The sequence below is a fragment of the Castanea sativa genome, chromosome 6, assembly GCF_040712315.1.
Source record: "Castanea sativa cultivar Marrone di Chiusa Pesio chromosome 6, ASM4071231v1".
In the NCBI taxonomy this organism is placed as follows: domain Eukaryota; kingdom Viridiplantae; phylum Streptophyta; class Magnoliopsida; order Fagales; family Fagaceae; genus Castanea; species Castanea sativa.
The window spans coordinates 26,096,942-26,153,216 of record NC_134018.1 but is presented as its reverse complement, the minus strand read 5'-3'; the positions used below and the strand labels follow the sequence as shown (position 1 = coordinate 26,153,216).

Sequence of the window (56,275 nt, the reverse complement as noted above, 5' to 3'; positions counted from 1 at the left end):
TAGTTTTGTCTCTACTTAAACCTAGGGGAGTACGGGTATTCTGGAACCAAAAAAAAAAAAATCTGGTCCAATTAGAAGAAGCCGTTTAAATAATAGTATAGATATAGATATTAAGTGGATTTAGAAAATTAGTTATGACTTCTTAAAATGTCAAAAATACCCATAATCTAATTAGATAATCTTTATTCTTAAGAAATAAAAAATGGGATTAAAATTGTAATTCAACAAAATTCAAAAACCAAAAAAAAAACTACCAGAGAAACTTTTTTCCTAAAAATTAGTACCAAACTTTGTATTTAAATACTCTATATCTTATACACATTTGATACAATTTTTTTTTTCCCTAAAAACTAGCACACACTAAAACCAACATTTTACTCCATTTCAAATTCTAAATTTTAATTTCTTAAAAATTTGTGACCTCACTAACAATAGATAAATTCAAATTGAAAAATTACATTAAACTTAAAATAAAAAATAAAAAAAGAGCCTCATTGCACGTGCAGATATATATTAAGAGAATTCAAAAAATTATGATTTTAAAAAATGTCAAAAATACCCCTAATTTGATTAAAGTAATTCAAAAAAAAAAAACTACCCGAGAAACTTTCCTAAAACTTAGCACACTCAATCTAAACATATCTCATGTACAAATTAGTTGCGATCCTAACCCTACTCAATTACCACTATATCCATAATTGAGTTTTTGGGACGAACAATGATCATGTGACAAGTTTTTATTTTTTATTTTTCATTCCTAATGTGCATGCCATCACTTTATACACCACTCTTCAAAACTAACAATATCATGTAAAATCTAAGGTCCATTAATTTGCCACTGAATTTTTCCTTTAAAACTTTATATTCTCTCACTTTTGAAATATAAGTATATTTTAGTTTATTTTCAATATATATATAAAAAAAAAAAAAGACGATGCCAAACAAACACTTAATTATGCACATCAATAAAACATTGAAAATAAACCAAATATATACATGTTACATAATTAATTTGTTGAGTAGGTGGCTTGTTGGTCAAGGGTATTTGACCGAATCCTAGTTAAACTAGGAAAGTGAGGGGCTGTTTGGATTTGTTGTTTCTATAACTCATAACTCTGTTTCCATCACTCATAACTCAAAATATGTGGGTCCCATGAAAAAAACTCTGTTTGGATTTGTTTCTAATTTTTGTTTCCATCACTCAATTTTTTGATTTTTGAGTGATGAGTTATGGAAACTAAAAACACATTTTAGGTGTTTTCAAGTTATGGAAACAAAGTTATGATGGCATTTTGGTAATTAAACACTCATACATGGGACCCACTAGTCTTGTTAAGTCAGCTTTCCCTTCTCTCTCCCACCGATCACTCTCTCTTTTCTTTTTTCTTTTCTTTTTCTTCTCCACTTTTATTTCTTTCTCTCTTCTTCTTTATCTATTCTTCTTTTTGTTCTTCTTCAAAGTAAAAAGCTCATACTCACCGACCACTCACACATTGTTCTTTCTGTTCTTTCTTTTTTATTCTTCTCCCACCGGTTACTCACACGTTGACCTATGCCAACCCATCTCTCTTTGTCCTTCACCATTCCCATGCCGAAAAGCTCATACTCATTGATATATTGACGATAAAAGTCAAGAGATCATCGGCGTCAATCTTCGATCACACCCCAAAAAGCTCCACCACGCACTCGTTCTCCTTATCGCTGCTATCGTACTCATTCTTCGATCTGGCCGAAGCGCCGAAATCGGCATCCACAGCAACGGCGGATCTCCGTTGGAAACGATTGGAAACAATTCGATCTGGAAGCTCGTTCTTCGATCTGGAAGCTCTGTTGTCGACGCTGGGAACAGCTATGTTGGAAACGATTCTATTTAGGTCTTGTTATTTCTAGACATTTTTTTTTATTTGATTTGGTGGTGTATGGAGTTTTTGTGAATGGAGTTTAGGAAACTATGAATGGAGTTTTTGTGACTATGGTGTATAGAGTCTTTGGTTAAACTGTGAATGGAGTTTTTGTGTTAAACTGTGACTGTGGTGATGGCAAAATGAAATGAGCAGTGAAGAAAATGGTGGGAAATGAGGGTGAGGCGGGTAGGCTAACAGCGGTCTCTGACCAATTGCTCAGGTATGGGTCCCACAAAAAGTAAAAAAAAATTGAGTGATGAAAAGTTGAAAATATGTTCCAAATGGGTGGGTTTAGGAAATTGGGGTATTTTAAGTGATGAGTGACGAAAATTGAGTGAGGAGTGATGAGTGATAAAAAAAAAAAAAAACAAACAAACAGCCCCTGATTTTGCCGTGTATAACAAAGTTTAGAAAACCAAGTACTACTTGGTTTAGGAGTCGTAATAGTAGCCGACTTTAGCACATTGTATATATGTATGTTACCATGCAACAATAGTTGAATTGGATGAGTAAGAAAGTTTAGTACTACAAGACTAGTGTAGGGGTTTGATTCTTATGAGAGTATATGTGTGTTATTATTATAATCTCCTTATTTTATAGTGGAACTTTCTGTCGCCACCGGTGGATGCCTATGTCTATTTTTCTTCTCTATTCTTAGGGATTCTTGTGAGAGTGCTTATGTGCTACTATTGTAATCTCCTTATTTTATAGTGGAACTTTCTTTGTCGCCATTGGTGGATGTCCGTGTCTATTTTTTTTCTCTCTTTCTTTAATCTTGTATTTTATAATGGAACTTTCTTTGTCGCCACCGGTGAATGTCCATGTCTATTTTTTTTCTCTCTTTCTTTAATCTTGTGTGAGTAGGTTTATTTTTTCACAACACTCGACTGGAAACATGTCATCCATGAAAAATATAATTCATGGAATTATCACTCAATGGTCATCCTCAACAAAGGTTAGAGGCCCTTAGGAGTTGGTACCAAATCCCAGACGATCTTAACCCTAGGTTAGCCGTCCATGGGGAGTGGTGATGCCAGCCCCGCTTTGGGATAGGTATTTATGAATCTTACCTTCTAAGGGAGCTTAGGTTACCTTTAAATGCCTTTGCTAGAGAATTACTTACTAGGCTAGGTTTAGGAGTTTGCCAGCTTAACCCTAATGCATGGAGACTCATCGTCTTTATGCAAGTTTTATGGAGGGAACCATTTGAAGGGAACCGTCCTCTCACTGTGGACGAGTTTCTCTACTGTTATAAACCCTCTGAAATCAGTCAATCCTTGGGCTTTTATCAATTTACAGCTAGGGGCAATGACGGTAGGTTGATTAAATCTTTGGTTTCGTCTGATAGAAATTGGAAGACAGAATTTTTCTTCGTCTCTAGTTTCTGGGCGGGGCACCCTATTGAGGTTGGTAGGGATACATTTGCCCCTTATACTGGAGAATTAGGGAACCTTCATCTTGAAGGTATGTTGTGTTTTTTCTTCGTTGTCTTCTTTACTTATTATATTTTATTTTATTTCTATGCAGTTGTCTAACCTTACTTTCTCCCTCCTTCTACAGCTGTCAGACGTCCTTCTTTAGATAGGTTTCACCGTGACCCCGTCCACAGAGCTCGCCTACATTCTGACAGGAATTTTCACTCATTGATGACCCTTCAACGTTACATACGTGGGGACTTGGCCCTGAGCCCTTTGCTGAAGCCCTTGCTCACGAGCTAACTGTTTGTAGACGTGAGTCTTCTTTTACTTTGAAAATTTCTTCTTCTTCTCTTTTTTTTTTTTTTATCGTTATTATTATTATTTAATATATTTTTTAGTTATTATTATTATTATTATTATTATTATTATTATTATTATTATTATTATTTTTTAGGAATGGCAACTATGAAAGAAAACAAGGGTAATGAGGTGGTTGATGAGACGACCAAACCTGAAGCTCACTCCCAGCCTCATCCTACTGCTGGAGACAAGAGAAAAACCTTGCCCAAGAATTTGGACTTGGGAAACTTAACCAGTCGTCGAGGGAAGAAGGCCAAGCACGGGTCGTCTAGGCCTGAGATTACTAAATCTGATCCTCCTTCCTCTCAGTCGTCCATCCCAGTTGTTGATGTCGGTCCGTCCGTCCCTGTTGATGTTACTCCATCCAAAACCCATGCTTCTACCTCATCCGAACCTTCCTAAAGGGTTCCTATGAACCTACTGGAAAATGAGGACTTAGCTTGGGAACAGTTTCAAAAGGCCGTAACTGGTGAGGACGTGGCTGCGTGCTACGATATGTCCTTGAGGGAGTTTGAGCATTCTAGTGTTCATGACCTTTTTAAGGTAAACACTCTTACCTCGTCTTGTTTTAACAAACATTATTTTCTATTATTATTGTCATCTTTCCCTCTTGAACCTTCTTAATCATTTACGCAGGCCATGTCGAAGTTTATAGCTACGTCCAGACAGGCCACGGAGATGGAAAAGACGAGGATCCTCCTTGAGAAAAGGATCCAAGAGATCAAGGGAGACTGCAAAACTTGGGCTGAGGTGGCAGCCAAGGCCAGAGACAAGGCTAAAGGGTTGCATAATTTGGTGGAGGAGTTGAAATCTGATGTCATTAAGAAGGAAACAAGTCTTGACCACCTCCAAAAGAAGAATGACGAGTTAAGTACCCTTCTTAAGAAGGCCAAAGAGGACACTGTGATGGAGTTCAAAGTGTCCAAGCAATTTACTGACTTGCTAGACACCAATTACGCAGCGGGATTTGAAGAGTTCAGAATGGACGCTATGGAAAACTTTCTTGGGGTTGACTTTAGCACTATTAAACTCAATATTGGTGCTGCTGCAAGCTCCCTCCTCCAGACAGGCTTAAAGGACGTTAATGTTGAGGACGATGCTACCACCCAGCCTGCTCAGGACGAGCCTAGAACCAGAGATGCTCCTTAGTAAAATTTATATTAGAGAAAAGTTATTTTCCCTTTTTTTTTTTTTTTATGAGGTCCATTGTTTAGGACCATTTGAAATTTATGTAAGTACATTTCCCTCATCTAGAATATTTAAGACAAGTTTCCAAACAGCTGCCTATTTAGGCTTCTACCTTATAAGGGTTTTTGGACGATTGTCGTCTACCCTCTAAGACTTTGATTGGTGAATGCTTGTTTCCAATATTTTTTTATCTATTATTGAACATATTATTTGTGTGGACGAGTTCATTTATGTTACTGGCTTTTAAGTGGTCTGCCCACTCGTAGGTGTTGGAGGGTCGTCCACGTGCTTTTCCTATGGACGACCTGCCTGCTTGTATATGGACGACTCATTCGCCATTTAAATTTTTGCAAGTATAACTCGTCTTGAGAGTGGCACTAATGGTTTTGCTAGTTCTTATCCTCGTCCAAGGGCTGGACGATTGGTATGTCTTTAGGCAAGGCGTTTCTAGTGTTCCACTCATCCAAAACATTGGAGCATCTTAGCTAGGCACTTGTCCATGGACCTCCAACGCTTACTGTATGCTTTTTCGCGTTCACTACTTGGGCATTACTCTTACAGTCCTTCTCATCCTTTTCTTTTGACGAGTGTAAGTTTTCTCGTCCGTTTGTTAGATGAGTATGCCTTAGCCTATTTTTCTTTGCTTTATCCTCATTTCGAGGAAAGCTTATGAACGTTACATCCCTGCATCTAAGGATTTTCATTCGTCTTAGGCTTTAGCCTTCTTGTGGATATTATTATGGAAATTAGATTCATGCATCAAATACATTAGAAACCCAAACCATACTTATAATATCGTCCACAAGTATGGCACATGCCTAGGGGCTAGTACCTTAGGAAATTAAAATACTTATACAAACCAAGTACATAACTTCGTCCTTCACAAGTTAGTCCATAGACGGCACAAAAGTTAGGAACTAATGCGTTTTTTATTATTTAAAATACATAATAATAGAAAACACTAGTAGACATGTGAACCACACAACTATAACTCCGTCCATGACGCTTGTCCATGGTAGTTCTCGTCCAAGCTCATCTTTTACTGGTTGTACTTCCTTAGATGCTCCACGTTCCAAGGATGTTCTAGTTTCCGTCCATCCAAAACTTTCAAGTAGTATGACCCCTGCCTCTTGTAGTTGATAACCCTATAGGGTCCTTCCCAATTGGGCCTTAATTTTCCATGAGCTGGGTTCCTGGTCGCCAAAAATACCCTTTTAAAGACGAGATTCCCAATGTTGAAACGCCTGGGTTTTACCATGGCATCATACTGCCTAGCCATGAGATTTTTGTATCTTGCTGTCATTTGCTCTGCATCCATTCTTACCTCATCAATGAGATCGAGGTCAAGACAAAGTTGTTCTTCATTTTCTTTCTCTTGGTACTTCATTACTCAATGATTAGCCATATGAACTTCCACAGGTATGACTGCTTCACTTTTGTAGGCTAGCTTGAAAGGGGTTTCTCCTGTTGGAGTCCTCACAGTCATCCTATAAGCCCAAAGGACACCTGGCAGCTCATCTGGCCATACCCCTTTGGCCCCCTCAAGCCGAGTCTTGATTATTTTTAGCAAGGATCGATTTGCTACTTCTGCTTGTCTGTTCGCTTGTGGGTGGGAAGGTGAGGAGTAATGATTCTTGATTCCAAATTGCTTACAAAAATCTCTGAAAAGTGTGTTGTCAAACTGTCATCCATTGTCAGATACTAGTACCCTAGGTACCCCAAACCTGCATAGAATATTCTTCAAAACGAAGTTTTTAACATTTTGCTGAGTAATTTATGCTAAAGGTTTGGCTTCCACGCACTTGGTAAAGTAGTCAATCCCTACTACCAAGAATTTCATCTGCCTGGTTTTTAATGGAAAAGGACCTAAAATATCCAGTCTCCATTACGCAAAGGGCCATGGGGCCATCATTGGGGTCTGGAATTCCGAGGGTTGTCTAGATACCTTGCTAAAGCCTTGACACTAGTCACATACCTTGACATAAGCCTTAGCATCTACTTGAATAGTTGGCCAATAGTAGCCTGCACGGACGACCTTGTGGACTAGCGATCTCGCTCCAGAGTGATTCCCACATGCTCCTTCATGGACTTCCCTCAATACATAGTTTGACTCGTCCGGGGCTAAGCATCTTAGGTAGGGCTGAGAGAAGCCTCGTTTGTATAGTACTTCATTTATGAGGACGTACTTCACAGCCTTGACCCTCAACTTCCTAACTTCGTCATTGTCTTCTGTAAGCCTTCCGTCCTTGAGATAGACTGTTATTGGACTCATCCAATTTCCTTTTCCTCCTATCTGCTATATCTCAGAAAGGTTTATGCTCGGCATGTATTGGATTTTGTCACATTCGTCCGTAGTTCCTCCTGCTAAAGCTGCTTTCGCCAAAGCATATGCTTCCATGTTTTCCTCCTTCGGTAGTTGAACAAAACTAGCTTCTTTAAATTTCTGGACGAGTCGCTTCACTTTGTTGAGATATTTCCTCATTTGCTCTTCCTTAGCTTCACATATCCCATTCACTTGGTTAATAACCAATTGAGAGTCACCTTTAACTACTACTGACTCTGTCCCTAAAGACTTAGCCAACTCCAGCCCTTTAAGAAGAGCTTCATACTCAGCTTCGTTGTTGGTGGTTTGGTATTGTAAATGGGCTGCATATTCCAACTTATCTCCTTCAGGGGACTTTAGTATGACTCCAATCCCTCCTGCGTACAGCGTGAACAATCTGTCTACATTGATAACCCACTTTTGAGCTCCTACCTCTTTGTCTAGCTCGTTTTGACTGGGGGTGAACTCCGCAATGAAATCTCCCAACACTTGTGCTTTTATCGCGCTCCTTGGCTAGTACTTGACATCAAACTCACTAAGCTCTACAGCCCATTGGATTAGTCGTCCTACGGCTTCCAACTTATTCATTGCCTTCTTTAGGGGATGATCGATCAGGACGTTGATAACATGAGCTTGAAAATAATGCCTCAGCTTCCTAGAAGCTGTGACCAAAGAAAAAGTTAGCTTCTCCATCATTGGATATCGTCCCTCCGCTCCTCTTAGCGCCCGACTCATATAATAAATCGGAATCTGAACCCGTACTTCTTCTCTAATCAATGCTGAGCTTACTGCGTGCGAGGACACCTCCAGATACAAGTACAATTCTTCCCCAGGTACGGACGGGCTCAGTAAAGGGGCTATGGAGAGGTAAGCCTTAAGGTCTTGGAAGGCCTTCTGACACTCGTCCGTCCACTCAAATGCCTTTCTGAGGACTTTAAAGAATGGTAAACATTTGTCAGTAGCTTTCGAAACAAACTTGTTAAGGGTGGCAACTCGTCCAGTGAGAGATTGGACTTCTTTGATTTTTTTTTGTGGCTCCATATTTAGTATCACCTGGATTTTGTCGGGATTCACCTCAATTCCTCAATGCGAAACCATGAACCCCAGAAACTTCCCTGATGAAACTCCAAAAGCACACTTGCTTGGGTTCAACTTCATGTTGTACCGCCTAAGTGTATCAAAGGTTTCTTGAAGGTCGTCTAGATGTTTCTCCTTGTCCAAACTCTTCACCAACATGTCATCCACATAAACCTCCACATTCTGCCCGATTTGTGGGCGAAACATATGGTTAACAAGTCTTTGGTAAGTCGCCCCTCGTTCTTTAAACCGAAAGGCATCACCTTATAACAAAATAACCCTTGGCTAGTAATGAAGGAGGTCTTCTCTTGATCTACCTCGTCCATCCTTATTTGGTTGTAGCCTGAAAAGGCGTCCATGAAACTCAACAGATTATGACTCGCCGTCGAATCCACCAACTAGTCAATGCGCGGCAATGGATAGCTATCCTTGGGGCAAGCTTTGTTTAGATCAGTGAAGTCCACACACATTCTCCACTTGCCATTGGCCTTCTTGACCATAACCACATTGGCCAACCAGTTTGGATAATACACTTCCTGAATAAATTTCGTCATGGTTAACTTCTAGACTTCTTCTTTGATGGCATTGTCTCGTTCAGGAGCAAAAACCCTCTTCTTTTAACGCACAGGCTTGGAGTGAGGATACATGTTTAGACGATGGGTAATGACACTTGGGTCAATACCCGGCATGTCCTCGTGACTCCATGCGAACACGTCAAGGCTTTTCTTCAAAAACTGGACCAAAGTTTGCTTTGTCCCCTTTTCCATACTCATCCCAATTCTAGTAAACTTCTCAGCGTCGTCCTCGTCCAACGGGACATCCGCTAGAACTTCAGTGGGCTCTGCAGTAGTCCTTCTTTCGTCTATGCTCATTGTCTGTACGTGCTCGTCCATAGCCAACATGGCTAAATAGCACTCTCTGGCGGCTAGTTGATCTCCTTATACTTGACCTACTCCATACTCAGTCGGGAATTTGATGGACAGATGGTAGGTAGAGGTTACCGCCTTCCAACTATTTAAAGTTCATCTTCCAATAATAGTATTGTACGATGATGAACAATAAAAAACAAGGAAGTTTATCTCTTTGGTTATTTGTTGCAGATAAGCTCCGACTACCACAGGTAATGTAATGGTGCCCACAAGTTGCACCTTCATTCCTCCAAATCCTACTAAGGGCGAATTCACTGGACGAAGCTGCTCTCGTCCTAGCCTCATTTGTTGGAAGGCGGGGTAATACAAAATATCTGCTAAGCTGCCGTTATCTACCAACACCTTTCTGGTCATATAGTCAGTAATGAGCAGGGTAATGACGATCGCGTCGTCATGTGGGTGATGAACTCTTTCAGCATCGTCGTCTGTGAATGTGATGGCTTACTTGTCAGCTTACCTCATCCTTGGAGATCATTCAGACAGCTGGACGTTTTGGACCACCTTCAAGTATGTCTTTCTTGACTTGGATGACTGAACTGTTGAGGTTCCCCCTATAATAACTCTTATTTCTCCAAGTGGGGGTCGTGATGACTCTTCCACCTTTGCCTTCAGCTTCTCGTCCTTGTGGTCTCGTCCAAGAAAATTCCTCAACTTTCCTTGTCGGATGAGATTCTCTATTTGCTGCTTCAAATCAAAACACTCGTCCGTGTCATGACTATGATCTCTATGGAAGCAACAATACTTATTCCTATTACGCTTGTTAGGATCTCCTTTCATTTTCTCTGGCCACTTCAAGGATGGATCGTCCTTGATCTGCATAAGCACTTGCTCGAGTGGCATATTCAAGGGAGTGTATTGCTGATTTCTCGCTGAAGAACTTGCCTTCTTGCTATCCTTGTCTTTTTTCTCTCCAACCCGAGCCTTCTTTAAACGAGGACCCTGCTCAGGATGACGCGGGAGATCTGCTTCTGTACGCTCTGCTCTCTTCCTTTTCTTGGCTATGATCGCGTCCTCCACATTCATAAAATTTTGGGCTGAATGGATGAGCTTGGCTATGGTTTGTGGCTCTTGCTCGTAAAGTTTATGAATCAATAAATCAGAGTTGACCCCATTATGGAAGGCGGCCAATAGCAACTTGTCGTCCATCTCGTCTATCGTCAAGGCTTCTTTGTTGAACTGGGTAATGAAGGACCACAAACTCTCATTTTTCCCTTATTCTATAGTTAGCAAACTAGAAGAGGAACGCTTGTGTCATTGTCCTCCAATAAAATTGTTGATGAACAACTTACTCAACTCTTCAAATGAGCCCACAGTGTTTGGGGGTATCTTGCTGAACCACACTCGTGCTGGTCTCTTGAGGGTGGTAGGGAATACCCTGCACATAATCTCGTCTGGAACCCCCTGAAGGTGCATAGTAGTCTTGAAGGTGGCGATATGATCACACGAGTCACGAGTTCCGTCATATGAATCCAAGGAAGGCATCTTGAACTTTGGGGGTAAGGGATGACTATTGATGGAAGCCGTGAAAGGGGAGTCTGTTCGGTGAACTAAGTCATCCACGGGGTTCACCTTTCTCATGTTCTCCCTCATTTTGTCCATGGCTTTTCTCATCTGGTCCATCTTCGTCTCCAAATGTGATACTCTCCTTGATGAAGTACCCCTTGACTGACTCTCTAGCTCAGCATTTTCTCCTCTACTTTCTTGACTCCAGGCTTGCCCTTCCGCGTGTCTTTCATGGTGCTGCCTCCTTAGATTAATCTCCCTATTCAACTCTTGGTTTTGACGGGTTAGTTTCGCCATGGCGGCAGCCATGGACTGTATGTGTTGAATGGAAGGCGGTTGCATGACAGGTACTGACTGACGATCACAGTGGGGATTACTAGAAGCATCTTTACTCTCCTGGTGGCCTGGGCTGGTAGCCCTTGATCTTGTCCAAACCATACAGCCTTTTATCTGGGAAAAACGAATCGCTAAAAATAAATAATTGAACAAAAATTCCTTCCCACAAACGGCGCCAACTGATGATATGAAGAAAATCAGTAGACTGGATGCTCCGGGCTTCAAAGGTCTAGCGATTGTTTTAAGGGCCTGAAAAAGAAAGAACAAGTGATCAAAGGTGATCGAGGTGGACCGGCTAATAACCCTCCGATGCTAAAGTTAGTTTCTCTCTCAAGTTCTTGAGTTTCAACTTTTTTGGGATTGTATACATGTACCTTTATCTGGTCTAAATGAGTGTTTATATAGTGTGCCCCAGAAGAGGTTATTAGATTTGCAACTTTCCCTGTATTTTGGGAGATCAGAGGGTCCAAGGGTAACTTCCATAACCTCCATGGGAGTTATATTCCATCCTTCTGTAACTGCTGTTGACGGTTAAACTCTTAATTGGAAGACACAGTGGTGAACCCAGGTATTACTCGTGCCTTAGAATGATAACCCATGGTCGCTGGTGTAAGTGAATTATACTTGGAATTTCCCTAAGTATTGTGGGGTCGTCCATGGGTTTTTCCTATGGACGACCCTTGCGTATGGACAACTATTCTTGGGTGACTCATCTTGTTTGTCACGCTAAACATCGTCGTTGCTGCTTTTCAACTCTGGACGACATACATGGACGATCTGGAGTTAATCGTTTCCCTAACTCCTTATCACACGCATTGTTAGGACATATGTGGTTCACTTGATAAGAACATATGCTATTCTTTTATGTAATTGGCTAATCCTTTGACAAAACGCACTTTACTTGTAATTGGGTAGATCTAGGATGTTTTTGATACTTCAAGAAATAAGGTTTCACGATCAAGTGTTAAAACCATGCAAGTTTGTCCAAGAAACAAGCTGAGAAGTGCTCTTCATTCAAGCTGGATAGTTGGCTCGACAGCTGCATCTATCGAGCTTTAAGAAGCTGTTCCAGCCCCGTGGCTCGACAGCTGCTCGACAGCACCTCGACACCTCTAGTTGTCGAGATTTAAGAAAACAGTTTTTCAGTACTGTTTTGATTCTAATCCGTGGATGTGTCTTTGGGTCTTCTTTTCTCATAACCCTAGACATATAAAAGGATTATTTTAAGGGTTGTCAAAGTAAGCACAAGTTGCACAAGCATTGAGCAAAGTCTGTTCAAGCAATTTGTGACCAGAGACAAAGTTTGCCCTAGTTCATCTCTTTGTGAAGAAGCTGTTGTGTCTTTGCACCGTAGGGTGTTGTAACCAAGCATCTTCTTGTTCTTCATTGTGAGGATGAATTGAAGAACTTTGCAGCCAACATCTTTCTCAAGTTGGTGATTGAAGTCGCGTACTGGGATCCGCGCAATTGGTTAGTCACGTACTGGGAGCCATGCATTGGAAATGAGAGATTGTCACTACAGAACAAGTCCAATTGGGTATTGGGGTAAGGGTTCAACTGTAGGTTGATATAAGGTACTAGGATTCCTTTACTTGTAACCGCTTGTTGTGATAATAGTGGATTCTTAGGAGTTGTGACCTTAAAATCATCCGATGGGGTTTTTGCCTCGGAGGTTTCCCCCATTCGTAAATAGATCACCGTGTCAATTTATTTTTCGATGCACTATAGTTTACTGGCGATTTGTTTGTGCTACCACACGTTTGCATGTTAATTTGATTAATAAATAAACTTGGCTAATTAATCAACTTAATCCATCACAAGGGGTCAATACGTTTTTGGCCTATCACGCGTCAAAACAAAGACCTAAAAATGAAATTTTTTTTTTTGAAAAAGGTGCAAAATCATAAGTTTCAAAGCCAAAAAGAGTAAAAATAAATACAACATGATTGGATGGCGAATAAAAAGGTCACAACAATCAAGAATCTTTTTTTTTTTAGCAGTTAAGACCAAAATTAGGGGTGGCAAAATCAACCCAAACCCACCCACTTAAATGAGACTCAAACCCAACCAATTATTAATTGGGTTAAATGAGTATTAACCCAATTAAATCTAATTAACATTAATGTTTATTGGGTTCTAACTAGGTACCCAATTAGACCTAATTATGCTCCAAGTATCATTTCTACAAATCACCCAACTCTAAAATACCCCAAAACCACTTAAAATAATCAAAATACCCCCTAAACCTAAAAAATAACCAAAATACCCTCAAACCTAAAAAAGACCAAAATACTCCTAAAACCTAAAAAAAGCCCAAAATACCCCCTAAACATTAAAATGACCAAAATACCCCCAAAACCTAAAAATTGACCAAAAATACCCCTAAACCTAAAAAATGACCAAAATACCCCCGAAACCTAAAAATGACCAAAATTACCCTTAACCTAAAAATTACCAAAATACTCTCGTAACTTAAAAAAATGACCGAGTACCCCCCTAAACTTAAAAATGACCAAAATACCCCCAAAACCTAAAAAATGACCAAAATACCCCTTGTGAGAGACCAAAAGACTTGGGGTGCTCTCAGAAAAGGGGTTAGGCATCGACACCTTCACTTTTTAGGATTTTGTGTGGAGTTGCCACTTTTTTTTATATAAAAAATAAGAAAAAATAAAATACAAATTCACATGACCAAAATACCTCAAATTTCATTAATTAGTTATACAAATACAATTTGGTAGAATATCTTTACAAGGCTTTGGTCCTAAATACAATCTATGTAAAAAATACAAAGCTTTGGTCCTAGATACAATCTACCAAGATAAAATAAAGCACTAATCCTACCAACCTAAAATTATAAGGTTCGGGGGCTAAGTTACAGGATGGGAATGTGTTAGGCACCCGCCTCGCCCAAACAAAGTCTGGTTCTAGACTTTAAATGACCATTAAATTCCTATAAAAAATGTCAAATGATGTACAACACATTAGGGGTGTCAAATGGGTGAGTTTGGGTGAACATAATTAGGTTGGGTACATAAAACCCATTTACCCATTTATTACCTATTTAACAAATTACTGCTAATTAACTAACCCAATTATTATAGGTAAACCCCAACCCACCCAATTACCCAATAATCAAAATTACCAAAATGCCACTAAAACTTGAAAATGACCAAAGTACTCATAAAATCCTTCAATATGACCAAAATACTCCCGAAACCTAAAAAATGACTAAAATACCCTCGAAACTAAAAAAATGAATTGCAATCTAAAAATGACCAAAATACTCTCGAAACCTAAAAAATGACCAAAAGACCCCCGAAATCTAAAAAAAGACCAAAATACCCCTAAACGTAAAAATTGACCAAAATACCCACTAAACCTAAAAATTGATCGAAATACTCCTGAAACTTAAAAATGACCAGAATACCCCCGAAACCTAAAAAATGACCGAAATACCCTCGAAACCTAAATACAGATAAAAATACTCCTAAAACCTAAAAATTACCAAAATACTCCCGAAACCTAAAAAATGACCAAAATACCCTCGAAACCTAAAAATTAACCATAATACCACATAAACCTAAAAATGACCGAAATACCCCCGAAACCTAAAAAATGACCAAAATAACCCTAAAGCCTAAAAATTGACCAAAATAAACCCGGAACCTAAAAAATGACCAAAATACCCTCAAACCTATAAAATGATGAAAAATACCCCTAAACCTTTAAAATGACTCAAATAAACCCGAAACCTCTAAAATGATCACAAATAACCCGAAACCTCTAAAATTATCTTGAAACCTCTACAACGACCAAAATAACTCTAAACCTATAAAACGACCAAAATACCCCCTTAAAACATCTAAAATGACGAAAACATCACAAATCCTATAAGATGAAAAAAAAAAAAAAAAAACACCTCGAAGCCTCTAAAATTACCAAAATAGGGATTTGGGGTATTTTGGATGTTTTGAGGGTATTTTTGTCAAATTAAAGGGTATTTCGAGGGAATGTCACCAATTATTTAGGTTTTAGGGGTGTTTCATTAATTTTTAGATTTTGGGGCTATTTCGGTAATTTTCTAGGTTTTAGGGGTCTTTTAGTCATTTTTTAGATTTTGGGGATATTTTGGTCATTCTATAGGTTTCGGGGGTATTTTATTCATTTTTTTTTAGGTTTAGGGGGGTATTTTGGTCACTTTTTAGTTCTAGGGGGATTTTGGTCATTTTTTAGGTTTAGGGTGTATTTTTATCATCTTACAGGTTTAAGGGGCATTTTTGTCATTTTATAGGTTTCAGAGTATTTTGGTCATTTTGTAGGTTTCGGGGATATTTTGGTCTTTTTCTAGGTTTAGGGGTTATTTTGGTCATATTTAAGTTTTGGGGCTATTTCGGTCGTTTTTTAGGTTTCCAGGATATTTCAGTTAATTTTTAGGTGTCGAGAGTATTTCGATCATTTTTTTAGGTTTAGGGGGTATTTTGGTCAATTTTTAGGTTTGTGAGGGTAATTTGGTCATTTTAAGGTTTAGGAGGTATTTCGGCCATTTTTTAGGTTTAGGGGGGGTATTTTGATAATTTTTAGGTTTAAGGAATATTTTGGTCAATTTTTAGATTTTGGGGTTATTTTGGCCATTTTAGGTTTCGGGGGTATTTCATCCATTTTTGTAGGTTTAGTTGGTATTTCAGTTTTGGGGGTAGTTCAGTCAATTTTTAGGTTTAGGGAGTGTTTTGGTAATTTTTAGGTTTCAGGGGTATTTCGGTCATTTTTTAGGTTAGGGGGTATTTTGGTAATTTTTTAGGTTTCGGGGGCAGTTTGGTCATTTTTTAGGTTTATGGGGTATTTTGGTGATTTTTAGGTTTTAGGGGTGTAAACACTCAATTTTGTACCCATAATTTAGTTTTGGAAGATGACTAAAATGACCATTTTAAATACCCAAAAATCATAGTTGCATTACATGCATTAAATCATTCATTGCATATCATAAAAATGGTCTTAAGATTCTAACGGTCGCGACGGTATGCCCGATTCCCAAATCGGACTGTCAGATTGAAAGATATTACAAGATCAAATATTCACGGTTTACATGCATTGTATGGGGGTGAAACCAATTACATGTGATTAATTGAAATATTTCTAATTGGTTAAACAATTAAAATTAATTAAATAATTTTGTGATTGGTTGTTAGTTCTTATCAGAAATAAGCCTAGTTGCATGGGAATACAATGGATAATCAGATAACAAGGGAATTGTTGATAATTAAGTATTTTTAGAATATTTATCTATTAGATAATTATTATTTTAAGGACTTGATTATCAAAATAAAAGGGATTAATTTTAAAATACAAGTTAAAAATACATCCAAGTGCAGTTCCTAACTCAGACAATCCTTAAAAAAGAGTCTAGATTGAACCAAAATTGGGAATTGGGCTTGGCACTTGAGAGGGCCAATCGGCACTCTAGGAGTGTCGATCCACAAATGGCAAGTGCCGATTGGCACAGCTTCGAGGCCTGGCCTAAAATGCTCTAATTAAGATAAAACATATCCATTTCAAATTTTCAGAAATCAAGACCCTTTTTCTGACTTCTCTCTCCCCCTTACGTTAAAGAAGTTCTAGAAGCCCTGCTTTAGGAACTTCCTTTTTGTTAAGAGGCTTCACTTAAATCCTAAGAAATTCACTCTCTTTAATCTCTAGGATAGTTCTCCGCTAGTGAATTAAGTTCATGCAGGATTCTAACTTTGTTTCCATAACATGCTTTCATGTATGATTTATTTTCCATGGATGTGATGTTTTTTCTGTGTTTAGATAACCATGTTTCTCATATGCTATTATGTGTTCTCTTTTGCCTTTAAAAATTTTCATATGATTAATTGATGAGCATGCCTAGATCTAGGGTTGTATCTTTCTTTAAGATTTTAGATCTACAATTTTCCTTTGTGTTTTTCTTAAAATAAAATCAGATTTGCAATTTTTTTTTTCATGTTTTTCTTAAAATAAAATTAGATCTGCAATTTTTCTCAAACTAAAATTAAATCTGCAATTTTTCTCCATGTTTTTCAAAACTAAAAAATCATATCTGCATTTTTTTGTCTTTGTTTCTTTTTCAAACCAAAACCAGATCTGTATTTTGTTTATAAAATCTTATCTGTTTTTATTTATAAAACTTGATCTGTATTTTGTTTATAAAGTCTGATCTATATTTCATTTGCAAAATCAGATCTACATTTTTGCTTATAAAAATCTGCTCCGTTTCTAATAAAAAATCATTTTTGCATTTTTTTCAAATAAAAATTTGACCCTTGTTTTTAAGTAAAAACCAGATCTTTTTTTTCATAAAATATTGGCGTTTTCAAAGAAAAATCTGTTTTTCCTCCCACATTTAAAAATCCAAACCAGATCTGAATTTTTATCAAAAATTCATTCTTTTTCTTTTATGGAAACTCAAAATTGAATTTTTCTTTAACTATTCCCATCAAATTTTTTCACACAAAATAAATTGCAGATCTAAGGTTCTTTAAATTGCATTTTAACCCTAGTCTAGGATTTGATAAGGTATGTGTTGTACATCATTCGACATTTTTTATGGGTATTTAATGGTCATTTAAAGTCTAGAACCAGACTCTGTTTAGGCAAGGCGGGTGTCTAACACCTTCCTATCCTATAACCTAACCCTTGAACCTTAGAATTTTAGGTTGGTAGGATTAGTGCTTTATTTTATCTCGGTAGATTGTATCTAGGGCCAAAACTTTGTATTTTTTACATAGATTATATCTAGGATCAAAGCTGACTTTTTGATCCAACCGTTGGATCATGTTGAATTTTGGACTATCTCGTAGGAAATATTTTTCCTTTCAAAACGATAGCTTAAGGGCCAAAATTGGATTCAAAACAGATGAGATATTACCCAAATACTGAAAACTCTAATAAAATCTTCACTTTTTTCAAGAAAAACTGGCAGTTTTTTACTCGACTTCGCGCAATAAACTATACTAATTAAGCAAGAAATGGAATGAGTATGCTAGACCATCTTGAAGAACAAGGTCTTAGCTAATTTTTATCAAAAGGGCTTGACAATATTTGCTTCGGATTGGAAGATATGAATTTTTCAAGAAAAAACATCACAGAAGTTTTCAACACTATGTCACCTTCCTTCCGAGTATAATATCTCATCAACCGTAACTCTAAATCAAACGAGGCTAGGACCGTTGGAAACTAGACGTCTGGATTTTCTAAGCATATAAAGTTTGAAGAAAACAGAGCTCAGAAACGCCTCCAAATAGCTATACAAATATCTAGCAGAAATCATAAAAAGACAAAATAGGCTGATGAGGTGGCAAAAGTGGGAGGCTAGCTCAAGGTGTAAAAATACCCTATAAATACCCCCCATATTTTTGTAAAAAATAAGAACATTTCATGAGTGAAAAATAAAGAAATGGGGAGAAAAAAAGTGATGAAATTCAGAAAAAAAAAGTTTCTTGAAAAATAGCCCTAAAAATTAAAAAAGAAAAATCTCTCTCCTCTCTCTCTCTCTAGGAAACCCACCACAAAAAAGCCTCATCCATTTTTGCTTGTAATAGTTGTGGGTAAGCTTGTGGGGATGGGGTAGATCTTTAATAACTACACACATCTCATCCTCTCTTATCAACTTGTAAACATCATTTCCATATATAAAATTTTCTTTTTACCTAGTTTATTGCTCATAGTTGCTTTATATTCCTATGCTTTTATGTACATATCTCTCTCTTTTTCTTTATGTTCATATTATTATTGTTTGTTTATGTTGTTGTGCCTGTTTCCCTAGATGGGTATTGGACCATTTCCTAGGACTTGTATGGGAAGTAACCTTAGGGGGAAGAAATCTCATCCCACCTAGGCATCTAGGGATTTTTACTATTCTAGTTTTAATTTATGTCATCCCTTTTATTTTCGAAGCAATCCCCTTGCCCCTTTAATTTATGTCATCCATTTCATTTTCCAAGCAACCCTACTTTTATGTCATCCCTTTAATTTCTTACACCATTCCCCCCCCCCCCCCCCCATTTACTTTATTGCACTTATTTTTATACACACACACGCTATATCTAAACACCTAAATAAAAAATATTTTATATTTCATCCCTCTTAAATGATTGTTAAATCTCAAATAAAGTACATTATGGGTATGTCTCATAAGAATGGTTGATGGCTTACAACTCCCATTTCTTTATGATGAAGGACCCATAAGGCTTGAAAGAAATTAAAATCAATTTATAAGGGATATAAAAAAACTCTTTTTGATCAACCTTTATAATATTTTAGCTCTTTACTTTTATGTCATTTAAATTTCAACTCTTTACTTTTATGTCATTTATATTTTAGCTCTTTACTTTTATATCATTTAAATTTCTGCATTTTACCTTCCTTGCAATTTATTTTCTGCACTTTATTATTGTTGTCTCTTTACATTTCTCATCATTAATGTTGCCATAAAATAAATATGCTTGGGTATGTGGTGGACCTTTTTGTATTCTGGGCTGGACTGTTCCTGCCGTACGGAGGCCCAATAGTTCTAGGGTAAGAGAGTCAGGACTGACTCAATTGAAACTCACCTTAAATCAGCTTGTGTACAAGCTAGGACCTCTTTACAGATATCTTGGTCACATGCTCTCGGCAGGGGTTGCTATCATAAAAATGTTATGACAGGAGACACATAGTATAACATGATAATAAAAGAAATATTCTAACTAAAATACTTGCTGCCAACCAAAGATAATATTTAAACAATTTTGCAACAGGAGAATGCAATAATATGAGTATAGCAGAAATAAGTTAGCAATAATGAAAATAATAATGTTAATACTTAAACGATCATGATAAAAGAGTGGAAGGAGATTAGTCTGCTGAACTTGGCTCCTTAGCAGATTTAAGTCCAAGAAAGAACCGATCTCCAATGTGGGCAATCTCATAGGAAAATCCTGCCATAGAAATTGCCTACTTTGAAAGAATGTACTTAAGTGGCTTAATCTCAAATCCTTTAACTTGCTAAAGAGTAGGCTATTGCGAGGGAGAGAAGGGAGTAGCCTATTGGTGCATGTCTTATCACACTTTTGTTTTCTCACTTCACCTTCTACTCTCTCTTTTTTTTTTTTTTTTTTTCTTTTTTTGGTTTTATCTTCTTTGTTTTTTCTCTGCTTTCTATTTCTCTCTTTTTTCTATGTTTCTTGTTGTTCTCCCTTTTTTTTTTTTTGTTCACTGTGCATAGCTAAGGCTTTTTCATACTGCCTGTTGTGATAAGATTTACTGTTTTACCTCAACTACTTTTGGCCTGGTGTGGGTGTCCTTCTCGGGCTACCCACTGGTTTGCTGGCCACTCAGTTACCACTACTACCCTGTGCTAGCTACACCACATTCCATTCCTAAACAAAAGGAGTTTTGTTTTATTTTATTTTCTTACTTTCCGTGGCATTCCCATATGGGTAAGGGTTGGGTATTCTCTCTTACTAACTCCTATGGCATGCACCTAGTGATTTCAACTCATCTTTTCCTCTTTTGGGTGGTATGTCATCGCAACAGGACATTTTTCCCAAAAGACCTTGAGCGGGAATCCCAAAATAGACTTTCCCATTCTCCCCACCGCCAGACTATACCCTCTCTTACCTTTAACTCATGGTCCACCGTGCTTGTATTGGCTGGGTACAAGTGGGTGGTGCCTGAGTTTTGTGTGTACTCCACTCTTATATGAGTCCACGACTTGTTTGGTGTTCATGCGTTTGCCATTACCTGCAGGTTTGTCTGGTCTTGCTACGCATTTTACTGCTCATTTTAACTCTTTGTGGCGTGAATGAGTCATTGGGCCTTCATTCTTTGCATCTCGTTTCTCCTTTGGGCTGGGTGTTGCTTAGGTATGGACCCTTTCTTCTTTGATTCAACCCTTGTCTCCTTTTACTTCTAGTTTGTGGATTGACTAGTATGCCATGCCACTACATTGCTTTTGCCATGATATCGCTTTAGCTTGTGCTTGCTGGGCCTCCCTTAGGCCGGCCATGTATTATCCTTTTTCTTAGTTCATGTTGTCCAGCATCTTGGCTGGGGCTTCCTCGGTCCAAGCGTCCTCGGCCCGCTTCATTCCTTTGGGCATCCTCAGCCTGTTACATTCCTTTCTTTTATTCCTATGGGCTTTTGCTAAATTTTTTGGGCTTCTCTAGTCCAATTACCATATCATTTGCTTTTGGGTTTATTGGTCTTTGGACCAATCCCATTTACTAATCCCTCTCTTTGGGCTCCTCTGACCTGTTTTTGCTTACTTTCTACTTCTTATGATCCCAATGAGCTTGCTACTTCCTTCTTTAGGGATCCCTTGGGCCCATTTGCTTTCCTTAGGGCCCTTTTGCTATTTTGTGGGCATGCGTACCATTAATCTTGCCAATTGGGTTTAATGGTTTTTCTTACTTTGCTAATTCTTCTTCTTTCACCCTTTTAATTCATCTTCCCTCACTCCTTTTATATTGTTGGGCTTCTTCTTGTTATTGGGTCTTTTTGCCAAAATGGGCATCAACAGGGTAAAACATTTCCCCTACACACTATTCTAAGAAAATGTTTTTTTTTTTTTAATCTTTTCCCACCTTTTCTTAAAAATGAAGTTTTTCAAACAAAAAATGAGTTTCAAAACAAAAATCTTTCTAAAAAAATGATTTTCCACTTAAAAAAAAAATCTTCAAAAAACAAAATTCCTTTTTAAAAAAGGGGGAATCCGAATTTGTTCAAAAAATAATAATATACATGTTTTCAAAAAGGGGTTTTGAAATGTTTTCAAAAATGTTTTTTAAAAATTGTTTTCAAAAATGTTTTTCAAAATGTTTTCAAAGATGTTTTTCCAAAATGTTTCAAAAAATGTATTTCCAAAATGTTTTCAAAAATGTTTTCCTACATAAAAAAAAATGTTTTCAAAAAATGCTTCTCCAAAAAAAATACATGTTTTCTAAAAACACTTTTACCACGTTAGAAAATGTGTTTTCAAATAGTTGTTTAAAAAAAAAAAAAATCTTTCTTTTGTTTTCTAAAGGGAGTATTTTTTTTTTTGGGGAAAAAAAAAAAGGAGAAATGTTTTAAAAAATAAATATATTTTACCATGTTGGATTTTCACTCCAAAAAAAAAAGTTTTCTTCTTTCCTATAAAAAATGTTTCGGAAGTTTTCTTCCTTTTAAATTCCGAAAATTGTGTTCCTATAAAAAAAATAACAATTTTCTTTTACCACGTTGGAGTTCTTTTAAAAATAAGGTTATGTTTGGTAATACTTTTTGTTTTCTATTTTTAAAAACTTGTTTTTGGAAATATAGAGGAAAAACAATTTTCTTGTATTTTTGAAATAAAAAACATGTTTGGTTAGTTGAAATTAAAAAATAATAATTTTTTGATGAAAAAATAAAAATATATGTTGTTATTAGGATTTGAACTCTAATGCTAACTTATTAAATGAGACAGATTCATTAAATAGAATATGTGTTTTCTTTGACTTTTGAAAACTAGAAATTGAAAACAGCCATTTACATTTTTTCAGTTTCCTTCATAAATTAAGTTTTAAAATTTTTTTTTGTTTTTTGTCTATTTTGAATTGCCAAACAAGTTTTTTAGTTTTAAAAATAGAAAATTATTTTTGAAAACAGAAAATAAGAGGAAAAATAATTACCAAATATACCCTAATAGTAAAAAAAAAAAAAAAAAAAAGGTTTTTCTCAAAACTTTTCAATAAAATCTTATCTCAAAAAACCGTGCTTTTTCAAAATAATAAAAGTTGACGTTGTAACTTTTTTTTATGCACTTTAATTTCAAACTTTTTTCTTAGAATATTTGTAGTTTAAAGATTTGTGTTCAAGCTCATCCCTTAAATCCTTGAATGCCCTTAAAGCTATCATTGTCTCTGTCACTTCTTGGTACTAATGAGTTTCATTTTTCATCTTTTTTGCATGATAAAAACGAGAAAAATGTGGATGACAATAAGGTGCTACTCTTCTGATTCCCTCTTTTTATTTTTACGTTGTAATTTATTTTTTTATAGTATTTAATATTAACATGATATCTATATAGTAAATAAATATTCACATGCTATTGTATAGTATATTTGTATGCTTTCTCACATGTTACCTATGTATATACCTCACATGTCTTGATTTTATATATTCTTTGGAATTAATATTCACATGTTAGCTACACGTAAATATTTGCTTACATGTATATATATGTATATTGTTTGCCAAAACCTTAAAAAAAAAATCAAAATGCCAAGTATTCTATTTCTTCATAAAAGGTTAACGTTTGAAATAAATTAAAATGAGATACTCTCTTCGGATAAGCGTTGTGAGGTGCCTAACATCTTCTCCACACGTAATCAAACTTCTAAGTCCATGATTTTTGGTTCAAAGACTTTGGTTTACCTTAATTAATGAATCCTTTAAAATTGGTTTGGTTAATTAGGTAACTTATAATGAATTAAACATCTAGGTGACTAATCACTTCTAATATAAAACCAATGATTGGTGACGACTCCTAAAATAAAAAATAAGAAAAAGGGACTCACATACACACACTCCACCCTAGAAACATAAGTATACAAGAATCACGTCACCAAAAACCTAATGTGTGACCAAACCTATAAATTCTCTCACCCAGAATTTCTAGGCGTCCACATAAGGTACCATCAAGGGAAAGAAAAGAACACCCACATTAAATTGGCAACTCCATTAGGGAGTCAAGGGGGGAAAAAAAGGAAGTAAACTTGTCCTTTTCTTTCTCCACTAACATGCCTTCAAAGTCCAAGAACCAACGACATGGCACAACAAGCACAATGCCTTCTTATGCAGAGGGATGCAACGATCTTGATGATACTTCCCAACCAAATCAACAAAATCCACAAGATCAATTACTGGACGAACAAGGAACTCTGCAGGGGCAAGTTGCACTGTTATTTGTTCGATCTACTCTTGAATATGCAGCATTCCCAAATTCCCAATAATGGCCGATGTTGTACAATAGATGAAAGAAATCGAGCTCCTTGAAGGAAAAGCCAGCGAACAATAGGAGGAAGGACTTGTAAACATGAACCAACCTAAGGGCAAAGAAAGCTGAAGACCACACAAATCAGCATGGGAGGAAAGTGTGGGAAGAAAGACCAAGCAATGAGGTGGTGGAGGCGGGGTAGGGGGCATGAGATTTGGATGGGTGGAGATAGATGATGTTTTCAATGAAAGAGGTCCCCAACAATGTTAAACATTTGGTTAGATTTGGAGGGGAGAAGCTATTAGGTGGGTATGTGGTGACAAGGGAGGGGGGGGGGGTTGTGAACATCTTTGTTGACTGAATCATACATTAACTTTGTTTTCTTGTATACCAAACATCAAAAAACTCAAGAATTGTTCAATCAAAACAAATAGAGCAAAGGCGTGCGCACTCTCTCTCTCTCTCTCATGCACACAGTTTTACAAACCCCAAAAACATTTTGGGGATAATTATTTTTATTACCAATTTTTTTTTTTAAAAAAATTGAGAAACAAGCATTGAAACACACATAGGGGAGAGAGAATGACATTCTAACACAGACACTACAATCTACACTTAAAAGCCATGATAGCTTTTAAATGAGGGGGCCAAATTATACTAAACTGGACACTCTAACGTAATGTGGGATAATTACCCCTTTTATTTTAGAAACAAACAAACAAACACACAGGAGAGAGAGAGAGAGAGAGAATAGAGTTCTAATATAAAGACATTACAAACTCTATTCAAAAACCATAATAGCTTTTAAAAGCTTTTAACAGAGAGTGTAATAAGTTATACTACATATTGTATGCTCTCTTAAACAACGTAGAATAATCACCATTTTTTAGAAACACACTTGAGAGAAAAAAAATGAGATTCTAACACAAAATCAAGTCATAAACTCCACTCATAAGCCAGCAACTTTTACAGAATAGTAATGCTACTGATTGCGCATCCTCTAATTTATTTTTCACATCTTATTCTATTACCCATAAATAGGAATTGATGGATTAAGACAGGTCAGTGTCTCAGATAGAAATACAAGAACCAGAAAACATAAGTATTCAAATACAATGCTCACAGAATATTCCGTGGACGAGCATATAAAGGTCCATCAAGTTCGACTCTTGTATGGCGACAATAACACTGCTGGCTTTAGTGGTATCAAGCACAGCAATTAATATTTAGGCCGAAGCCAAACTTTGACCTTTGACGTGGATAATAAAACAGCATCCACTTCTGGTGCATATAATTTATGGTTTTTTTTTTTGGGGCAAATTCTCTGTAGGAAGGCAACAAAAAGTGAACACAGACTAGCGCAACTCTAACCGGTGTTCTGCAAGCCTGCAGCAATACCCTTCATGGTCAAGATGAGGGTATCCTCCAAACCAGGGGCATAGTCACTTGTTGGGTTCAGCTTCACAAGTTCATCTGCTGGTTTGCATACTTCAATAAAGTCCTTGGAGATGTGTGGCCGCACCTTCACATGGTAGTTTTGATCCCTTATTCTCTTCAATGTGTAGGCTTGGCAAACATTCAGGGTAGTAATGTAGGAATCACGCAGGCGGAGTCTTTGCTTCAAGTGTGGGTCCCCTTCAAGAAGATCCTTGTGTCCGGCAATCTACCAGCATAGGAAAAAGGAAAATCAGATTTTATTACATCCAATTTGTCAGAGTCCCATAGGCAGAGAAAATGTCATTGTTTGCAGTGTTTTGCGGTATCCAACTGAAGATCTATGCAATATTTTTTGCATGCGTTTTGCAGTATCCAACAGAAGATATGGAAATCATATAAAAATTTGGCAAAACAAGGTCTATGCAATTCAATGCCGATAATGATGGGAACTATACAAAGAATTTTCTGAAAACATGGGAGTAGTGGGAAAAATAGAGCATTGCTTGTGAATCAAAGAAAGCAATAATGAAAAGCAAAAATATAATTTACAAAATTTGAAATGTAAAACGTATTCTGTCCAATTGTTTTTACCTGCAGGAGAAGGCTCTTAGTTTCTTCATAATTGGTCCTCAATCTCTCTCCAAATGACCACAATTCTTCTGAAACAAGGAGCTTGTCATACAAAGCAGCAATTCCTGGGTCTCCCTTGGCGAACACCATTTCAACCAAATCAATGGTGACCCTAAAGAACGGCCATGCATTGTACATCTCCTGCAGCATATGCAGATTCCTAATGTCCTTCTGAATGACCTGCTTGAATGCTGCTCCAAAGCCTAGCCACACTGGTAGATGAAACCTTGTTTGTGTCCAGGCAAAGATCCAAGGGATTGCACGGAGTGATTCAATACCCCCACTTGGCTTTCGCTTTGATGGACGGCTTCCAATGTTCATCCGACCATATTCCAACTCTGGTGTAGCCTACATTCATAAAATAGACAACAGTTATTATATCAAAGATGGTCTTTAGTGAGCTTAAATTGTACAATGGAAATGAGATCAATGCTATTTGCAGAATTCTTACAAGTCGGAAATATTCAACAAATCGGGGTTCTTTGAAAACAATAGAACGATATTCTTCTGTAGCAATGACAGCCATTTCATCCATCAATGCACGCCATTCTGGTTTTGGCGAAACAGGGGGATGCATACCATGCTCCAGAGTAGCAGCTGTGAAACGCTGGAGTGTTCTGAAACACAAGTGCTCCTCCCCAAACGATTGCTCTATAACTTCACCTTGAACAGTAACACGGAGTGATCCATGAATTGTATCTGGAGGTTGAGACAATATGGCAAGATGGGTGGGGCCGCCTCCTCTTCCAACAGTCCCACCACGACCATGGAACATAGTTAGCTTCACACCATATTGCTTAGCAACCTTTATAAGCTCCTCTTGAGCCTTGTATAACTGCCAGGCTGCAGAGAACCTTCCAGCATCTTTACCAGAATCTGAATACCCAATCATAACTTCTTGCTTTCCATTAATTCGATTTCTGTACCAATCTACTGAGAATAGCCGAGCTAAAGCAGCAGGAGCAGCTTCCAAGTCATCAAGTTTCTCAAACAGTGGAACAACTCTTAATGGTAGCTTCACATGGCATTCACGTTGCAGGAGCTCAACGGCAAGCACATCAGACGGTGCAGTTGCCATTGAAATGATGTATGCTCCAAAGTTGTCTGATGGAAGTTCAGCTATGACGTGAAATGTGTCCAAAACATCACTAATTTCTTCAGTTTTAGGAAGATCAGGTCCAAACAGTGGGCGCTTGCCACTGAGTTCAGATAAAAGCCATTCCTGTCGACGTTCTTCAGACCACTCTCGGTAGGAACCAATTTCCAAGTGCTTTGTAATGGCATCCAAGACATCAGTATGGCGGTCAGACTCTTGCCTAATATCAAGTCTCACAAGCGATAGTCCAAAAGTTGACACTTGCCGCAAGAAATCAAGAAGGCTTCCATCAGCAATCGCTCGGTCACCACATGCGCAGAGTGATCTGTAACATAGTTCAAGAGGTTCCAAGAACTGCATATAATTTAAAACTTGATCAGTTTCTGATGAGGACAGGAAAGAGCTCAAGGAAAAAGAAGATAAAATATACAAAGATTCAAGTATTGTGGTCTAGTCTTGATGTCGGACCCTCTTAGCACCTTTGATAGGTCATTTTAGTTATTAGTATTGAGTCTTCTATGTTGAAAAGCTGCCTGATCAGTTTTAATTAAGTTCTATTAGAATAAGAGCAATTTGGTAATTTCTAGAAATCTGGAACGGTTGTTCTTCGCTGTACCAAAGGCCCATGAGTCTTATTTCATGTTTAGAGTACTTCTCCTATTTGGTTTAGGAGTTAAGTCTTTTATTTGATTTTTGAGAATTCCTATTCATTCTAGTAATAGGTTATTTAGAGTCTAAGTCCTACAAGGAAAGGGATAACTATAGCCTCTATATAAAGGCTCTTTTGTAATCATGTTATTTCAGAATATAGTGATTGATTAATAAAATTCAGCAGTTTATTTTAAGCTTTGTTTGGGTGATGCACACTTCTCCGAGGTGTGATGCCAAGGAACCTTAATTGTGATGCTTAGGAAGACCTAGGTGCGATTGCCTAATGTTTTATTTATGTTATTTTCTGTTTATCCCCTATTTCAGCCCCAACAGCTGTCAACATTCATTCTTTTCTAACCTAAACTCTTAAACATCAATCCTTATTCAAGAATTCATCAAGAAACCTAGTATAGTGCTGAACTTCTTAACAGTCCTGCATCAGTTTCTAAACCAGTTAAACAAAAGTTAAAAATCAAAGGGCAATTTGTAACTTCTTGCAATAAGGAGCATGTGTATGTTGACAAAGCCATTCAGTTACAGATCCAACTAATATGTTTCTTTCCTTTTTAACTTATCTTAGGATAGTGTTAAGCATTGAATGATAGCTTAAAAGAGAGTGCACCGGACAGAGCACAATATTGGATAAAAATCTACTAGCCATGGGTGTTAAAATCGAGATCCTATGTAGGATCCATAGGAGGGTCTTCCTAATAGGATCAAAATCATACAATTTTATTTTCATAAAAAAACAAAGTGAAAACTAGGAAGCACAGACATAGACATGGGTACAGGTACGACACGGCAATTTTCGAAAAATTAGGACATGAAATGGTGGCGATACACATAATTAATGATTAAATATAATTTTAAATATTCTTAAACATTTATTATTTTTTCATATAATGTTAAACATATAGAAATTTAAGAGCAACAATAAATAATAAAGTGAATTCATGGCTAGTAAATGAGGTTTAGAAATTGTAATACAAACCAAGAATAAGATCTAAAAGAGTAAATATATAATTACTAGATACGTTCAAGATTAAAACTAAAAAGAAATAAAAGATAATGTCCCGTAATTTTTCAAAGGAAAAAAAAAAAACACGGCTGGGACATGCAGGGGCAGAAGGCATGTCCCAATGTCCCATGTTTGACACAAATGAAGTGTCCATGACTCCTAGGTAAAAGATCACCACTAATAATGATTTTTTCAAGAATCATCAACACAAGTGATGAGGTGTTTTTTAACACAAAATAAGAATGATAATCTACAAAAAATATATCAAAAAATTTAATGAGGTAAAGTATGTGTCAAATAATTTTAAAGAGATAAAGTATATATCATAAAATATAAATAAGCTTTTAACTATAAAACATAACAATAGCATCAACATGAGTTTTGATTTTGAGAGCATGAACTCAATTAAATGGAAGTTAATTAATCATTAAATTGTATTGCCTTCATTACTCTTATGTTCTTTTCACATGCCAAATATAGAGGAGTACTTCTTGTTATTGACTGATTCAACATACAATGACAATTAGAGTTAATAAGAAATTGTACTACGTAAGATGTCAATTAGAATTAGAGATTTAGCTTGGAGAAGTGATTGATTTGTTACAAAAAGTCTTACAAACGTTGATTTTTTTAAAGTTGAGTTCAAATATGAAAACATTTGGCTATAAAAATATGTCAAATTTCAGAATTGGGTGGGATTGTGGTAGGATCAATTTGGTTCCAGATCCTAACCCAATCCTACTAATTAAAGACCCTAGTGCGATCTAGATTGTTTGATAAGTTTAGGATCAAGATTTTAACCATGCCACTAGCCAACATGTATGGTTAGATACAAATAGGTTGAATTGAGGGGAAAGAATAATATCAACATCGCCATTAAATGTAGGTGATGGCAACATGATACTAGGAATTTTCAAAATAAATTTGATGGAATGAACATACCTGCTCAACATTGGTGAAAGTTGCATCCTCTGGGATGTCAGAGTACCCATTGGCTAACAAATGACGAGAGCGTTCACGGGTCTGATAAAGCCTATCCCTCACATCACCAAGAACGACACGATAGGGTTCACTTGGAGGAATTTGTTTCCAAAACTCTGTCACATAAAAAATCAACATCATAGTAATACAAGGTATCAGCCAAAATTACAACACATGATTTTGCCTAAAATTGAAAAATATCTTCTTGTTATATGATAACAAACATACAACACGTGTTTCCATTATGTTGTCATCATAAATTATGGTTGCACAGCTAAGAGATCTCCGTAGAATGAGTTCTTTGAGCACATCTATTGTTTAACTCAATTTTTTTTTTTGAGTATTTCATTAAGTGTTCTCTGGATAAATATGCACCACCTTCTTTTAGTTATGTAGCTACTGTCAGTCACGATTGCACAATTAGGAAATTCCAGTTAAGTCAAAGATTAATCTTTTATAGCTGACGTAGCCTCAGCCTTCAACTAAAATTGTGAGGAGAAATATTGCTTCTTTCTATTTCCTTTCTTCATTTTACCACTTATTTAGCTTTGTTCCCATACAAACTAAGGCAAAGCAAAAAGGTTTTGTATTCATGGTGTAGAAATTGTCCAAAAGGGCTAGAAAGAAAGTAGAAAGTAGGAATAAATTCATTCATAAAGGCATATTTAGGATGAGGATAATTGTAGGAAAAAACACTATTTGCATTTTCTTCTCTCCTTTTTCTTTCTTTTTTGTTAAGTAAGAAAGATGCATATTCAAAAAGCTACCTCATGCTTTCTTTTCTCATTTTTCTAAAGCTGAACATTGTGCCATTGTAGGTGAGGAAATTACCCACAGATTTCCAGACTGTCAATAAACCTTGACATGGTATAGGGAAAAACAGCTTCCACATGTAAAGAGAAACACACCCCACCATGTATTAATTACCTATATAGTGCTTTGCATCTTTCTTGGTTGACCTATGGAGTTCGTCTGCACGAACACGAAGCTCATCATTGCACCGCCACATAGATAACTGCAAAAAAGGAAGAGAAACTGCTAAATAATGATGACAAAGTACAAAAACAATAATCAAGCAACAGTCTTCCAACCTAGAAAAGGGAGCTCCTTGGAGAAGATTGTAAAATGCAGAAGCTATTAAGTACCTCAAACATAAGATCCTCAATTTGGGAATAGTACAAGTTAGCGGCCATCATTCTTGCCAATAAGCAAACATCTCTTGTGACCTCAGGAGTCACCCTAGGATTTCCTGCACCCAATGTAAAAAAGATGTTTAGAAGAGAGAGAGAGAGAGAGAGAGAGAGAGAGAGAGAGCGCCAGTTTCTTCAGTTAAAATGAAGTAACTAGACCACCCCAATGCATAAAAAGCTTTAAAATTACTCCATAAAAATTCCACTTTGAAAGAGTTTCTGTCCTTTTGCTCCTTCACTGGGAACCATATCAATTTGCATGGTCAGTCTTTTGCCATGAAGAATGATCATACCATCGCGATCACCACCAGGTCATTAACAAATAAGACCATTCAAAATTTAAATGGAACTAATTGGAAAAATCCCAATTAAGAAAAGCAACTATGAAAGTGTTTAACAATGGAAATCACAGTCAAGGTGAGTTCACTACGAGGAAGATAGACAGATGGTTTTGCTTCCTTTTCCTCTAATTTCAAACTGCCTTCTTTAGAAGTTTGGCCATGGAGAAGGATCTTACCATCACGATCACCACCCATCCAAGAAGAAAATTGAATAAGTGGGGCATTGTAAGGAAGACGTTCATTAATCCCTAAGTTCTTCAAAGCCGTGTCAACACGGCGTAGAAACTTTGGAACACCCTTCCAGATTGTTTCATGGAAGTAGCTCATCCCTGCCCTCATCTCATCTTGTGGAGTTGGAGGGGTCCTCCGGATCTCATCTGTACGAAATGCAGCTTGAATCTACATGAAATAAATACCAGGAAAAAAAAAAGATTGAGAATACTGTAGACTAATTTTTTTGTTGTTGGGGAAAAACTTTAGTTACAGTTTTACAAGATTTAACACATCAGCAGTAATATAAGTAGCTTTCTCGTGGCTTTGATGTGAAAATCCTCTCCAAGCTCATGTGATCAACCATGTTAAAACATATGGAGCATGGAGATTTGCAGCAAATGTCTAACAGGGTAGGTTCTAATTACATTAAGAATCAATGGCACTAAAGCATTTATTAATTATTATATGCCCTGGATCTGCAGGGCAGCCACTGCTTTCTTTCTTCCATAGGCAACATGGGTAGTGCTTTAGATAATATAATTCATTGAGCAAAGATGCAGCTTGATGATCTCCCCTTGGGGCCAAAAGTCATTTTTCAAAAGGAAGAAAAAAAAAAAGATACTTGATGACATGCATATGGAAGCGCAGGTAGTTAATTAAATATCTATTATTTAAACAAAACCCGAATAGTGAAAAGGCTCCCAAAAATCCTTAATGATATAGATTTTAGGATGATCCCATTGTATTCACAGAACCTAGAATAAATTTTTGTTTTTTGATAAGTCACAGAACCTAGAATAATTAATACCCAGATGATATGTATTTTATGAAAGTCAGATGACTGCTGGCTTTTATCTCTTAAAGATCAACATCAAGGGTTCTAACTAATTACAAAACCTAAAATGGAGACATTTTGTTGCGGTTACAACTTACAAGATTGAATACGAAGAAAAAGTATTACCAAGAACATCTCAAGCTCTATATATCCGATAAGAAGTAAATGATAAATACTGCAGAAAGGTGGCTAGTAAGTTACAGAATTTTGCCGCAAACACAATACTCCAAATAATCACAAAGTAATATCAGTCAATCTATATGTTACTGTATTTGTCTTGACGTTGAGTCACTATAAAGGAGGGGGGGGGGGCGGGCAGGGACAGTGGATTAGTCCAAAGCTGCTTCAGTCATTAATGTGGACCCATATTTCTCATCAAATGTTAGAAAAAACCCACAATATCAAAAAATGTGATCCAAAAAGATTCCCAAAAGGAAGTTTGCAACAAACATAAATATTAAACTACACAGTACAAATTCAAAGGATGCTGATAGTCACCTCCCTCTGAAGTGCCTCATCAAGCTCCTGCTTATCATCAGGGGTAATGTCTTTGGCATACAATTGGGCTAAACAATTCCTAATCCTGAAGAGAGAAGAGAAAAAACGATAAGAAGATTGAAAAATACAGCAAGAATGCAAACTTCAGCACATAAAAGTAAATGGTACAATATTTGAATGTTCAGCATGGGAGTTGGGTGAGATGGAACAAAAATATCAAACGGTAACACTGAGGCAAACTGGAGAACAAACCTTGCATGCTTTTGAAGCAAAGATCTACGAACTGATTGTGTAGGATGAGCAGTCAAGACCAGATCTACAGTCTGGTTCTTGAGAGCATCAAAAACTTCCTGTGGAGACTTCTTAAGTTGCACCACAAGTCTCTTGAGAGTTTCTTCTATGTCTGATTCGGTTGTTGCAGAGTTCTCATCAGCAAAGTCTCCCTTTTTAAGCTTGTTCCGTCTGCGGTGAGCAATCTGGACCTCCTCGGCCAAGTTGGCCAAGTTAAGCATGTGGGAGAAAGACTTTGCAATGACAATAGAGTCCCCTGGATCCAAGCTTGTCAACACACTTCCAAGCTCTTCTAGCTTCTTAGGATCATGCATACCTTCATACTCAGCAGAAAGCTCATAACACTCTTGGACCTACACATACAGAAGATGTCAATGAAACGGAATTAAAAAAACATCAAATCAAATCAAAATATTGGAAGATGTCTCAAAATTTATAATGCACTGAAACTCACACATTGTGATTGTTAAAACCAACCAAAAACTGCGAAATCAATAATGATGCATTGCAATTTGCAAAACACACACACTAATCATAAAGCCAAAGGCTTTTACGCAGATACTCAAAAAGCAAATTGAAGAGATGGGATAGATTTATTGTTTGTAAAATATAAATAATATTGAAATCTATGACTTACAGTTTCCTTGAGATCCTCCCCATGTAAATCTTGGAGAATGTCGAGAAAACGATCCAGAAGCAGAGCATCATACTCAACCAGCTTGTCATCCTCACTCACTTTGGCAGGAACCAAAAGCCGAAGCTGCGCGTCGATCGACGCCAACTTCTCAAGATTCCGATTCGCCATTGTTTGCTGCTCCCTCTGTTACTGTAATCACAAAAGAGTAAGCCTAAAATCTCGGACTCAAACGAGAGCCAAGAGCCACACAATTCTGATCACGACCCAGAAAAAATAGATCGAGGATTTGATAGCTAATGGCCACGTGTACTGGTAGTATTAGTATTAGTATTAGTACAGTGCTAAAATGAAAGAAAAACAGAGCACTTGTTGGAGAGAGTGAATTATTTATATATAATATAATAAAACCCAGATGTGAATCAATGAGCAGAGTGTTGCGGAGTACCTGAATCTTAAAAAGTGAGATTTGATAAAGAAGACGAAGAATTGGATCAGAGAGAGAGAGTGGTTTGAGATCCAAAGTTATGGAAAGGGTATGACTTTATATAGAACCTAAAAGCTTCTTCTTGTCAATTCCAGTACTTTTTTAAATTTTATTTTATTTGGCTTTCTCTCTCACTCAAAGGCGAAACATACATACATACATACAACTACACCTTAATTCAGACTTGGACGGACCCTCTCTCTATTTCTCTCTCCTCACTTTTTCTTTTCATTGATGGAGTTGGAATTGGAATATGCTTTACAAAGATGCTTATTTGAGTTCTATACTTCCAAATCCGAGGTCATCGATGGTTTTTCTTTCAAACACGCCGAATTTTGGTCCGGAAAGGAAGGTTAAAACTAAAATGGAATTAGATTTATTTCCAATGCCCAAAAATTGGAAGGAAAAAACATAAAGACTTATTATATTATTACTTTAGTAGGTTCATGTATTATGGTAGCTTTTAGTATGTACTATTGGTATTATCTGTTCTAACCTTTTATAAATAAATAAAAAATCTTTCCTTCTATAAAAAAAAAAAAAAAAAATACTCCACTTTAATCTATAGGGATTAGCTATGTGGTTTCTAGAACTTTACGATGTTTATGAGATCGTGGGTGCTAGCATCTTGGGGTCACCTTCAAGAAATTTTTAGATACCTCATTTGTCAAAAAAAAGAGAAAAAAGATAGTGATGCTTTGCTTTATGAATAACTAGTTTATAACTCCATGCATATGTATAGGTACACTTAAAAAATATACAATAAGATACATAATATAATTCATATATATATATATATATAATTTAAATACTGTTGATAGTAATTTTTATATTTTGTTAACTCTTTAAAAAAATTTGTAAGGATGCCATTCATATATTTTTCTCCTTGCAATAGGAGCTCTCCTTCTCGTGCATATGAGGTCTATTTCCCTTAGGGTTTCTAGGGGCTTGAGTTTTCTGTTCATTTTATTTTTTCATGGTTTTACTGGTTTGGATGGCAGATGATGTGATTAATGGGCTTGTGAATATGAAGTTAAAGGCGGAGGAAGAGGAAGTAATACTAATATCGGAGGAAGGTAGATGTGAGGAAATTGAGAGCTGCACTCAAAGTTTGATAAGGAAGTTTCTTACATGTAAACCATTTAACAAGAGGGCAGCGCTGAGTACATTAACGAGAGTGTGGGGGCTGGAAGATAGCGTGGTAGTCAGCGAAGTGGGATCGAATTTGTTCCAATTCAAGTTCCAAATAGAGTTTGATATGGAACGGATTTTGAAAGAGGATTTGTGGGTTTTTGATAATCAAGTTTTATTATTACGTCATTGGGAAGCAAGGATGACGACGAAGAATGTGCACTTTGACTCCCTGCCTATATGGATACAGATATGGGATGCACTGTTTGATATGGTGTGCTCACAAGTCACGGAGGAGGTGGGGTAGAGATTGGGAAGGGTTATTGAAGTTGAGCGACAGCGAGGGCATATTGTGCAAAACCTCTTTATGAGAGATAAGGTGGCCATTCCCTTAGAGAAACTGTTGCGGCGAGGAGGTTATTTGTTAGACTCGGGTGGACAGAGAGTTTGGGTAAAGTTTAGATACGAGAGATTGCTAATGCACTGTCACTTTTGCGGTATGTTAGGTCATGATTTGAAGCATTGTGCATCTTACTTTGTATGTACTAAGACTGGAGAGGTAGTCTGTCAGTACGGTGAATGGTTGAAGGCAAGTGGTGGGCGTCCTCGATCACCACCTAAGAGAGAACCTGAGTTGAAACAGGCTACTATGGAGGAACAAAGTGGAGAGAATAGTGCGGATGTAGAGGTTGGTGTGGTGGTGGCGATGGTGGAGCAAGAGATGTAGATAGTTACCCTAACACACGATACAGGGAGAGGAGAGTTACGTGTGCAGAGTTACTCCGTGAATGCAGGACCTGTCTCGGGATTGGATGATATTGGCATCGAAAAAGAAGGAGATATGGGACTGGATATGGAAATTGAAGATTCGATGCTAGCTACTAATATCTCTCTAGTTTTGAATTTAAACAAGGATGATGTGGCAAGACTAGAATCACTTGAAGAGGGTATTGGGCTGGTTAAGGAGACAGAACAGGTGGAGGTTTAGGCTTTGGTTGGGCTTCCTGAAATTAAAAACAAGCCCACTTGGAAGAGATTAGCAAGGATGGTTTATGGGCTAAGTGATAAAAAATAGGTTATTGTATTGGGTAAAAAAGATATGGACTAGAAAGAGGATGATGAAGGAAAAGAACATGCAGAACAGAGGCAGAAAAAGGAGAAGATTGAGGTGTAGCAATCACAAAACACTACAGTGATCGGGATGTCGAATTGCCCTCGTCGATCACAATGAGGCTATTAAGTTGGAACTGCCAAGGGCTTGGGAACCTTTGGTCAGGTCGTAGCCTTTGCAAATTTGTGAAGGATTAAGTTCCCGACGTGTGTTTTCTTATGGAAACATGTTTAGATGAGGATGGTTTTAATGATTTGTATAGGGATTTACCTTTTAAGAATAAGTTGTTTGTGAAGAAACCAAATGCAGGAGGCGGATTGGCTTTGCTTTGGAAGCAAGATATTCAATTGGATGTGATAAATTATTCTGAGCATCATATTTTGGTCAAAGTCAGGGAGGATGATAATTTTGAGTGGTTTTTAATGGGGGTTTTATGGATGGCTTGAATTTGATCAGAAGACCAAGTCATGGGTTTTGCTTTCTTACTTGGCTATGTTTGCAAAAGGCCCTTGGTGGTATAGGTGATTTCAATGCCATTCTTTATGCAGTAGAAAAATAGAGTGCATGTCCACCGTCGGCTAGGCAAATGGAGGAATTTGGGTGTGCTTTGAAGGAGAATGGCTTGGCTGACTTGGGGTATCGTGGTTTTCCTTTTACATGGACAAATAGGAGATCGGGGGACGCGAGTACTAGGCTATGTTTAGATAGATTAGTGTCCAACATAGAATGGAAAAGCAGATTTTTGGATTGCTTGGTAACTCATCTTGGAACACATGCTTTGAATCATCTTCCTTTGCTTATGCAAACAAAAATGAATAAGGTGTTAAGGGGTAGGGGTGCATGTAGCTTTAAATTTGAGGAGAATTGGTTAATGTTTGATGAATGTGAGAAGGTTATGGAGGAGGCATGGGTTGGTGGAGGGAGGCTGGAGTAGGCCTTGGTGACTATTAAAGAAAAAATAAAAGAATGTAGGGCTGGTTTGAATGCTTAGGGATCATCAAAGACACAACCTGAGACGGGGGAAATTAAAAAGTTGCAAAAAAGGGTGGAGCAATTACTTTATGGTGATCAAACAGAAGAAGCAAAGGCTGAATTCTTGGAGGCAAGCAAAAAATTGGACGGTCTTCTCCTTAAACAAGAAATTTTTTGGCACCAACGATGAAGAGTATCATGGCTGAAACATGGTGACAAGAACTCAAAAATTTTTCATTTAAAGGCCATTCAACGACAAAGAATAAATTTTATCCATGGCCTTCGCAATAATTAGCAACAATGGGTGGAAGAAATTGAAGATATTGCAAATGTGGCGATTGGTTATTTTGAGACATTGTTTAATTCAGAGGGGAATGGACAGATGGATGATTGTCTTAATACAGTAAACCACAAAGTTACTCCGGAGATGTTAGAGGAGTTGTCTAGAGATTATATAGCAGAAGAGATAAAAGCAGCGTTGTTCTAGATGGGACCAACAAAGGCTCCTGGACCGAATGGTATGAATGCTCTGTTTTACCAAATTTTTTGGCATATTGTGGGTACTGATGTGGTTGCTGCTGTATTAGATTTTATGCATTCTGGTACCATGCCATTTGATATTAATTATACACACATTCTTCAGATTCCAAAGGTCAAGTCACCTGAAAAGATGTCTGATTATAGGCCCATCAGTTTATGTAATGTCATTGTGAGAGACCGCCATAGTGCCTCTCAAAAAAGAGAGGTTTTTGGAGTGCTTTTAAGGACACTAATTTTTTATAAAAAAAATAAGAAAAAATAAAATACAAATTTACATGATTGAAGAGCTTCATTGTTATTGATTGAATAAAAAAAGAATACATGTTTGATAAATTGAAAGTTACATGGCTTTGGGTCCTAGTTACAAACTACCAAATAATTACATGGCTTTTTGTCCTAGTTATAGTCTACCCAAAATAAAAACAAAGATAAAGCCTAGGTTTACCTATCCAAAGACACTAAATTCGAAGGCTAGGTTACGGAATGGAAAGGTGTTAGGCACCCATTCCGCCCAGACAGAGTCTGGTCTTCTAGACTCTCGTGACCAATGTACCACTTTTATGCATGACATGAATGATATGTTGCACATATGAACAAAACTAAATCACATAAGTTTATTTATGAATATGCCCTCTTCTTTGTTAAATATTCATATTTGTTTTTGATGTGTATAAAAAAATAGAATTAGGTTTAGAAAAATCAGATATGTTTTTGATATTTATAAAAAATAGCTTTTTGAGAGAAAAATTCAGATCTGTGTTTATTAAATGAAACAAAATCTTTTGATTTAAAAAGATCAGATATGTTTTTAAGAACTTAAAAAAAAAGGTTTATGTGTAAAAAAAGTCAGATCTATTTTATGTTAATAAAAAAATCAAATTTGCATATTAAAAAAAATCAGATCCGTTTTTATATGTAAAAAAAATAAGAAAAAGATTTTTTGAGAAGAGGACTTTATCCATGAAATAAATTCACGCTACATGCACTAAACAAACAAACAAAACCATTTATGATCCTTTTTTATTTCAAAATCTGCCATGTTAAAAAAAATCATATCTACATCTAAAGAAAATATAGATCAGTTTTTCAAATAAGAAAAATTCATATTTGTATCTAAGGAAGATACAAATCAGTTTTTTGTTAAAAAATTCAGATTTGCACTACCGCACACCCTTGGTGTGATGGTCACTCCACAAGTATAAGTGCTTGTGGGGTGTGGGGGGTAAGGGTCGGGGTTCAAGTCTCCAGGAGGGAGCTTCACACACATATACACTTAGATTAGGTTAGAGTAGAATTCTATCTTGTATAAAAAAAAAAATTCAGATTTGCATCTAATGAAGATGCAAATTAGGTTTTAGATTAAGAAAAAATCAGATCTGCATCTAATGAAGATGCAAATCAGTTTTTGATTTAAAAAAAAATAAGATCTGCATCTAATGAAGATGCAAATCAGTTTTTGATTTGAAAAAAATTCAGATCTGCATCTAAGGAAGATGCAAATCAGTTTTTGATTTGAAAAAAATTCAGATCTGCATCTTCATTAGATCTGCATCTAAGGAAGATGCAGATCCGTTTTTAATTTGAGAAAAATTCAGATCTATATCTAATGAAGATGTAAATCCGTTTTTATTTTTTATTAAGAAAAATAGGATAACAAGTAGATTTTTGAAATTAAATAATAGATCATGAAAATAATAAAAAGAATCAAGAACATGTTTCAACAAAATAAATCAACAATTTATGATATGAATATTTAAAACAACTAAACTGAAAGAAATATATAAACATGCATCATCACAAGAAGAGAAACATAAGAACAAAGGGTTAATAAGAAACAACCTCTTGCATGGAGCACTCTTCTTCTTGAGTGGATATTTTAGGGTTCAAAGAAATTCATACAATTATTTTTGAAACCTGAAAATCCTAGCTTTAAGAGAGAGAATATAAGAAAGGGGAGTTAGAAATATGAGTATTTTGCGAGTGTGAAAATGTGTCTCTCTCCCCTAGAAAAAATGTGTGCTACATTTTAAGATCTAGTCCCTATTTATAGAGGCTAGGATGCTTAAAAAATAAGCAACGACGATTTGAATGCGAATTAGGACGCGTCTTTCTACAAAAAAGTTGAAAAGGATGTGTTTTATTGTCACCCAAAGAGCGTCGGGCCAAAGCCCTTATAGGTGCCATTCGGCACTTTGAAAGTGCCGTTTGGCACTCCAAAAGTGCTGATCGGCACTCCAAAAGTGCCAAATGGCACTCTTGGATGCCAATCACGCTTTAGTGTTCGGGTACGTTTTGGACTTCTTTTTTAGGTTTTCTTGAGCCTAGCCTTGCACTTAGACGTGTTTTCAATCCATATTCTAAGATTTTTATCTCTTTTCTGGATAATTCAGGTCTTTTCAGCAACAATTATCTTGTAGATAAATACTCTAAAAATCTTGATAAAGTTTGGATTATCTACAATTTTAGTGTTATCCAATTATCTCATTTTATTCCCATGCAAGCCAGCCTATTTTGGACACTAGTTATCAACCAATCACAAAATTATTTAATTAATCTTAATTATTTAACCAATCAGAATTAATTTAAATTAATCATACGTGGTTGAATCTACCTAGACACAATGCATGCTAATCGTGCAAACTTGATCATATGATATCTTTTGATCCGACGGTTCAATTTGGAAACTGAGCATACTGTCACGACCGTTAGAATTTCAAGATCATTTTTATGAGATACAATGAATAAGTTAATGTATGTAATGCAATCATGATTTTTGGGGTACACGGATGGTCATTCCAGTCATCTTCCTTGATTAAATCATGGGTGCTAAATCGAGTGTCTATAGTCATCTATAAAATTATTTCTAAGGTGATGGCAAACAGATTAAAAATTATTTTGCCTCAACTGATATCACCTACTCAGAGTGCTTTTGTTCCTGGTTGTTTGATCATTGATAATATTTTGGTTGCATATGAATCGTTGCATTCCGTGCATTGTAAAAGGACTAGAAAAAGGGGTTCTATGGCCCTGAAATTGGATGTTAGTAAGACATATGACAGAGTAGAGTGAGATTTTTTGAAGGGTATGATGGTTAGACTGGGTCTACCTGATGTTTGGGTGGATAGAGTCATGACTTGTGTAATGACCCCATCTTTTTTAGTGCGGATTAATGGGAGAGCCTATGTAGTATTACACCATCTAGAGGACTCTGGTAGGGTGATTCTTTGTCGCCTTACTTGTTTCTGATTTATGTAGAAGAGTTTTCCTCATTACTTGCAAAGGTTGAACGGGAGGGGCATATTCATGGGGTGTCTATTTGTAGGAGAGCTCCTACAATAAGCCATCTTTTGTTTGCTGATGATTCGTTATTATTTTGTTGTGCTAACCAGGAGGAAGTCCAAGCTATTTCTGATGTGTTATAGGTTTATGCAACATCCTCAAGTCAATGCATTAATTTTGAAAAGTCTTCAGTCATCTTTAGCAGTAATACTGATGTGGATCAAAAGAGAGAATTAAAGCAACACTGGGCATTAGAGAGGCGGACCAGTTTGAGTCATACCTTAGGCTTCCTACTTTGATTGGCAGATCTAAAAATCAAGCTTTTTCCTATCTTAAGGTTAGAGTTTGGAAGAAAATTCAGGGATTGAAGGGCCAATTGTTATCAAGAGCAGGTAAGGAGGTTCTTATTGAAGTAGTTGCACAATTGATACCTACATAAACTATGGGAGTATTTTAGTTTCCTAGGAAGCTTTGTGATGATTTAAATGCAGTGTGTGTTAGATTTTGGTGGGGACAGGTGCGTAGTGAAATAAAAATACATTGGAAAAGTCGGAAGGCCCTATCTCAATCAAAAAAGGAAGGTGGGATGGGTTTTCGGGACATAAGGTGCTTCAATCTAGCTATGCTGGTAAAACAAGGGTGGAGCTTATTGTAGAGAATGGGTCTTTGTTATATGAATGTTTTAAAGCTAGATATTTTCCTAGAAGTACATTCTTGGAGGCTACTGATGTTCCCAACAGTTCATTTGTATGGAAAAGCTTGATAGCAGCACAACCAATTTTGTAGAAGGGTTGTTGTTGGAAGGTGGGAAATGGAGTTGGCATAAGGGTGGTTAAGGATAGGTGAATCCCGAACTATCCAACAAATAAGGTTTTGCACCCACCACTTGATGAGGAATGGGAGTGTCAAGTTGCAAATCTTATAGATTGGAGTACTTATGACTAGAACAGGGAACTTATTGTTGCCAATTTTCACTGAGATGACATGGAGGCCATTTTATGAATTCTATTGAGTAGAAGGCAGGTGCAGGATACCTTGATGTGGCTCCATACCAAAAATGGATATTATTCAGTGTGGTTGGGATATCATATAGCTTATGGCTTGCAACAGCAGGAGAATGGAGGACTTGAGGATCAAGTTTGAAGAAGGGTGAGATGGTATGGCCAAAATTATGGAAGTATAAGGTGCCGAATAAAATAAAAGCATTTGGGTGAGGAATGTGCCAAAATATTCTGCCTACAAGGGAGAACCTATTTCATCGAAAGGTTGTGGAGGATAGGGGGTGTAAGGCATGCAAGCAAGAGGTGGAATCAGTAATACATGTAATGTGGGAGTGTGGTGTAGCCTAGGATGTTTGGGCTGGAAGTAGGATCAGTTTGTAGAAGTGTCCCATGTTAATGGGTGATATGGTGAAGTTATTTGAGTGGTTAGTGGATCGGTTAGCTGTGGAAGATATGGAGCTATTTTTAATTCAGTGCTGGGTTTTTTGGAATCAAAGAAATGCTATTTTGCATTGAGGTACAATTCAGGATCCATCTGTGTTGGTTCAAAGACTTGAAACAATGCTGCATGATTACCGTGATGCTTAGTCTCATCTCTCTGTTCCACTGTCATCTTCATCGATGCAACAGCTAGAGAGATAGAAGCCACCTACGGGGCCGAACTATAAAATAAATGTCGATGTAGCAATATTCCCAAGGCAAAAGGGTTCGGGGTTTGGGGTTGTGATTCACAATGAAAGGGGAGAGACTATGGCTGCTGTCTCGGCAAGAGGCCTATCAGTTCAAAACAGCGAGGAGGCAAAAGCTTTGGCTTGCAGGAAGGCAGTGGAAGTTGCTATGGATGATTTGGGATTCAGGGTTGTCACACTTGAGGGAGATAACATTTCTGTCATGAACTCAATTTCCTCAGTAGGTATTAACAGAGCTAGGCTTGGGTTTGTGTATGATGATATCAAATGTATGGGGAGGGGCTTTATAAGTTTTCATGTTAACCATGTGAGGAGGACAGCCAATACTGTGGCACACTCATTTGCTAAGTATGCTGGGTTGATAGAGGGTGAAATGGTCTGGTTGGAGGAAGACCCACCTTCGGTTAGAGATGCTTTGTACTCTAATTCTTATCATATTTCTCTTTAATGAATGAATTGATTCCAGTTTCCCAAAAAAAAAAAATTGTAAGGATATTATTTGGTATAAAATGTAAATTGTCCATTTTTTTGAAATTATTGGGAAGTTTTTATTTTTTATTTTTATTTTTTTTACGATTCATTTATTCTAGATTTTTTGGTTTTTGTACTTAATAACTCACTTGGATTAATATTTATGATATGGTCCCACATTTGATTCTAAAATTAAGAAATAAAACTTTTTACGAATAAATAATTTATGACACATAGAGCAAAATTGGAACTCTAATTTGGAATTCTGCTTTGAGTTTCTTTCAACTTCACCTATTATTATATATATAGATGTTTTGCAAAAGCATAAATGTACTTTTATTTTTGTACGATGCACTGATTAATCAAATACAATATGTAAACTAAAACTATGTTTTACCTTTTTTCCCTAAATGAGATAGGATTATCCCTTGTTGTAATTAGAATTCAATTTTTTAATAATATAATTAAAATTAGAAAAATAAAATAAATAGTAAAAAATAATTTTATGTTTTTCTTTTTATGAAAATAAAACAATTTTATGTGCATGTTAAGAAGCTATAAATTTTAATACAAAATAGGGTAAATTGTAAAGAAAACCCTTGAAGTTTGGGGTTACTTGAATTTTACACTTTAAAGTTTGAGAAATTGGATTTTACACCTTTAAATTTGGTTCCGGTAGTAAAACTACACCCTTTGATTTTAATACAAAATAGGGTAAATTGTAAAGAACGCCCATGAAGTTTGGGGTTACTTGAATTTTATACTTTGAAGTTTGAGAAATTGGATTTTACACCTGGAAATTTGGTTCTGGTAGCAAAACTCCACCCTTTGTTAATTTAAGCTATTAAGTGACACGTTGGCATGCTAACATGTAATTTTTTTTTCTTTTTTTCTTTTCTGCCAAATCAGCCCTACAAAACGACATCGTTTCAAAAAAATCAAACGACACTACTGCTAGCTTCCAAACGGCGTCGTTTCACCAAAATCAAAACATATAATCCAAGTTTTATTACGACACTATTGTTAAGGACTTTTTTTCACTCGACATGATTATTTCATTGGCGACCCGCACAATATCAACATTACTACGAATTTTTGGATAAATCTCTTTCAAAGCCTAAAAAACTTATATTTTATTTAACTACAAAGATTGGGCTCACATGGCCCTCAGGATCTTCACTTCTTGAGGTGAACTTTCGATCCTCATTTCCTTTACATCACATGATGGGCTTAAGGCTTGAATCTTTTACTTCATCATCACAGTCCATGGTTTCGGCCCATGGCAAATTATTTCATCAAAACTCATGGTTCAAGCCCATGGCAAATCATCTCATTTTCAGCTTATGATCCTAACTCATGAGTTTCAATAGAAAAAAATTTGAGAATTGTGGTTTGGAGGGCCAAAAAATTATGTTTAGTAAAACTCCACAGTTTAAACTTGGTAAAAGAAACATATTGTTTGGCGTGTCTTCTTCAATTCCCTGAACTTTGACAAGTCAGTGTGTAGCAGGTAACATCTAATAAGCATCCTATATCACATAGTACTTAAAATGATAAAACTCTCAACTGCTCTTTACCTAAAACTTAATGCTCATCATATAATATTGTTGAGGTCTAAAAAATCATGACACAAGGCCCAAAGAAATAGCACATTGGGCCAATCCATGGAAAGTAAAATTGAAAAAAAGGGGTTGGGCTCACAAAAAGAAAAGGATGGTAGGCACAATAGATTTGAGGCCCAAGATCCATGAAGAGACAGGTTTTAGAATCTATGAAACAAAAGGAAGAAAGAAAAGGGCCCAGCCTGCCAAGCAGAGGACCAAAGAGAGTCTAGTAGTAAGAGCTGGGTTGGGATTTCGAAGACTGCCATGGGCCTGAGATCCTTAGGACGTGCAGCACAGCCAAAGAGGGATTAAGATAGCTTAAAAGAGGAACCAAAAGGCATAAGAAATGAAGGACATATATGTCCTTCTTAAGCACTTAGTGATGCAACGCAGAACCAAAGGGCTTGGAGAACAACAACTCATGAGCAAAAGGCCGGTACCTCGGGGAACCCAGAAAGAAGAACCATAAAGGGAAGTAGCTGGGAAAACCTTCGACTTGGCAGGGAAGGACTCGGCTCACTGGGAAAAAATGACAAAAAGGAGGGGCGACCAAAAGGCTAAGTCTGGAAAAAGGAAGATAGATAATCCTTGGAGAAAGAGGAATTGAAGGTCAGCTCCCCCGAAGACACTTTAGAATGGAAGGTCAGCAAGGGGCTTTTGGAGAAAAGGCACCAAAAGAAGAGAACTATGAGAAACAAGGAATGGGACGGCCACCAAAGCTACTGGCACGCTATGGGCTCTGTTACCCAGGAAAGCAAAGAGAGGGAACCGGTGGTACCCCAGAGTCCTGAGGTGACGCTATAAAAGGAGGAAGCTACAATAGTGAAAGGCATTATTCAGCAATAGTGGAATCATAACAGAATCATAAAAACTCGGTCAAAACTCAAAGAAAATAAGGAAATACCTCTCGGTATCCTAGAAACAGCCATTATAGTACATACTTGGATTCAAAAGGATTCAAACTTTGCAAGTCTTAGAGGCTTAGATAGCCATCTAAGTCTGTAATTTTTGAGCTTGTTTGGACCTTGTATCACGTTCTAGTAAGCACATTGTAATCAATAATCAAGAAAACTAATGGAGTGTTTCTTATTGATTTAAGGATCCCTAACAATTACTTTTGTGTGTTTCTTTATTACATTGTCTTCCTTTGCTATTTTCTTGTTGTTCAATACATATATATCGCTTGCTAGTATATACGTATTGTAGGAACCTTACCTTGTGCACCACTTGGTTTGTAAGCAGCCCATTTAATTGCGGTGAACCAAGCCCAGTCCCTTCAAACTACAACAAGAGGGCCCAGGGTCCTTGCTTAAGTTTGGGCTTGGACATCATCCAAAAAACTGACCCTCACATTTTGGCGACTTCACTGGGGACTGGGTAAAGGAGAGGGAAGAAGCAGTCCTTTCGCTGAGCATGGCTCTAAGACCAAGGAACAGCAAAGAAACCAACGCGCCACCTGCGACCTCTGAGCCTGTGGGAGAAAATGAAGTGGCCTCCAGATAGAGGGGCGAGGTGCCTTTGATAGTGCAGGAGGTCGTGTCAGGACAAAGGCACGCAAGGCAGGAGCCAGACCCTGTGGCTCGAATGACAGAGATGCTGAAGGATCTGTAGTAAGAAATTTGCCTCCTTAAAAAGGGCAGGACACAGGAAATTAGGGATAATGTTCCCCCTGTGGTCAACCAGGACAGAGCTCAACCAGAAGGAGGGTCAGCTATAGGAGGGGGAGCTAACCCCCAGTACCTAACGCTGGAAAATGTTAGTGCCCTTTTGGAATAGGAAAGGGAAAAACTCTCAAGGATCCCCAAGCAATTTTCTCAGGATCCCCCATTCCCGTCAAAACTCTTTGGGAAACCGTATCCTAAAGGATATGAACCCCCGAAGTTCCATCCTTTTGATGGAAGAAATGGGAGTGCTGTGGAATACGTGAGTAGGTTCATCAATACTATGGGTCCTTACGCAGGGGACAAAGAGTTGTGCCTGATGGAGTTTGCTAAGTCCCTAATGGATAGAGTATACACGTGGTACACCACCCTGAAGCCTAGGTCCATTAAAACCTGGGACGAAATGATGGAGAGGTTCCGCGCAAAATATTACCTAGGTGAGGACAAGGTCACCTTCCAAAGCCTTCAGATGGTGAGGCAGAGGCTTGGAGAGGATCCTGTCCAATTCATTAAGAGATTTGAAGATGTTTCCCTAGACTGCTATAGAGACCATGAAGAGAAGGAGTTCGTGGAAACCTGCATATCGAACATGCTCTTTGATTATGGGCTCAACCTTGAGAATTTATGCATAACCCAGTTTGCGGACCTGCTGCAAAGAACTAGAAGGACAGCACAAACTATGAGGACAAAGAGGGTGCCAGTACCCCAGGCCATGACAGCATCAGTGGGAGAAAAAAGGAAGAGGCCTGACGAGAAAGTGTTCGAGGAACTACCAGTAATCCTATGTATCGCAGAGGAATTCAACCATGTCCTGGACAAATGGATTGGGGATGAAATTGTTAGGCCATTTACCGTGTCTAGGCCACCAACTGAGGAAGAAAGGAAGAACACCTTGTTTTGTAGAATTCATAATTATGTCAAGCACTCCACCTAAGACTGCTGGACCTTCCGTAGGCTTTTTCACAAGAAGCTAAGAGAGGGAACCCTAAAGCTCACTCAAAACCTGCTGGCACGCTACAGGCTTTGTTACCCAGGAAAGCAAAGAGAGGGAACCAGTGGTACCCCGGAGCCTTGAGGTGACGCTATAAAAGGAGGAAGCATCAACAGTGAAAGACATTATTCAGCAATAGTGAAATCATAACAGAATCATAAAATCTCTGTCAAAAATCAAGGAAAATAAGGAAATATCTCTTGGTATCCTAGAAACAGCCACTATAGTACATACTTGAATTCAGAAGGATTCAAACTTTGCAAGTCTTAGAGGCTAAGATAGCCATCTAAGTCTGTAATTTTAGAGCTTGTTTAGACCTTGTATCACATTCTAGTGAGCACATTGTAATCCATAATCAAGAAAACTAATGGAGTGTCTCTTATTGATTTGAGGATCCCTAACAATTACTTTTATGTGTTTCTTTATTGCATTGCCTTCCTTTGCTGTTTTCTTGTTGTTCAATACATATATTCTCGCTTGTTAGTATGCACGTATTGTAGGAACCTTACCCTGTGTTGAAAAAAACTAGTTTTGTATCTAATACAAAACACATAGCGGAAGCAACAAACAAGGATCTATTTCATTCATGATTGATAACGTGCACTATATAAATTTCAGAATTTAAGAACAAGATAGCGTACCTTGATGTGGAGAAATTCAAAACAAAGATTAGAAGCACTTGGGAACACTTTTAATCTTCACTCCAATTCCACTTTATGCCTAAGATGTGTGGTCTCTCAATCAGTTTTCAAATGGAGAATGAAAAGTGTCTCACACTCTCTCTTTTTCTTTTTTTTTTATTCTTATATCACTAATAAAAATTCTGTATATTTCTCCTTTTATAATTAATTGATTATTTAATTGGGCTGGCCTATTAAGCCTTTCCAATTGGGCTTTAGTGTGTGGCTTGGAGTGGGACCAAAAGGGACCAATAAGACACTAGCTCCAATGGGCCTTGGGCTTTTCTGTCAACTCTTGACAAGTCTAAAGTTACCATTAATTATATTTAATACCACTATATAAATATAATTGCACTCTAGGCCTTATTAATAATTATATCCCAAAACTTTATTATACATGCAACCCCTTCATAAAATATTCGTAGTAACACAAAGTCATAAATGTAGACTGCCACTTTGTAAATTACTACATCTTATCCTTGAGTAACCGGTTTAATCCTTTAAAGTTATTCATTATATATTTATGAAATCTAATTTCATAAATATATACTTTAGTAATTTCTTACCAAAGTGGTTAGGGCTAACGTTCTGAATAATCAAACCCACTAAACTTATCTCAAGGGAATATTTTATATCTCCGTCAAAGAAACTATGAATGCCATCTTGAGAATATATGTTCCATCAACACTAAATGTGGTTGCCCAACAAACTGGGGTTTTGACCGTTACTTTAGATATCACTTCTAAAATATCAAAGCAACCTACACCTCATGATCAAGTCCATTATTCTCTCAAGATTAAGAGTTTATGCAAATAGAAGTCGTGAGATTTATTATTAATTTGACAGTCATTAAGAGAATAATAAATCTCACAGCGGTCTAGTTCAATATGTCTTAACTCTTAAAACATATCAACATATCAACTAGAAGTCTCGACTTCCATGATCAAGACAAATCATCTTACTTGATACGTTATAGTCTTCGCAGATGAAATGCCCAATTTCATCACCGACTACGAACTATAAATTCTGAGTTTACAAAGAACTTGTGATTTATATCTTCTGTGACTTTTTATATAAATCACATACTATGCATCTCATGGACTATATGATAATGTCCTAATATTCATATTACCATTATTTTAGATAATAATAAAACAACTTTATTAAACACAACATTAAGTCATACATAATGTCATACATAGCATCATACAATAGGATTTAAGGGCACACATCCTAACACCCTGTGCACCACTTGGTTTGTAAACAGCCCATTTAGCAGCGATGAACCAAGCTCAGTCCCTTAAAACTACAACAAGAGGGCCCAGGGTCCTTGCTTAAGCTTGGGCCTGGACATCGTATAAAAAACTGACCCTCACAAATACAAATTTGGAAATCTAACATGTGGTTGTCTTTTCCCTATAGCAATGGGCTCATTGGGCCAGGACCCCCAATTAATTTGTATTTTGAATTGGGTTTTGCCCATAGTGGGCAGTCCCAGAAGGGGTTTGTCTATTAATTAGCACTCTTAGGTAGCGCTATGGTGGTTATTTGCTTAAAAGACCAACTAGCCGAGGAGACTAGTGAATGGCCGAGATGAGTCTAAGTTGGACTACCTTTCCCCAAGAATATTTTTTATCCTTATCTTTTTTCTCTTGTGTTTCTCTCTCCCATCTTAGGTTCCAACCCCCTTCTTTTCCCTCATTGCCTTGCTTCTATACCTTTGCTTTAGTGGGGCTATGATGATGAGAGAATATTTTGCATGTACATGGGTCCCCCACTCGTGGGGTTTGAGTGGCTTCTCAAATCCGAGCTATTTTTTGATTTGTCTAATCCTGTGCTAAGGATGTGACCCAATGTTTTGCTATTGAAATAATTTTCTAGTAACTTGTGTTTGATGCTGAATCTTGTGTTCAATGGGTGGACTCCCCTAAGGCACTTCTTTCCATCCTTAGTAGTATTGGGATCCTGTTTGGGTATTCATGCAAAGGATACGTAGTTTTGTGTACCTTGCTAGATTTTCATTACATTTAAGCTGGACTTAAACTTAGTGGTGCTTGACTTGGGCCTAACATGGGCCAAACTTTTTTGTCCTTTTACAATAGCCCCCCACGTTTTCGTCTCTAGTGTGTGGGGAGGGAAACATGGTCACGTTCTCGGTGCCTTGGATCATGCGTCATTGTAACCATCGCATCTTGGTGACACCAACCGTCAGATAATAATTAAGCTAGATTTGATAGCCTTCCTCTTTGCATGCTTATTGATAGTTGTCACGATTACCTACCCATTGAGCTCTTGAGGTACACGGAAATTAAGGTGTGGTGTGGGCGGCAATTTTCCTGCCCACTTCCTTAATTTCCTTCTTATAAATAACCATTAGGAGTCCAAATTTCATTTCTTCTATTTCTTTCCTCTCGAGCTCCCTAATTTCTTACATTCCTTCCTACATTCGCTTAAAGAGAAAAACCTCCCGAGCTTAATTGCCTTTCCTTCCTGTAAGTACATTTCTTTCCTACTCTTCTTTTACTTTAGCGTAGTCATGAGTAAATTTTCTAGGTTAGTAAATACTCCGAGGCCTTGTCGACTTTTAGGGCTAGATACCATATACCCAATGATGTAATTAATGAGTACTATTTTCAAGATGTTATAGCTGACCAGAAGGTTTTAGGGACTATTTTTGTCCCTTTGATAGCTATCATAGAGGGTGGGGTTAGGTTCCCCCTTAGTTCTCTATTAATATAACTCCTTAGGTTTTATAGGCACAACCCTGATAAATGTACACCAAGTCTCTCCTATGTAGTTACGTGTGTAGATAAACTTAATAGGTAGTTTGGCCTAAAGTTGACCCATCATGACATAAATTGTGACTACAATTGTTTTGGTATCTTTCCTTGGGCTATTAATTCAAAGTGCATCAAAGCCGTGTAAGGTTGATCTCATGCCTTCTTGATTCCAGTAGGAATTCTTAAGGGGATCATTTTGAAGGTTACAAGGAACTAGCATGCCAGGGAGATCTCATGTCTGATCTCCTTGAACAAACTAGGCCCATAGGTTTCAAGAATTGTCGTGTCATCTTTCTCAGCTTTATTATTCATTTGGCATTCGTATAATTATTCGTGTCTTTTTTGCTAATTTCTTTTGCTCGGCTGATCCTTTTGCAAATCCTAAGTACATGAAACCGAAGATAAGGTTCGTTGAAGTGCGAGACCTAAGTAGGATACTTCGATCCGAAGTCTACATACATTCTGACGGCCAACTTTGGGCATCCCATCTCGTCCTCGGTTATATTCCTTCATACAAAGGCTTCCAAGACCCCAATGATGCTTTAAGGGCCTTGAAGGAAAAATTCCGGTTTTGTATCTCATACAAAACACATAGCGGAAGCAACAAACAAGGATCTATTTCATTCACGATTGATAACGTGCACTATGTAAATTTCAGAATTTAAGAACAAGATAGCGTACCTTGGTGTGGAGAAATTCAAAACAAAGATTAGAAGCACTTGGGAACACTTTTAATCTTCACTCCAATTCCACTTTACGCCCAAGATGTGTGGTCTCTCAATCAGTTTTCAAAGGGAGAATGAAAGTGTGTCTCACACTTTTTCACACACCGTTTCTTATTTTTCTTTTCTTTCTCACTTATAAAAATTCTGTATGTTTCTCCCTTTATAACTAATTGATTATCTAATTGGGTTGGCCTATTGGGCCTTTCCAATTGGGCTTTAGTGTGTGGCTTAGAGTGGGACCAAAAGGGACTAATAAGACACTAGCTCCAATGGGTCTTGGGCTTTTCTGTCAACTTTTGACAAGTTCAAAGTTACCATTAATTATATTTAATACTACTATATAAATATAATTGCACTCTAGGCCTTATTAATAATTATATCCCAAAACTTTATAATACATGCAACCCCTTCATAAAATATTCGTAGTAACACAAAGTCATAAATGTAGACTGCCACTTTGTAAATTACTACATCTTATCCTTGAGTAACCGGTTTAATCTTTTAAAGTTATTCATTATATATTTATGAAATCCAATTCATAAATATATACTTTAGTAATTTCTTACTAAAGTGGTTAGGTCTAATTCTCTGAATAACTGAACCCATTAAACTTATCTCAAGGGAATATTTTATATCTCCATCAAGAGACTATGAATTTCATCTTGAGAATATATGTTCCATCAACACTAAATGTGGCTGCCCAACATACTGAGGTTTTGACCGTCACTCCAGATCTCACTCCTGATATATCAAAGCAACCTACACTTCATGATCATGTCCATTATTCTCTCAGGATTAAGAGTTCATGCAAATAGAAGTCGTGAGATTTATTATTCAATTGACAGTCGTTAGGAGAATAACAAATCTCACAGCGGTCCTGTTCAATATGTCTTAACTCTTAAAACATATCAACATATCAACTAGAAGTCTCCACTTCCATGATCAAGACAAATCATCTTAGTTGATACGTTATAGTCTTCGCAGATGAAATGCCCAATTTCATCACTGACTACGAACTATAAATTCTGAGTTTTCAAAGAACTTGTGATTTACATCTTCTGTGACTTTTCACATAAATCACATACAATGCATCTCATGGACTATATGATAATGTCTCATATTCATGTTACCATTATTTTAAATAATAATAAAATAACTTTATCAATCACAATATTAAGTCATACATCATGTCATACATAGCATCATACAATAGGATTTAAGGGCACTAATCCTAACAGGCCAAGCATCCTCTTTTCTTTTACATTAACGTCCAGCTGAAGGTCTTCTTGCCTAACATCTCGACATACAAAGCTCTGTAGGTCGGCCCTTGTCTATGAAGGAGAGATTCTCCTCCACCTTTTTTGGCTGGTATAATTGATCTAAACACAATGATCAAGGAACCTAAGGGTAATGAAGGGCTCGAGGCTAAAGAAATGGTCCAACAAAGAACCTTAGTGGTTGATGATTTCGTTGTTGCTCCCATGGTGATGTAATGCAAATTCCAACCTCTTCCCCTCAACCGACCGTGGTGGTTGTTAGGATTTGTGCCCTTAAATCCTATTGTATGATGCTATGTATGATATTATGTATGACATTATGTATGACATGATGTATGACTTAATATTGTGTTTGATAAAGTTATTTTATTATTATCCAAAATAATGGTAACATGAATATGGGACATTATCATATAGTCCATGAGATGCATTGTATGTGATTTATGTGAAAAGTCACAGAAGATGTAAATCACAAGTTCTTTGTAAACTCAGAATTAATAGTTCGTAGTCGGTGATGAAATTGGGCATTTCATCTGCGAAGACTATAACGTGTCAACTAAGATGATTTGTCTTGATCATGGAAGTGGAGACTTCTAGTTGATATGTTGATATGTTTTAAGAGTTAAAACATATTGAACAGGACCGCTGTGAGATTTATTATTCTCCTAACGACTGTCAAATGAATAATAAATCTCACGATTTCTATTTGCATGAACTCTTAATCCTGAGAGAATAATGGACCTGATCATGAGGTGTGGGTTGCTTTGATATATTAGGAGTGAGATCTAAAGTGACGGTCAAAACCTCAGTATGTTGGGCAGCCACATTTAGTGTTGATGAAACATATATTCTCAAGATGGAATTGCATAGTCTCTTGATGGAGATATAAAATATTCCCTTGAGATAAGTTTAATGGTTCAGTTATTCAGAGAGTTAGGCCTAACCACTTTAGTAAGAAATTACTAAAGTATATATTTATGAAATTGGATTTCATAAATATATAATGAATAACTTTAAAGAATTAAACCGGGTACTCAAGGATAAGATGTAGTAATTTACAAAGTGGCAGTCTATATTTATGACTTTGTGTTACTACGAATATTTTATGAAGGGGTTATGTGTATAATAAAGTCTTGGGATATAATTTATTAATAAGGCCTAGAGTGCAATTATATTTATATAGTGGTATTAAATATAATTAATGGTAACTTTGGACTTGTCAAGAGTTGACGGAAAAGCCCAAGGCCCATTGGAGCTAGTGTCTTATTGGTCCTTTTTGGTCCCACTTCAAGCCACACACTAAAGCCCAATTGGAAAGGCCCAATAGGCCAGCCCAATTAGATAATCAGTTAGTTATAAAGGGAGAAACATACAGAATTTTTATTAGAAGAGATTAGAAAAGAAAAAGAAACGGTGTGTGAGAGAGTGTGAGACACACTTTCATTCTCCCTTGAAAACTGATTGAGAGACCACACATCTTGGGCGTAAAGTGGAATTGGAGTGAAGATTAAAAGTGTTCCCAAGTGCTACTAATCTTTGTTTTGAATTTCTCCACACTAAGGTACGCCATCTTGTTCTTAAATTCTGAAATTTACATTGTGCACGTTATCAATCATGAATGAAATAGACCATAGTTCGTTGCTTCCGCTGTGGGTTTTGCATGAGATGCAAAACCAGAATTTTTCCTTCAGTGGTCACACCTTTTTCCACTCAACAAAACAAAAGGCCAAAAGGACTAGAAGATTGAGATCGTAGCTAAGAGCCCACCCCGGTTAGGACCTCATATGACCCCTCAAGCTACTCCACCCACCTAAAGTAGGCCAAGGTGCATCTACTTCTACCCCTTCGCCTCCACCGTACACATACGAGTTCAAATTGAGCGGTGGTCCACTTCCCTTCACCGAAAGCACCTGTCAATGGAGGAAAGGCGAATGGGGGTGGATTACTGATAGTCTCAGCAAAGCTTTGCTTATGCTTGCCAGTATGGACACATGGTAGGAACAAGATAATGAGAACGTCCTATTGGCAATGAAGCGGGACACCATTGTGGTAAGATATTGGAACTTTAATTCTTCCCCCTCCCATTTTTTTCTTTCTTTTCTTTCTTATTTGACATTCAATTTTGCCTTATTCTCTCCACAAGCCTGCCAAGGGGCTAGAGGCCTGTTTGAAGAAGGCTATTGAGGACCAAGGAAAAGAGACTACTTTTAGGAAAAAGCTAAAGAGTGAACTTCAAACCCGGTCAAGGGAAGTTCTTTGAGTTGAAAGGGCTCAGGCCATGCCTGAAAAGAAGGTAGACTCCTTGATGAAGAGAATCGAGGAAACTAATGCAAAACTGGCTGAGGCCCTGGGCTTGGTCATTGCCAATTCAACTAAGATGGAGACAATAAAAAAACACCATGTAGAAGAAGAACATAAGTTCTATGAAATGGGCTTTTCTTTCGCTAAAAACTCGGTCACGGACGTGGTGAGGGTTGCCCAGCTTGGGAGCTTCACAAACGATTGGGTGGCTGCTCTGGATGCTCACCAAATGCCACTAAACTCCCCTCTTTGAATTGTTGAAAATGTCCCTTACCATGCTGACTTGATGGGGATTGGGATGTCGAGCCATTAATCCGTGTTTCCATGGAAAGGGTTCCTCATGTTAGGAATCATGGTAGCATAGACATTGATGAGCTTTCCTTTAATATAGAGGTCTAAACTGCTGCTTCTTAGACCAATGTTGTGGAAGTAGAGGACGATCCTATCCTCACAACGAGTGCTTTTGAGGTGGATCCTCCTCTGCCTTCAACACCTTAAGTGATGGCTCATCTTCCTTTTTCCAGCAGTCTTGAGGCCAACCTTCCATTGATGCCAAATGTATCCAAGGAGAGGCCACAAGCCTAGAGAGCTTTGCCTCTTTTTTTCTTTTTTTTGGTAATGTACTTAATCTTTATCAATGAGGAGTACTTTTGCGTTATTTGACTAAGTGTTACTACTCTTCCTTTTTCTTTTTTCTTTTTTTTTTTTTTTTTTTTTTTTTTTTTTTTTTTTTTTTTTTTTTTTTT

At 37.1% G+C, this 56,275-nt stretch overlaps 1 protein-coding gene across 1 annotated transcript; it reads right to left on the bottom strand.

The window, feature by feature from the left end:
* Positions 1-24,978: 24,978 nt before the first annotated feature.
* Positions 24,979-34,414, bottom strand: LOC142638498 (phosphoenolpyruvate carboxylase, housekeeping isozyme). The gene is made up of 11 exons (XM_075812526.1): positions 34,278-34,414; positions 33,833-34,021; positions 33,157-33,548; positions 32,905-32,989; positions 31,535-31,757; positions 30,973-31,076; positions 30,755-30,842; positions 29,789-29,943; positions 26,533-27,531; positions 26,043-26,429; positions 24,979-25,677 (listed from the first exon to the last, which is right to left on the bottom strand). The coding sequence occupies exons 2-11, from the start codon at positions 33,998-34,000 to the stop codon at positions 25,381-25,383; spliced, it is 2,898 nt and encodes a 965-aa protein (XP_075668641.1). The 5' UTR covers positions 34,001-34,021; positions 34,278-34,414; the 3' UTR covers positions 24,979-25,380.
* Positions 34,415-56,275: the final 21,861 nt, after the last annotated feature.

Excerpts from the sequence above, each read along its gene's own strand:
- LOC142638498 (XM_075812526.1), bottom strand. The coding sequence starts at position 34,000 with ATGGCGAATCGGAATCTTGAGAAGTTGGCGTCGATCGACGCGCAGCTT. Across the intron at positions 31,077-31,534 it reads GATGGGTGGTGATCGTGATG|GAAATCCTAGGGTGACTCCT; the intron begins GTAAGATCCTTC and ends CATTGGGTGCAG. Across the intron at positions 27,532-29,788 it reads CTTTCACCAATGTTGAGCAG|TTCTTGGAACCTCTTGAACT; the intron begins GTATGTTCATTC and ends AATTATATGCAG.